The following is a 72,089-nucleotide window of genomic DNA, read 5'->3' as shown; positions in this document are numbered from 1 at the left end:
AATAAATTATTATTATATATTATTATCACATGGAAGTGAGAGCTGGACCATAAAGAAGGCTGATCGCCGAAGAATTGATGCTTTTGATTTTTTTTAAATTATTTTTTAATGCATAATTTTTATTGATTTTCTCGACAAAGCAACAAACAGAAATACAAAAATATAATATCTTATTCTTACAGATTTTTTTGATTTGACTTCCTTCAGCCATTCCTCAAATCTTCCATAGTCATCTTTTATAAAATTTCGCATCTCCTATATTGTATTGCCATTAGTCATTGCAGTTCTTCTAGTTTTCCTGGACAATACCCTTTTCTTTTACAGAGCCCCTTTAAATCCCACTAGTGTTGTCTGACCTTCACTTTGTTTTTCCAGATATTTCATAAAACTTTCCCAATCCTTAATGAACCTCTGGTCTTTTGCATATCTTATTCTCCCTGTCATCTTATCTAAATCCGCGTAGTCTAACAGCTTGAGCCTCCATTCCTCTATTGTCGGCAGATCCTCCTGTTTCCAGTTTTTAGCTAATAAAACCCTTGCTGCCGTTGTTGCATATTGGAACAGTTTGTGATCTTTCTTCTTTACTTCCCTTCCTACTAATCCTATTAGGAAGGCCTCAGGTTTTTTTTCAAATGTATACCCCAAATTTTTTTTAATTTCACTATACACCTTCTCCCAGAAGCCTTTTACTTTCTGGCATCCCCACCACATATGATAGAAAGATCCCTCCCTTTCCTTACACTTCCAGCATTTATTACAGGTTCCATACATCTTGGCCAACTTTGCGGGGGTCATATACCATCTGTAAAACATCTTCATCAGGTTCTCCTTTAGCGTTATACAAGCTGTAAACTTAATATGTTCTTTCCAGAGTTTTTCCCATTCTTCCGAATATATATTGTGGCCAATGTCCCTAGCCCACTGAATCGACACTGACTTTACCTCTTCATCTGCTAAGTTCCATTCTAATAGCTGACAATACATTGCAGACAGGTTTTTTTCGTCATTGTTCAATATTTCAATTTGGAATCTTGTGGCTTTGTCAGCGTATCCTTTATCTTTTATATCTTTTCTAAACACTGCATTTATTTGGAGATAATGGAGCCAATCATAGACTACCTCTTTGACCTGTTCGTACGGACGCATCTTCCATTTCCCCTCTTCCTTAATTAACAGTTGTTCATAAGTTACCCAGTTGTTTCTCATATCCGTTTTCTTAACACTCATCGCTTCCAGTGGGGATAGCCAGTGGGGGGTTTTAGGTTCTAACCAATGTCTATTTCTTTCCCATACATCAATCAAGGGGCCTCTGAAGATGTGGCTTTCGAAGCCCTTGTGCACTTTCCTCTTATCACGCCACAGATAGGCGTGCCACCCGAATCTGTTGTCATATCCCTCCAAGTCCAGCACTTCCCCATTTTTCAATTTTATCCATGTTTTGACCCAGCAGAGGCACGATGCCTCATAGTATAATTTCAGGACTGGCAGGGCGAAGCCCCCCCTTTCTTTCGCGTCTGTCAAAAGTTTGAACTTTATTCTTGGCTTTCTGCCCTGCCATATATATTTTGAAATCGTTCTCTGCCATTCTTTAAAGATCTTTGTGCCTTTAATTACTGGTATATTTTGGAATAAGAACAACAGTTTTGGGAGCACGCTCATCTTGATTGTGGCTATCCTACCCCAGAATGACACCTTCAACTTCCCCCACGTCTCTAAATCTTTCTTAATGCCTTTCCATACTGTTTCATAGTTATTTTTAAACAGGTCTATATTTTTCGGTGTTACCCATATTCCTAAATATTTCACCTTTTTGGTCACTTCTATGCCCGTTTGTTGTTGTAGCTCTTCAGTCACCGCTGTGTCTATATTTTTTACCATAATTTTTGTTTTCTTTTTGTTTAATTTGAAGCCCGCCAATTTTCCAAATTGATCAAATTCATCCAGTACTTCTTTAACCGAACCCACCGGGTCCTCCAGCGTAACAACCAAGTCATCTGCGAATGCCTTGACTTTGTGTTCATTCTTTCCTACTGTTATTCCTTTTATCTCCTTATTTTGTCTTATTGAATTTAAAAGGACTTCTAATACCATTATAAACAACAGCGGAGACAGCGGACAGCCCTGTCTCGTACCTTTTGCAATTCTTATTTCCTCTGTCTCTACGTTGTTTATTATCAGTTTCGCCTTTTGTTCAGTATAGATTGCCTTTACTCCGTTAAAGAACTTTGTGCCAACCTCCATGTATTCTAGTTGTTTTAACAGGAAATCCCAGACAATATTATCAAACGCTTTCTCTGCGTCTACGAACATCATCACAGCTTGCTTATCACACCTAGCAGATAAATATTCTATAATATTTACTATCTTTCTTATATTGTCCCTTATTTGCCTGCCCGGCAGAAAGCCCGCTTGGTCTTTGTGTATGATTTCTTTTAGTATATGCTTTAGTCTTCTTGCCAGGATTCCCGCGAAGATTTTATAGTCTATATTTAGTAGGGAAATTGGCCTATAATTCTTAACCTGCAACATATCTGAGCCTTGTTTTGGTATTAATGTAATTAGGGCTTCACTCCACGACTCTGGTATTTCTCTTTCTTTAAGAATACCATTCATTACCTCTTGCAGTGGGGTCAGCAAAACCGGTTCCATTTCTTTATAATAACAAGCGGTGAATCCATCTGGACCTGGGGCTTTCCCCTTTTTTAACTCTTTTATTGCTTCTTTTATTTCTTCTATCTCAATTGCGGTGTTCAATTTGTCCTTTTCCACTGTCAAAATCTTATATATGTTTTTTCCTTTTAGAAACCGCTCTATCTTCCTCATATTATTCCTTTCACTGTTTTTATAAAGTCCCCTATAGAAGTCCAAGAATGCTTTCCTTATTTCCTTTGGGTTGTTTGTCTCTCTTCCTCCCTCCACCACAATTTTATTTATAGTATTTTGTTCCTTCCTCTTTTTTGTTTGCCATGCCAGTAATTTTCCAGGCTTGTTAGCGAATTCAAAACTATTTTGCCTTAATTTCTTAACCTTCCACTCTACTTCCCTGTTTACTAGCATTGCATATTGACATTGTAAAATCTTGATATTTTCTTTTACTCTTTTATTAGTGGGGTTTTTAATCAATTCCTGCTCATTATCCATTATCTGCTGTAAAATCTCATTTTTCCCTCTTTCTCTTCTTTTACTCTTAATTGCATTCTGTTGGATAAAAAAGCCCCTCATCACCGCCTTCCCTGCATCCCACACCACCTTTGTTTTTGTACCTTTACCTAGATTATCCTCAAAGTATTCCTTCAGCCTTTTCTGGGCTTTCTCTACAATCTCTAAATCTTGTAATTGATGCTTTTGAATTATGGTGCTGGAGGAGACTCTTGAGAGTCCCATGGACTGCAAGAAGATCAAACGCATCCATTCTTAAGGAAATGAGCCCTGAGTGCTCACTGGAAGGACAGATCCTGAAGCTGAGGCTCCAATACTTTGGCCACCTCATGAGAAGAGAAGACTCCCTGGAAAAGACCTTGATGTTGGGAAAGATTGAGGGCACAAGGAGAAGGGACGACAGAGGACGAGATGGTTGGACAGTGTTCTCGAAGCTACCAGCATGAGTTTGACCAAACTGCAGGAGGCAGTGGAAGACAGGAGTGCCTGGCGTGCTCTGGTCCATGGAGTCACGAAGAGTCGGACACGACTAAACGACTAAACAACAACAACATTATTATCACAGTACAGGGGCATTCAGACAAGCACCACTGTCCCACATTGGAAGTGGGGAGGGAACTACATGTATTAGCTCCACTCCAGTGGTCACATGCCCTACCATCCAAGCGTTCAGAGCATGTCAGAAGGGGCTTTAAGTACCTGCCAGGGTAAGCTCCATGTGTTTACATCAGAGCCCATTTTGGCATGCAGGAGGCAGGGCAAGGCAACACAGCCCTGTGATTCTCTACACACACACACACACACACACACACACACACTGAAAAGTTAGCTAAACCTCCCAAATCAATGAATAACACCAACAGTGGATCATTGACATTTATCCCAGTTTATGATATCTGCTTTGTATATTCCCCAAGAAGTTGCTTACAATTACCGGTATTTGGATAAGCAGTTGCCAATTGGACAACTTTGTTCTCTGTAAACATTTGATTTTTTATAAAATTGCATTTTGTCTGGTATATTGTTCCTCAAAGCATAATGAGTTTGAATAGCTGCCCTTCCACATCATAGAATCTTGACATGCCTAGTTTAAAAATTAGTGCTGCACTGAAGCTTTGAGGTTCCATATTCAGCAAAAAAGGTAGACTCTAAAGCATGTAAAAAGGCCACATGAAGACTATTCACCTTAGCAGTCTGTAGTGCTTTATCCAGTCCTGTTCACAGCCTTGATACACTGTTGTTTTTATTCCATTTTTGAGCTTCTTTAAGCTCCAGATTTAAAGGAAGCTTCACGAAGAGTGTGTTAGAGTAATAGAGTCTGGGGGTTACTAATGTATGGACCACCATGGTCAGGCTATCCTAATCCAGGAATGGTTGTAGCTGGTATACCAGTGAAAGCTGGTGGAAGGCATTCCTATCCACAAAGGTCACTTGGCCCTCTGGTCACAAAAACCGATCAAAGCTGCAAACTTTCAATGAGATGTACATTTCTAAATGTGCTAACCTGTTAACTACATATGTGTGAAGCGGGCCCAGTTTGCTCAGTAATTGTGATACATTTCTCCCCAACACTCATCTTCTTGTGAGCACCTTTGCATCTTTTGACAAATGCCATTCCCCATCAGTGTGTGGGTGTGTCAAGTCTGCCACACCTCTCCCCCCCCCCCAGAAGAAAAAGAGAGTGGTACAGCTGGGGGAGGAAAGAGAGAGGCATGTGGGCAAACCACCCCAATGAAAGAAGAGGTACAGGCCAGGCTAGTTAAGTCAGCTGCACCCAGTGGCGTAGCGTGGGGGGTGCAGGGGGGGCCGGCCGCACCGGGCGCAACATCTGGGGTTAGGGCAAATCCACGGGTTAGGGGGCACAAATTACTTGCCTTGCCCCGGGTGCTGACAACCCACGCTACGCCACTAGCTGCACCCGCCCTCCCGCCCTTTACATCTTGGCTGTGAGTCCTGGAAGACCTGTCCCCCACCCTGCAGCTCTTTTTCCAATTGTTCAATTTCCATTTTGATCTTTTATTTATTGTTTATGACTACTTTGGCTATGCTTGTAATTATGTATTTGTTTCTGTTGTAAGCTGCCTTGAGCATGATTTGAACTATGGAAAGGTAGCATATGAATAAAATGATGTATATATGCATGCATGTACATTATGGGCTCTGGTGGTCACTTTTTAAGGGTGGGAGCCCCTGTTTGGCCCTTGGGACTCCTGTCTTTTATCTACTTCACACTGTTGGGCATTTTCTGTGTGACAGGAGCTACATTTTGTTTCTTAATTTGGCCCAATTTAGTCTGGGCAGGTGAGATTATTTAAGAAATGGTTGCTTCAACACCTAAGACATCATTGGTTTAAGGGCATCCTTAAGTCCCCTTCCATGGGCTCTGCCTGGTGAGGTGGAGTCCTGGAAGGTGCCCTTTAGGTCTGGCACACACACGTGAGTAAACACTGGCTGACAGGGCCATTGTGTGCATGCCAGCGAAAGAGAATTCTTTCCAAACCTTGCTGCACAAGGTTTGGCCACAGCGTGCAGCTGTCAAAATACCCAGGGGGAAAGAGGGATAGAAGCACACACACACCCCCCCCCCCGCCGCCTTTATTGCATAATTCACCTGCCTGGATAAATTTGATTTGGTTAATCTGGTTAATTAGGTTTGCTCGCAGATCCTCTAATCTTGTTACATTTAATAAATAAAAACCTATTTCCCCATAATCATTGTCTCTTGAGTCCCCTTTTGGGTGTGATGGCAAAGGGCACATTTGGGTTGAAAATGTCTTCTTTTGACTTAGCATAATCAATGCATTCCGGTACTTTGATTTATGCAGGTCCTGCCTACCTATCATCAAACAAAGCATAAGCAATTACCTTTGTGAACTTTGCAGAATGGCTTTCATGCAAGGAATATTTTTGTACCGGACAATTATTTCCTCTTGTCCTATTTGCTATATATCACTCTTTCCTGGGACGTGGATAAACTATCACTAGTTGAAAATTACTTTGCTATTTGGGGGCAATAAGTGGTAAGCTTTCTTAAAAAAAGAATAATAATGAAAAAACTGCAGTCTTCCAACCCAAGGCTTCATAGCATTTGTCTGTAGCTGCATCCATTTATTTTTTATTTATTTTAAAATCTTTTTCTATAAATATTAAAAGTAGCAATATCAGGAGGGCCAGTTTCTTCGGGCAAATGGGCCATTGCTCAACAACACTCAGTCTGACTTCATGAACCCCTTAACCTGCCTCCTTACAGTGGTACCTTGGTTCTCAAACTTAATCCGTTCTGGAATTCCATTCCAAAATCAAAGCGTTCCAAAACCAAGGTGAGCTTTCCCATAGAAAGTAATGCAAAATGGATTAATCCGTTCAACACTTTTAAAAACAACCCCCAAAATAGCAATTTAACATGGATTTTACTATCTAACAAGACCACTGAACCATAAAATTAAAGCAATAAACAATGTACTACAGTCACACAATGAATCAATCAGTAGCTGAACTGGGTTCCACACAGTCACAAAAACAAAAGCAAAAAGCAAAACGCAAAATAAATAGCAAAAACAGACAGACCTCAGTGTAACACTCAAAGCAGAAGTGTGGCACTCAAAACGGAGCATGTTCAGCTTCCAAAAAAAGCTTGCAAACCGGAACACTTACTTCCAGGTTGCCATGTTTGGGTTCCAAGTTGTTTAAGTACCAAGGCATGTGAGAACAAAGGTACCACTGTACTTACTTCACCCATTCCAGGAGGTGATACTACCTGTCAGCTTCATCCTACTTAATATCAGTGTTGCCTTTGCAAAACCTATCAGGAAGGAGGGGGGGGGGGGACTAAATTAGAATTAGTTGGCCTTGCCTGTCATTGGCTCTGGCTCTACCAACTGTTGGCCTCCTTGACTTCCACCCTACTGTTTCCCATGGAAACAGCCACCACTGAGCCATCTACAAAGCAATGAATTTAAACATATTTCCATCCTTCCTTGGGGAAGAGCTTCCGTTATAACATCAGTACCACATCCATCTCACTCTCACCTTAAAAGGGGGTTTTATTATAGGGGTTATTTGTATACTGCTTAATGCCATAGGTGGCTACAGAAGGCCAGTGCTTATGTTGATGTGGACGTGTTGGTACTGTCATGACAATTTTTTACTCCGTATTATGACATGACACTTCCATGGTTTAACATCACTAAAGGTTATTCGACAGGTGCAATTTCTTTAGCAAATATGATTAATCCAGTTCATAATAGCTGAATGTAGTATGATTTACCAGTTAACTTGTTTTTCTCTCCAGCTCCTATCAGATTTGTGTCTGAGTAATTTGTGAATCAGTTATCAAGTCTTCCAGGAAATCAAGCTAGAGAACATTTTCCTACATTGATACGGATGTTTTGAGTTACTGTTGCTTTTAATGCATGCTGTTTTGATATAAACCACCCTGGAATTTGCTAATGAGGGGCAGTATCTAAATATTCTAAATAAATAAGTAAAATCTCCTTCAAATGTTCTTTCAAATTAGGCCCATTGGCTCCAAACTAAGAGAAAGATCTAAGGACGAGGAGGCAGTTGCTAAGGGCAATCTGAGCTCCTTTCAGACACCTTGGCTGCTTCCGGTGACTTGCTTATTGAGTATTCATCTTGATTTGTTTTCACAAAGCTTACATGAAGGTTATACAATGCCCTCTTTATTGAGCATTTATTATGATTTGTTTGCATGGGGTTCATATGACTTGCTGTCAATCAACTGTAATCCCAAACTTACTAATGCATTTTTCCAGGAATTTATAGAGTGGTTCTGTTGTGCTGGTATGTGGCTGAATCCTTCCCACAATGTAATTCTGTGGGCAACTCTTGCTTTCATAGTCCCATCCACTCCAATCTTTGCTTTGCCATTTCATACCATTATTTTAGACTCTCATACCTTTTTTAAAAAATCTGGTATCTTCCATGATGGTTTCAAATATGCTCTGTTTTTCTTCTAATGCTGTCCTTTGCTAATGCTACCACATCTGCAGCTAGCCTACAAGGTACATATTGTACATTCTACCATCTTGTCATTCTATTCCATTCTAGTATAGAAAACCTAAGGACTTCTTGCCATACATCAAGACCATTAGGGGCTGCCTTTTATTTCCTTTATTTTGAGTATGCAAACAATAATGATAAAACTATAATACAATAATTACAATACATTAATAAGTAATACATAAAGATAATAGATTAAAAGATTAAAATAGATAAAAATATAACTAAACCTAACCAAAGTCATGTTATGACAATGCAAAGAAATTATATGAATATACATTGTCCTGAACCTTATTATTCAAAACATGTATATCCAATGTATATGCAGTATGTTCAAATTCATACTACAAAGTGGGTGGCACTGTGGTCTAAACCACTGAGCCTCTTGGGCTTGCCGGTCAGAAGGCCAGTGGTTCGAATCCAGTCCAGTGGGACTGAAACTGCCCTAGTCGCGCTGGTTGATGATCTCCGGCGAGCTAGGGACAAAGGTGAGAGTTGTTTCCTAGTTCTGCTGGATCTCTCAGCGGCCTTTGATACAATCGACCGTAACATCCTTCTGGACCGTCTAGAGGGGCTAGGAGCTGGGGGCACTGTTATACAGGGGTTTCACTCCTTCCTCCTGGGCCGTGTTCAGAAAGTGGTGGTGGGGGGGGATGAGTGTTCAGACCCCTGGGCCCTCACTTGTGGGGTGCTTCAGGGTTCTGTCCTCTCCCCCATGCTTTTTAACATCTATATGAAGCCGCTGAGAGAGATCATCAGGGGGTTTGGACTGGGTGTCCATCAATATGCAGATGATACCCAGCTCTACCTCTCTTTCAAATCAGAACCAGTGAAGCCGGTGAAGGTCCTGTGTGAGTGCCTGGAGGCGGTTGGAGGATGGATGGCGGCTAATGGATTGAAGTTGAATCCTGATAAGACAGAAGTACTGTTTTTGGGGGACAGGGGGCGGGCTGGTGTGGAGGACTCCCTGGTCCTGAATAGGGTAACTGTGCCCCTGAAGGACCAGGTGCGCAGCCTGGGAGTCATTTTGGAATCACAGCTGTCCATGGAGGCGCAGGTCAATTCTGTATCCAGGGCAGCTGTCTACCAACTCCATCTGGTACGCAGGCTGAGACCCTACCTGCCCGCAGACTTTCTCGCCAGAGTGGTACATGCTCTAGTTATCTCCCGCTTGGATTACTGCAAGGCGCTCTACGTGGGTCTACCTTTGAAGGTGACTCGGAAACTACAACTAATCCAGAATGCGGCAGCTAGACTGGTGACTGGGGGCTGCCGCCAAGACCACATAACACCGGTCTTGAAAGACCTACATTGGCTCCCAGTACGTTTCCGAGCACAATTCAAAGTGCTGGTGTTGACCTTTAAAGCCCTAAATGGCCTTGGCCCAGTATACCTGAAGGAGCGTCTCCACCCCCATCGTTCTGCCCGGACGCTGAGGTCCAGCGCTGAGGGCTTTCTGGTGGTTCCCTCATTGCAAGAAGCAAAGCTACAGGGAACCAGGCAGAGGGCCTCCTCGGTAGTGGCGCCCGCCCTGTGGAACACCCTCCCATCAGATGTCAAAGCGATAAACAACTACCTGACATTCAGAAGACATCTGAAGGCAGCCCTGTTCAGGGAAGTTTTTAATGTGTGATATTTTAGTGTATTTTTGGTTTTTATGGAAGCCGCCCAGAGTGGCTGGGGAGGCCCAGCCAGATGGGCGGGGTACAAATAAATAATACAGTGGTGCCTCGCAAGACGAAATTAATTCGTTCCGCAAGCTTTTTCTTCTTGCGAGTTTTTCGTCTTGCAAAGCACGGTTTCCCATAGGAATGCATTGAAAATCAATTAATGCATTCCTATGGAAATCGACTTCAGACCAGGTCCGGGGACAGTCTGTCCCCCGACCTCTTCTGAAGGCTGGGGGGGGGGGACAAGGGCTTTTCTTCCCACCCCCAGCATTTTAAAAAACCCCGGGACAGCGGAGGACTTCTCCGCTGTCCGGGGCGATCTTAAAATGCTGGTGGGCGGCATTTTAAGATCGCCCCGGGACAGCGGAGGACTTCTCCGCTGTCCGGGGCAATTTAAAAGCCCCTGGGAAGGCAGGCAGGGGGGACAAAGACTTTTGCCCCCCGCCCGCCTTCAGAAGAGGTCCTGGACCTCTTCTGAAGGCGGGCGGGGGGCGAAAGTCTTTGCTCCCCCCCCCCCGCCTGCCTTCAAAAGCCCTCCAGGACAGGCAGGCAAGCCCTCCAGGACCTCTTCTGAAGGCGGGCGGGGGGCAAAAGTCTTTGCTCCCCCCGCCTGCCTTCAAAAGCCCTCCGGGACAGCGGAGAAACGCGCCGCCCGGGGCGATTTTAAACCCGCTGTCCCGGGTTTTTTTAAATGCTGCCGGGCGGAAGCGCTGCTGCCCGGCAGCATTTTAAAATCGCCCCGGACAGCGGAGAAGTCCCCCGCTGTCCCGGGGTTTTAAAAAACCTCTCCGCCCCCCCGCCAGGCTTCGGAGCAGCCTTCCGAAGCCTGGCGGCGGGAGGAGGTCCGAGGACAGTGGGGAAGACGCACTGCGCTTCCCCGCTGTCCCGGAGATTTCCCTATGGGCTTTCGTCTTGCGAAGGAAGCCCATAGGGAAATTCATTTTGCGAAGCGCCTCCAAAACGGAAAACCCTTTCGTCTAGCGGGTTTTCCGTCTTGCGAGGCGTTCGTCTTGTGGGGCACCACTGTAATAATAATAATAATAATAATAATAATAATAATAATAATAATTGTTATTATCATCATCATCCCCGCGACGGGGTGAGCTCCCGTTGTTCTGTCCCAGCTCCTGCCAACCTAGCAGTTCGAAAGCACACCAGTGCATGTAGATAAATAGGTATCGCTGTGGCAGGAAGGTGAACTGCATTTCCGTGCGCTCTGGTTTCCGTCACGGTGTTCTGTCGCACCAGAAGCGGTTTAGTCATGTTGGCCACATAACCCAAAAAGTTGTCTGTGGACAAACGCCGGCTCCCTCGGCCTGAAAGCGAGATGAGTGCCGCAACCCATAGTCGCCTTTGAATGGACTTAACTGTCCAGGGGTCCTTTACCATTTACCTTTTTCAGTATGTTCAAATTCATTGAATAATGAACCACATTCCAGATCCTTTCAAACCAATCTAGAGTTAGTGGAGCCAAGCTCCACTCAGTGGAGGAGAGGGGAAAAGAAAAGGTAACAATAATTTCTAATCAATCCTTAGTTTAATTAACCACAGGGAGCAATTTATACTTTATATTGTGATTGATTTAAGAGAACCATCCACAATATAATTTTCTAGTTCGATTCATTAAAAGTTCAGTTAGACCATTGTCCATTTAGTAATAGTTCCTGCCCCATGTAATAGGCAACTGAATGGGCACATAAAGCTTTATAATACATCAGTTTCACACATTTATCTCTTCCCCATAATCATTTTGCAGCCTGAACAGTCCCTAAGAAAAACCCCTTTCCAAACTGTCAGTTTCACTGCTCCTAATCTTTCTCTTACCTGCGACCTTTATGTGAACTGTGCAAGACTATGCCTCTCAAATGAAATAGTGCCTCCAATGCAAAGCAATTGAAAATGAATGGGAAAATGAAACAAATATGATTTCATTCATCATTTCAAACATTTCTCTTTCCATTCACTTTCATTGCAAAAATGAATGAAGCAAATGGGTCTCATTTTTTTTTAGAACAAACAAACTTATCCCTAGTGTAATTTGCAAAACATCTTCATCCATTCACACTCTCAATTTCCTTGCAGCTGCACATATTTTTCTTTTCTTTCCAGCTTCAAGGTGGAATCGGATGTCGTACATACTTTTGCTTAAAAGTTTTTGCTGTGGCAGCAATCCACACTAAGCCTTCAGACGGCCTTTATACTGCATGGTTTAAAGATAAGTTAAGGGTGTGATGTAAGAGTTATTGGAAGCGACATTAACTAGGTGGGGGGCGGGGGGGAATGCAAATGCCATTAAGGCAGCTTTTCTTTAAGCAGCTCTTGTGTCAAGCCTTAAATATGGTGTGCCCAGGAAAGAAAAACATAAATAATATAATGAAATAGATTCAAACAATGAAAACGCATTAGTACTGCCAGAAAATGTGTTGTGTGTTGAGACCCCGAAGCCACCCCCTCATTGATGAAGAAGACACAATATTAGGATATTAGGTTAATGGTTACTGGGCAAATTTAGGCCACAAGTTTATTGGTTATGGAGTATGAGCTGTATTGGCTTAGACATTGGAATTGACCCGATTATATCTGACTCCTGTCCGTCATGCAGGGAATCCTGTAAGGGTCAACCACTGGTAGGCGGAGCCCTCTTGATGCAAACCAACTTGCTCTCCCCCTGGGTTCCCAGCAGGGTCATGGCGTGACCCTAGCCCCTCCACAGGCTTCGGACAAGATCCACACACCCGGATTCCATTAACAGAATACCCTTAAGCTTGGAGGGGCAGTTGATGGCTGCACCACACCTCCCCCACCATAAAATCAACCAATGCCTAACCGCCAAACCTTACAAAGTTGTGGCGATTGCTATGAGGTAGGCAAAAACCAAATGGTCCATGCCAATTTGCCAAGTGGAAAAAATCCTACCAGGCCCCTCAAAGGTGACCAACAGAGGTCCATAGCAAGGCCGAAGCTCTCCAGCTCGCACCTCAGTTTAAATGGGTCCCGGCCACGCCCCCTGCCAGCGGATTGGCTGGCTGGACAATGACATGGCCGGGAACCTCTGGGTGACACAGGATTTCGTCCCCTGCCCCCAGAGGGGAGTGGGTGGCCACGCGGTCCACTGCAACTCCTCCCCATAGTGGATTTGTGACACTATAAAACAATAAAAGACCATCTTGTCACAAAAAATGCCATCCACCCCTCTGCCTCCCCTGGTCCTAGTAAAATTAATCAAGGGGACTGATGTAATACTCCAATATTTGTTTGTGTTCATTCAATAAAACACAAAAAGTTAACTGTTCTAGCTATTAATACATAAATTATTAATTCCAAGGTATCCCTTCCAAGTAAACCTTCTACACATCTGAGCTGAGCACACTTAGGATTTTAAAAAAGGACCAAATGGTTGATGATTGTGTGTATATATTTTCTACAGGCACCAAGCAGAAACATTCCTCTTCTTCCAGGCCTTCAGCTAATTAAACAATTTAGCACATTTTTAATGGGGGGGGGGTAATTGTTTTTCTTTGTTATTATGACATGTTTTTGTGTTTTTATATTGTAAACTGCCCTGTGATCATAGAATTGTGGAGTTGAAAGGGACCCAGAGGATCATCTAATCCAACTCCTGCAATGCAGGAATCTCAACTAAAGTATCCATGACAGATAGTCACCCAACCTCTGCTTCAAAACCTCCAATGAAGGAGAGTCCACCACCTTCTGAAGGTGTTCCACTGTTCCACTGTTGAACAGTTCTTACCATCAGAAAATTCTTCCTGAAACAAACAAGTTTGCTCCATATTCCATGTGACAACCCTTAAGATATTTGAAGATGGCTATCATATCTCCTCTCAGTCTCCTCTTTTTAATGCAAAACGTACCCAGTTCCTCATAAGGCTTGGTTTCCAGACCCTTAATCATCGGCCTTCCTCCTCTGCACTCGTTCCAGCTTGTTAACACCCTTCTAAAACTGTGGTGTCCAGAACTGGACACAGTACTCCAAGTGTGGTCTGACCAAGGCAGAATGGAGCAGTACTTTGACTTCCCTTGATCTGGACACTATATTCCTGTTGGTGTAGCCCAGAATAGCATTAGCTTTTTTTTGCTGCTGCATCACACTGTTGACTCATATTAAACTTGTTAAACTTGAAGGGTGGTATAGAAATTTAATAAGTACTGATGATAATAGTTTTCAGAAAGGCTTATTTGTTGAGCATAAGATACGGGTTTCTTTTTAAACAGCTACATAACTTCCCATCTTTTAAAAGTCAGGGTTTAAAATTGTCTCTGGATGCAGTGTCAATTATGGCTGATACATAAAAAATAAGTTTTTCTGTAATACAAAATACTATTTTTGAAAGCTGCACTAGCTATATTAAAACATCCCGTAACTATAGCATAGCATAGTGAATTTGAATCTTCCACCTTCCACCTTCCACCTTCCACCTTGCAAGATGTTTCAATTTGCCAAAAAAAGAAGAGGTTTATTTTTACAAAAGTACATTTGCTTCAGTAGCCTCATAACTGTTGTCGTTTTATGACCATGGGATCTTTTCAAACGTTTCCATTAAAAAAACTGAATTTCCAAAATTAGAATTTTCCTTCACAAATTACTGTCCATGTAGTAAATGGGTTAACAAAGAGAACTTGATTCAGCTACATTTTAAGTTCTAATCTATGTATTCCCCATGGCTCATGCAATTCTGCCAGACTGACATCTTTGCTATTCAGACAGCAATCATCAACAGTATTGCATATTGTCTGAATGGAATGCAAATGGAATGCATTGCAGAGAATAAATGTAATGCTAAGCATTCAGTTTCAACCTGTTTAGAGAGAGGGGGGAAAGCTGAGGGGAAATATGCCTAATGGTGGATCACCTGGGACAGATCTTTTACCTAACAACATATGCACATCACCTACTGTGCTGTAAAGGACTGAGGAAACATAGAACAAGCAAAGGTAGTGCCATTAAGTAAACTGCTAAAACTTCTGGGACTGACATCCATCCCTGAATATATATTTTATTTTTATGAATATAGTCTTCTCCCACAGTTGTTTCATTTATCAGTTGTAATTTGACTGTGAATGCTTTCCCTCCCCTCTAGATATTTTATGGAACTTGCCTGGGTTTAGGGTAGAATGCTAATCAAATTTTATTTAAAAATGCTTGTGTAATTCAGAAGAGAACCAAAACAAGCAGGACTATTTTCCTCTTGATATTTATATAATGTCTCATAGGAGCTCAGAAATGCTCCTACAGCTAAGGTGAAATAAAAAATGAAATAAAAAAAAAATTGTCCAGTAGCACCTTAGAGACCACATAAGTTTGTTCTGGGTATAAGCTTTTGTGTGCATGCATACACACAAAACAAACCTAGTTGGTCTCTAAGGTGCTACTGGGCAATTATTTATTTTGTCTGCGTCAGACCAACACAGCTACCTACCTGAATCTAGAGTTAAGTTGAGTAGCAAAAGCAATATTCCATAATTCTAACCCTCCCAATTCTATAGCTTATAACAATGACATCTGATGGGCTAATGGCTTGAGACATGGTATGCACGATATCTCTCATGAGTCTGCAAAAGGGCCAGATTTGTGGAGCAGACCATTTCAGTGGTTTAGTGATATTCTGATCAGCAGCTCAAATTTTTAGCGTTCTCCTGCCCCTTGTAAAGCCTATGGCAAACAAATGCTGGTAAAATATTGCTGTGCATGCCTGAAAGCAAAAGTGAAGCTATGGTAATTTTTTCCCCAGGAGTACAATGTTTGCAGAGAGAGCTACCTGGTCAATGCTATGTGCAATGCCTATTCATATGGGATGCCACAGTGTGGTGCAGTGGTTAGATTTTGGGACTCATGAGAACATTTGCTGAGAAACTGTCATGAGACAACTTACAGGAAGGCCCTTGTAGCAATACAGTCAGATGCTTTGTAATGCAATACAGGACCAGGACAATGTGGGACCTCTTTGCTTGTCCCAGGCACTCTTACCCTCTCCATCTGTGTTTTGCCTGAAAGTCCAACAAAATGTGCGTGGAGGGGAAATTGTAGGTACGTATAATTTGTGGTGTTGCTCTACATCAGCCTTAGCTTCCAGCTTCTTGGCTTTGTGGAAGCTGAGCCAACATAACATCACATTAAACTGGCAGATTTCTTTCACCATTCATTTATTTTCATTCTGTTCATTCAGATAAAGCTCTGTAACTGATCTGAAACAGGGTAGTTTTAAACGGAGGTTTGAATAGCTGATCTTCATCCCATTCAGTATTGCTTGATCCAGCCATTTTATTTTGTGTAGTTCATCCGTTTAGAAACTAAACAGGAAGAATGACATGCGTGTGTATGTGTGTGTGTGCGCGCGTGCACAGAAACTCAATGAATATCACTGGGCAACAATTTTTTACTTTTTGAATGTTGTCTAGATTTCTACAACTGATTTAGGGTATTTTTGCACTGCTGAATCAGGAAATGGTATCTGTTTCTCTCCATCAGGTCAGGTTTACTGTAAACTGAATGGTGGGCATTGATAAAGGTAAGTACACGTAGATTGCATGTTGCTTCACCATTTTTCAAACTTCAGGGCTTGAACTTCCATTTCTTGGAACTCCAGGAATGCTCAGCGGCAGAGAGGTCTCTCTTCAGAGTCCAACAGTAGTCAACCATCATGACTGCGTCCCAGCGACCCTGATACCACTGTATACAATTAAAAAGACAATAATGGGTAAAAAGGACAATCAGATGTCCAAGATTATCGTTCAGATAGTGGCCGTTAATCTCACTGCACCCTCGGTAAACCTAGCAACCTTTGCTGTTGTCTGATCATTTTGATCTGACCAGATTCCTTTAATGGAATACCCTTAAGCTTGGAGGGGCAGGTGATGGCCACACCTCCCCTCCCCCATCACAAGGTCAAACAATGCCTAACTGGAACCCTAACAAAGTTGTGGCGATTGCTACGAGGTAGGCAAAAACCAAATGGCCTGTGCCAATTTTCCAAGTGGAAAAATTCCTACCAGGCCCCTCAACAGCGACCAACCGAGGTCCATAGTAAGGCCAGTGACTAAAACCTGCAAAAAAGGGAGGGAGGGAGGTTGACTGAGGAAGCGAGCCAAAGAGGAAGCCCTCTGGCTCGCGCCTCCGTTTAAATGGTCCCGGCCACGCCCCCCGGCCAGCAGATTGGCTGGCCGGTCACTGACGTGGCCAGGATCCCCTGGGCAACGGGGGACTAAGTCCCCTGCCTCCAGAGGAGAGTGAGTGGCCTTGCGGTCCACAGCAAATCCTCCCCACTGGGAAGTGGAGCGGAATTTTTGTTTTTGTTTTGGTAAACTGCTTTTTTGGCAAACTTTTGTTTTTGTTTTTGTTTTGGTAAACTGCTTTTAGATTTATTTATTTATTTATTTATTTGCTAAATAAAAAATTAAATATGGAAACCAGATTCAGATCTCCACTGGGTAATGAAGCGTACTGTTTGGCTTCGGTCAAACCCACTCATTGTTATTTTCCAGTCCAGAGTTAATGTTAGGCCAGGGCACTAGGTATGGTGGGAAAAGAGCCAAAAATACATAAGAATAAATAATTGTGGGAAGCTTAATCAGTTGCAGGGGGTGTTCAAACTTCCTAGGAATCATTTACAGGAGTATCATGATTGGAAGAGGATTCCTACTGCTACAACATCTACTAGCCAGGATGCACATGCCAAGTTGGGTATCTATGAGTTTTAAGCAAGTTTCATTTTCTTTTTCAAACTACTTTTCAACTTCCATTCACCAAGTTTCATTCAAACAGTAAGGATTTCATAATCTCTAATGAGTTCGACAGAATTATGATGAGCGCTATCCTTTAGGAACGCTTTCCATCTCTAAAGACTATAGCTTCTGCTCCATTTAATCTGGCACCCTTAATAGTTGGGAATTATTTGAGAGAAAAGAAAGGCAAACTGTCATTTAATAATTGTCCGGGGGGGGGGGGGGACAAGTCCTTGAAATGCTGCCAGGAAGGTGTCAAGGGGAAAATACAGTGGTTTTGTTTTTTGGAGGGGGTGTTGTGGGGGAGCAGAAAATCTTCTCTTTTAATTCCTCTTCATACAATCAGGTTTTTCATTTTCCAGCTGCTGGTACTGGTAAAGTGTTGCTTGGCAACATGGTAATGAAGAGGGGAGGAAAGATGCTCAAAAAGTATAACATTAGGGGCTTTTGTCTTTAGAAATGTACTAGTTCAGCACATTCAGCTCAATTTAAGAGGGAAAGAGACACAATGAATAATTTTCCACAGAGCTGCTAGTAGTGGCCTTTAATGAGAGGGTTTTAAATGGGGGAGGGGCAGGAGGAGGCCACAAGAAGATATTCTGGGGAGTTGCAGCGGTCGAAGCACTTTTGCACCAGTAATTGGCCAAAACAGAAAGCCAAAGGTAGGAATCATTAGTTTCTTTTCTTTTCGCAAGAGATGCACAGGCGTCATCAAGGATCTGAAACAGAAAGGAGAAGAGGAGGTTAAGGGGTGATATGATAGCCATGTTCAAATATATAAAAGGATGTCATATAGAGGAGGGAGAAAGGTTGTTTTCTGCTGCTCCAGAGAAGCCGACACGGAGCAATGGATCTGAACTACAAGAAAGAAGATTCCACCTAAACATTAGGAAGAACTTCCTGACAGTAAGAGCTGTTTGACAGTGGAATTTGCTGCCAAGGAGTGTGGTGGAGTCTCCTTCTTTGGAGGTCTTTAAGCAGAGGCTTGACAACCATATGTCAGGAGTGCTCTGATGGTGTTTCCTGCTTGGCAGGGGGTTGGACTTGATGGCCCTTGTGGTCTATTCCAACTCTATGATTCTATGAATTCTAGTCATGTAGTTAGGGGCCAGCAGTGAGATGCAGTGAAGGACCTCAAATGAAGCTCAAGTGGTCATGGGGGCCCCTTTGCAATCAGCAATGAGATCTGGGTGACTGCTTTTACCCTCTTCAGTTGGGTTGTTCTGAGATAGATCACCACACCTTTTCAACACCTGTGCTACTGACTCTAAATACTTTAGTATGACTTTAAATGCATACAACAAAAATTAATCAATTTGAGTTGAGTGACTCAAATTGGGTCTATTGGGCTTATTTTTCAAAGCAATGTGGAACCAAGTTGGTTCTGGGGCCCTCCGGGATTAGTTTCATAGTAGATCCAGTCCAGGTGAGATGGGCAAGTTTTCAGATGACAGCAAGTGATTCGCTCCCACAAGAGGCAGGGATGGCCACCCACTTGGATAACTTTAAGAGGATTAGACCCCGAGGGCTAGGAGGGTTGTGTTTAGCCCCTATTATGTGCCCTGTGGTTCTAACCTGCCCCCCATCCCAAGCAGGCCAACATGCCCTGGGCCAACTCGGGGACCACCCAAACCACTTTGTATCCAGTCCCCTAATTAGTTTGGGGGTGGGGCTAATATTTTATTAGGGTAAGAAAGCAGAGCCGGCACCCCACAGGATTGATGCCTCCACTGTTGAATGGAGCCATCATTCCTGTTGGTTTTTGCATCAAACAGGAAGGACAGTCTTCCTTGGCTCCTATATTCTCCTGGGAAGACACAGCTGACAGGTTTTGGGAGGGTATTAATTCCCATGTTGGAGGACATGTTGTTTAATTCCAGCTCCCATTATAATAACAGAGATCTAAAAGTGCTTAACAACAACAACAACAAAACCTTTAATAATAACTAATTAATAAAAAAAGTGTATGCCATTTTTCATGATGCAGTGTCCAGTCCTCCTCTATAGAAGTGTGTTGTTCTTTTTAAAGGAAAAATAAAGACCAACCCTGCTCCAAGTACACCGTGTGTGTGTGTGTGTGTGTGTGTGTGTGTGTGAGAGAGAGAGAGAGAGAGAGAGAGAGAGAGAGAGAGACTCTGAGCAAGGGCTCAGAGAGGGATGAGGAGGCGGGATCTATTCAACCTGTGACACTCTCACAACGATAATGTGGCATCAGGATTGTCCTGTGGAATCTTGTAAGAGGGAGGAAGTGGCAAGGCCTTTATAAAGCATTGCCAACAAGGGTTCAAATAGGTCTAAAGTACAGTCATACCTTGGAAGTCGAACAAAATCCATCCCAGAAGTTCGTTCGACTTCCAAATCGTTTGGAAACCAAAGTGCAGCTTCTGATTGGCTGCAGGAGCCAATCAGAAGCTGCGGAAGCTCCATCAGATGTTCGGCTTCCAATAATAGTTCGCAAACCGGAACAGCCACTTCTGGCTTTGTGGCTTTCGGGAGCCAAAACGTTCAAGAACTAAGCTGTTCGAAAACCAAGGTATGACTGTAATGTGAACTGGAGACTTGTGCTCTTCCCGCACCAACCTACAACCGAGAGGCAATTGTAGATTGCCTGCACTGCCACAGGTATGTACAGTTCTGACAAAGCTTGAGTTTTCTGTAGAAAAGTATACGGGAGAAGATTGCAGGCCTTTTTGTTTGAGGAAAAAACAAACCAAGAACAAATGACTGCCCATAAGTTACTGTATGTAAGTAGCTTTTGTTAAGATTTCCAGAAACCAGCCATTTCTTTGTCCCAATCTATGCACCTGAAACATGTTTTGCCATACAGTCTGAAGGAGCCGCTCCCCGCTGACAGGTCTTTATGCCTCCACATTAAGTGGAGTTAAATCAGTGTGAAAAGCATTGTGAATGAAAGGAGACACATATTATTTTTCCGATCCCGGGAATAATTATAGGCCTTTTTGTAATAAAAAAAATGAGTGGGTGGACGTAGGGGGAATATGGGAGAATTCTTTTGAAGAGAAGTTCCTGGAGGTGTGATTGCTCCATGCTAACTCTCCTTGCCGCAGTACATTGGTGCACAGATTTAATTAATGTGTATAATTGTTAAGAGATATGTAAGGCGATTACTCAATGGATTGGCTGTGGTTTCCTTTCTTATTGCTAATTGCATTACTTTGTAGTGATGCTCCAGGAGCAGGATGAATGAGGGAAATGGCTCCATTTCTTCAAAGGTAGAGGAAGGAAATCACACTAAGTAACTTATCTTTGATATAGTGCCTTGTTGTTACAGGTTGAGTATATAAAACTAGCCCGGCGTGTGCTCAGAAACGCTAATGAATCGAATTGCACTTGGAAATTGCCTCGCATCTCTTAGACTCGCGAGGATGCTCTCAGCCCTTGGGAATCTGACGGCTATGCCCGGGAGGGAGCCCTCAAGCTCCTTCATCCTCAGGGCTGAACTGGCTCCCTTTCCTGCTGGCCACAAGTACCATCTTTTGTATAAAGGCTTTGATTTGACAATGAGCTTCCCCCCAAAAGTTTAAACAGTTTACATCAAAGCAGCTCAATTGCGTGCTGCTTCTCTAAATAACACAGGAAGCATTCAACCAAATGCTTGCAATTATACAGCTAATTATGAAGCCAGAGCCTCTGAGGAAAAAAACTGTTCACTAACCACTGGTTTGCGCTTGCATATACTAAGCATGGCATTGACAAAGGGTCTTTGCACTCACGGTGGCATTTATATGCATATGTGCTTTGTGAAAATATTCACTTTTTGGGGTAGGAGGACTAAATGGGAAAGAAGGTGCAATGGCAAATTTAGGAGTATCGTCGTCCTTTTTTCAACGTGGAGGTTTATTTTGATCTAAAGTTAAAAATACAGGCAACAGAAAAGAAGAACGCCACATAACAATGCAACAAGATCACTAATTAAGAGAAAAAGGAAATCACTGATTACTATTCTTAATATATCATGGGTAAGCTTATGAGACAATTAGAAGAAAAGAGCCTAAGGAGAAGCTACTGAGATAACTTGGGTATGTAAAAACTCAAGCCTACATTATAAGTTAATTATATTGTGTTCAATGTGCTTACTTACAAGTAAGTGTGCATAGAATTGCTGGCCAACTTATGTAGCTAAATTATAATTACACACAGACCTCTGAATTTGATTAGAATGTGATCAGAAGTCAGAAGGGCTTCCACTTAGAAGGAACCATTGTTTCATAACAAGATATTTTTGAATTCAATTCCTTGCTCGTTGCACCATAATCATGGGCTTCCAAACCTTATTAGTCTTATCAATCTTAAGTGATGTTTAGAAAATTCCAGTTATGTGCTATATATGACTCAGTTGCTGGATAACAGCAGCTTAAGAAGGCTAAGATCATCTCCTGCAGCAAATCCAGACATCTAATGCTGCTAATTCTGTTTTCTTTTAACCTTCAACTAGTATTTCCAATATATCCGTACAGGAAACTGCTTAGTGGATGAGCACTCTGGTGTACATTCAAATAATAAAGTCTGGCATGCATGTTCTCATGCAATAAGTCACATGTCAACATCTTATTGGCACATGATTAGAGCTGCTGGATTGGGACCATTGAATTTAGGATTACAGAGATGGCTTCAGGTGTGCTGCTCAGACTTCACCAGATGAACACAGAAATGACTGTATGTGCTTTTTTCCAGTGGGACTCGTATGGCCAACTCCCCTCTGATTAGTGCTGTTTTGGAAAATGGACTGGTTTTTAAATTGAAAAAGAAGCCAGTTGTTATGACCACAACTAGAAATCTGAGAGCAGTACAATTCCTCTCCCCATGAATACAAAATTTAAATACCTTGAAAATTAGGATGGACATTTAGTTCTGAAATTCCCATCTTTGACTTTTAGAAATTGGAAAAATGTATATCAAAATGTCTGCTGTAGTTTTATTTTAAAATGTTGATTCCAGTAATGACATTGAAACAGATAATATTCCTGTGGTTAAATATTCAACGTTTTGCCTATAATCTTCAAGATATCCATTGCATTCCATGCTTCAATATTAATTTCATTTTAATTCAAACTATTATTGAAAAAACAGGGTAGGATTTAAAATATTTTGCTGGTAGCAAATCTAAAAAAAATCCATTAGGATTGACATTTTCTGACTGGAAATGCCAATTTCAATGAAGGCTCATTTTCAACTGAGAACTTTCCTGCAGTCCTTAGCTGTTTCTGTGCTGTCTAGTCATACATATTTTTTACCATTGTCAAATCAATCTCTGCTCACACTATGAATCATTTTTTCTGTGGGTGTTCTTTTCTCCACAGGAGATGGGTAGGACTACTTTGAAAATGCAACTGTTGAATTTTAAGTGTGGCAAGCGAGTAAGTAGAAGTGTGTGTCTGTGTGTGAATTTTTTTTAGTGATTTTAAAGAACTGTAAACTTCAGTTTCTGACATCCTTTCATACTCTCTTTTCTCTTCTCTTCTTTTCCTTAAAGAAACAACACCCTAATTCATAATTCAACTCAAAGGATCATGGGGGTATTTTATTTTTTACTTATTTGGGTGCGTATTTTTTAATTGCTAATATTTATTGACCACTCTTTGGTGTCTTAAAATTACTTGGCATGTTTAAAGCTGCTTCTCACAAACACACAACATTGGAAATGTGGTCCTCAGAATAGCAATTCTCATTAAAATATCTGTAGAAAAATGTCTGAAAAAGCCCTGTTCGTGAGAAGAATGCCTTATGCACTTGGGGGGGGGGGGTTTCAACGTCGTGCTAAGTGTGGTATGTGTCAGGGGAATGGGGCCCACTCATGCAGCAGGATCTCCCCCCCCCCTTTCATCCCTCAGGCCTCCTAAACCTGGTCTGGGGTTTTCCCCAATCCTTCAGAGCAGATTTAGGGGGAAGCAGGGTGGAGCATGTGTGGGGAGAGAAGAGAAGGGACAAATCCCGTTGTGTGAGTGGAGCATGTTCCATGCATGCAACAACTTGGATGAATCCCACCCTTGGTTTCATAGAAACATTTTGTTCGGAGAGGTCTCAAAGTTCATCTAGTTCAATGCCTTCCTGATGCAGCACTCCATATATCTTCTGGTTAAAAAATGTTGAATGAGGGAAAGACCAACATCTTTGCAGGCCAATCTGTACCACTGGGACAATCTTCTGAATGTTTGGCCAACATTGTCCTTTTAATGTGAACCTTTCTTCTAGCTTGAGCCAGAACTTAGAAGGGTTAATCCCCAGAACCTAAAGGCTTAACCTTTCATTATGTGAGCCAACAGCAAAGGTGAAAGTGCACCTAAGCATCTGCAGGGCTTTCTCTGCTATCAGTAGGAGGAGATGGCAGGGTAAAATTTCCATTAACTCATTTCCCACCTAAGCATTATGGTTCATCCCCCTCACCCCACTGCCCCTGTCCTTTGCAATGAAAGAATGACAAATAATTTCAAGATGACCTACTTCTCAAAATTTGCCTCACCAGTTAGAAGACATCTGTATTTGCTATTTCCAAATCAAAATGCAAAGATAAGAGCAGTTTTGTATAATCTATGGATGCAGGATTTAAATACCATCTGTTATGTTGTGCTGCTGTGATGCTCTGGATTAAGTGTCAACTTTTTGAAATAAAATTCATCCCTTAAAATAAAGGACACCAGACGCTACCTTCCACAATTAATAGTTACAAAATGGTGACTAACAAATACTTGAAATAACACATCCCAGATCATCATCAGACGGTTTGCTCAGGATGCTTCTGAATAGATGAAGGTTATTTTTTGCAAAGCCATCTGCTCTTTGGGTTATTTCTAACCCATTCCTGAGCATTAATATAGAAGATGTACTTTAAATAAAATGCTGTTTTGGTCTTAATTATAAACTAATACGTAAGTTCTAGGTTGTCTCTTCCTCCCAATTGTTATGAAGAAAATGGGTGGAATAAGGTCTGCTTGTGCAACTGGACTTTCCCCCTCTACTCCCCTGTGCTCCCACTTTGTGCCCCCCAAACCTGCTCTGAGGGTTCCCCAAGCCCTCCAGAACAGACTTAGAGGGTGCAAGGGAATGAGAGGTGGGGGAATCGCATTATGTGAGTGGACCCATTTATGCAACAACTCAGTTGAATCCCACCCCATATCTAATGACAGTGTACTGAAAGAAGCAAAGATCACCAGTGTTGAAGCAATGATTCTTCAACATTAACTTTATTGGACTGGTCATGTTGTTCAGATGCCTGATTATCATCTTCAAAACCAACTACAGTGGTACCTTGGCTTAAGAACAGCTTAGTTTATGAACAACTTGGATTAAGAACGCTGCAAATCTGGAAGTAGGTGTTTTGGTTTGTGAACTTTGCCTTGGAATAAGAACATGTTTCGCTTCTTGTTGAGTGTGTTCCATTTGTAAATTGAGTCCCCCGCAGCTATGGGAAAGCACGCCTTGGTTTATGAACAGGCTTCCGGAACAGATTAAGTTCATAAACCAAGTTACCACTGTACTCTATTCCAAACTTAAAAATGGAAAGCGTAATGCTGGTGGTCAACAAAAGAGGTTTAAAGACTGTCTCAAGGCAAATTTTTAAAAAATGTAGTATAAACACTTGCCTGAAAAACACTTGCCTGAGAGCGCTCCAACTGGAGAACAGCCTTTACCAAAGGTGTCATGGGCTTTGAAGATACTCAAACTCAGGATGCAAGGGAGAAACATGCTAAGAGGAAGGCACGCTTGGCAAATCCACACCGTGATCAACTCCCGCCCGGAGACCAATGTCCCCACTGTGGAAGGACGTGTGGATCCAGAATTGTCCTCCACAGTCACTTATGGACACACCGTTATGACCGTGTTTATGGAAGACAATCTTACTCGGCTACGAGGGATCGCCAAAGAAGAAGAAGACGAAGAAAAAGTGCAGTGGCTGCAGATGAAATGATTGGCTGAGTTGAATCTCTCAGAGGATGGAGCAGCTGAATCACATAATAGAATGGTGCAGGGCAGAATGAAGGGCATAGGGAGAAGGTGAACCTTGATTTGAAAACTGAATAGCCAGAGATCTGAGAAATAGGCAGAGATTGACTGAAAAAGGAATTCGTTTAGCGGAAGGAGCCTTTGGAGAAAGTTGAAAAATGTAACTTTGACTATTCCTTGTTTGTTTATTTTGTATTTGTTTTATTAAAATGTGTCTATCACCCTTCATTCAGTTAGACTTTGGGGGCAATTGACATCAATACACTATAATAAAACAATTGCATGACAATACAGTCACTCCCTCTGCCACATGTGGCCTTAGGGGAACACTTCACAGGGACCGTTAAATGTTACTGAGATAATGTATGTGAAGAGTTTTAATGCTTGAACTGTATTAAAGGAATGTGAGATGTTATGAACAGTTGTGGATAATGGCTTCAAGTCTACTATACTAAGAAAGCTTTTTTGGATACAAGTCCCACTAAAAATCAATGAGACTTTCAGTAAATTCACTTAAGATTGGGGAGTAAAAATGTAAGATGAGATATGGAACTGATTCACATTACTTTTTGCAGAGTTACTCACCTGATGGTTTCAGAGCAAACCTTGCTGCAATCACCACAAGGGGAAAGGGGAACTTCTTGTTAAGTCATATGCCAATGTTCTTATTATAGAGATATAATAATGATCTAAAACAACACACTTCAAAATATCACTCTCTCAAGTCCTCTTCTTTCCATACTGCAATCTTCATACAGTTATTATAATAGCTATTAACTGACTAGTAGCATTATAGTGATAAAGACTCATTAAAGTACTCTACAGTTATTGCCCTGTCTTACTAATTTACAACCTTCTAAGAAATGATAGGAAGGATAAAATGTCCCGGAGTCAAAGTGCTGTAAAAACTACTACTGAATATTTCCTTTAGAAAATACAAAGGTTAAGTGGTCACATACTTTAGCTATCATCTGGGGACTCATCATCTGGAAATTGTAGAGAAGAAAAGAGACCTGGAGGCTCTGTGCTTGATCACAACCTGACTATGATCCTTTGCAGCTGCAAAGGAAGCAAGTTCCCTAATATATTAGGCAAGATACTGTACCTCCAGATAAGAAGGACAGGGGAAAGAATTAATTCAGCTTCAACAGGAACCCATAAGGCCACATTTGTAAAGCAATGATCATGCATGTTCAAGGCAGATTACTGTAGCAAGGATATTTCCAAAGAATAGAGAATGTGCATTTCAACAGCTGTGCCTTCTTACTCTAGCAAAAGATCATGACTTTAAGCTGACTGCATTTATATCACAGCTTGCACCATCAAACCAATATGGTGTACACACCCCAGGATTTGAAGGTTATGTATTTCTCTTCCTATGGGAATTCAGTGTCTAATACAGTGGCGTAGCATGGGGGGGTGCAGGGGGGGCCGGCCGCACCGGGCGCAACATCTGGGGTTAGGGCAAATCCACAGGTTAGGGGGTGCAAATCCACGGGTTAGGGGGCGCAAATCCACGGGTTAGGGGGCGCAAATTACTTGCCTTGCCCCGGGTGCTGACAACCCACGCTACGCCACTGGTCTAATATATTGCATCTCCTCCATGTATTTTTTAAAAATGCATTCTTTATTAAATTTATATCCTTCTCTTTCTCCTGAAGAAACCTTGCTTGTATTATCTGGGCCTAATAGATCATTCTATTTTGTAACAGAGTATATAATCTGTCAACAGTGGACAACATGTTTAAAGCTCAGGCCAAGTCAAAAATGTATTATGTGAGCCAGATACCATAGTTCAGTTTCATGGTATACTGCATACAGTTGGTTAGAACAGTTGTCTTTGTATCATTATCACGAAGATTCCAAGAATAACAGTATTCATTACATATGGTTGCCAAGTATCTACTGTGCTATGTTTCAGATGCTGGGTTTTTTGTATACAAAGTCCTTTGCAGTTTGGGATCAGGATACCTGAAAAATAGTCTCACCCCTTATACACAAAGTTGATTACTGCACTCTGTAGGTGCAGACCTCCTGCAGAGACCATCTTACCAGGAGATCAGTTCTGCAAAATGTAGGAATCGGGCCTTTACTGTTGTGGCACCTTCGCTTTGGGATTCCCTCTCCTAGACTATTAGTCAGGCACCATCTCTGTTGTCTTTTTATCATCTGCTTCCTCTTCCAACAAGCCTTTTAAATTAATATTTTTCCCAGTCTGCCTCTGTATTGGAATTGTTTGGAAGATGTTTTGATATTTTAAATTGTCTTATTACTTGTTGTTTGTTGCCCTGGTGCCTTTGGGAGGAAGAGCAGGAAAAAAATTTAATAATAATAAACAAATCAAAGTAAAATATGGTCTCTGGATTCTCAGCCTTCCAATTATGAGATTAAGCAGGCATTGTGATGGATATAATTCTGATATTGTAATGTGATTTCATGCAGATTACATTTACTGCTTTAATTGAACCTGGGGGTTAGTGTTATCAACTCCAAACCTGTGGAATAGGGCAAGCTAGATTTCTCAAGGCATGATCCACTTCTACCATATGTCATGGATTTGCGAAGATTTCAACAGATTCCTACTTGCCCCTTCCATCTTGGCATGTGAATGCATTTGGTATCCTCATCCAGCGGCCCTTTCCCGTGCAATGCAAGTTAATCATCCTCTGAGAATTATGTAGTGAAGAAAAGACAGGTAAAGGGAATTCATGTGTGTGGGTGGATTGCGCCCTTACTAACTAATAAATGCTTGAAGCTAGATATCAGATAAAAATATCAGAGATAAAATTTCAAATATTCTGCTGCAATCTGTGGAGTCAGTGTGGGAAGAGGGATTAGTTTTCTCCCTCTAAAAATAATGACTTTAGTATTTCTCTGCAAACTTTGGAAGATTGCCTCTGCACAAGAGGGAGAGGAGCTAAAATCCAATCAACTCTTTCCCCCCTCAAAGAAGAGTACTTAAATGTATTTACTTTGCCTGCAGTTTTGCTTTCACTTCTTTGCTGCCTTTCTCCCTATTCTCCACACACTTTGAGGGCATCATCAGCTGCTGAAAGCAATGTCTAGAGACTCAAATAGAAATGGAGAGGCATTCGGAAAATTCCCTTCAATAGTCATGGAATATTAACTGTTGAATAAAAAATGGTGATTATGATTTTTTTTTTTTCTTGGAAGCAATACACTGCAGACAGTTAGACCTGTGCCATGCAGCAAAACAATACAAACTCTGCAATCTGCACTCAGACAAAGAGATAATATGGCTGTGTTCATATTACTGGCTGAAAACGAAGCTAGGTCATTCTTTTTCTCAGTTTGGATTGAAAATACATGAAAATGCAGTACAGTGGTACCTTGGGTTACAGACGCTTCGGGTTACAGATGCTTCAAGTTACAAACTCCGCTAACCAGGTTAAGAACTTTGACCCAGGATAAGAACGGAAATCGTGTGCCAGCGGAGCAGTGGCAGTGGAAGGCCCCATTAGCGAAAGCACGCCTCAGGTTAAGAACTGTTTCAGGTTAAGAACGGACCTCTGGAATGAATTAAGTTGTTAACACAAGGTACCACTGTATCTCTCAAGAAACACAAGGCTATATGTGGATTGTGGCTAATGTGTTTACACTACTTCCTAAGCCAGTGCTTGGGAGCACACTGGATTCAAAATAAACAGGAGTGTGTATCCAGCCTACATGGTGGAAGTTCAAGTTGGATAAATTGAATCCTGCAGTTCTCATGCCTCACAACTGGAAATCAATGAAAATACAGTTAAGGGTTTTTAGTTCTGATGGCTCCTCTTTCTTTCAGCTTCTACATATGGTATACTTCAGACCATCAAGACCTTCAACCATATTGAATCCCGGACTGGGAACAAGGCAGGATATAAATATAATAATAGCAATAATATAGTTCTCCAAAGCAATTTTGTAGTGTCAAATCTACATTCCATTTATTGCAGCTTACATTCTTGCTAGTATTCTCTGCACTCCAATATCGGGAGATTTCCTATGCTGTAGGGCTACTTGAGTCTTTTTAAATGTTTTTTTTTTACCTGTTTCTAAGAAATGCACTGTGGTTTTGACCCCCAAAACCACAGAAAGAAGCCAGGAAGTCTTGACACAAACTCCTTACCCACATAAACTTGCTCTTCCAGTTACATTGCTTAACCAGTTTGGATGAAATTCTGAAGAAAGGTGAGTATTAGGTACTGTGTTTATCCTAAAGGTTTTTAGAAATTAAAATTGCAAAATGATGGCTCATCAAAAATTGCTGTGGGAAATACACAAAACCAGTACACAATATGTGAGGAAACCAACTGTGTTTATCATAGAGCATGAAATTATGCACGAACCAGATTTCTATGGCATCTAAGAAGATAAAAATGTAAAAATCCAAAATGGCTGCCACACTACTAAGTGTCAATTAAAACTGAAATATGTGCATCATTTTGAACTCCAAACAATTTAGATTTAGAACTATTGAAACAGCATGTGATATTATCTTAGAACATCTGTTTACAACTTCTACTTGTTTTTCTGTCTGCTTTATATCAGCATCATAAATGTTTCTCCTGATGTTACAGGGGAGATGAAAGAATGTCACAGCTATTTATTTTTCTTAAGTTTTGAAAGCTTCTAAAGAAAAAGAAAAAAAACTAGATTTATGTTATGAGTGTGCAGGGTCCAAGTGTTGCAGGGGTGGATGTAGGATACACTTGCCTGGGGATCCAAACAGGACTTGCTCAAACTGCAACCATAGAGAGTGTAGGAATGATGCTAAATTCTAGATTACACTTGATAATTCACTTATGGAAACTCAATTCCCTGTTAATTATGCACCTATCCAGTTGCTGGAAAAGTTGTTGGGGCCAATCAGAAGTAGTGTTAGAGCAGAACAACTTTAAAGGTAAAGGTAAAGGTACCCCTGCCCATACGGGCCAGTCTTGACAGACTCTAGGGTTGTGCGCCCATCTCACTCAAGAGGCCGGGGGCCAGCGCTGTCCGGAGACACTTCCGGGTCACGTGGCCAGCGTGACAAGCTGCATCTGGCGAGCCAGCGCAGCACACGGAACGCCGTTTACCTTCCCGCTAGTAAGCGGTCCCTATTTATCTACTTGCACCCAGGGGTGCTTTCGAACTGCTAGGTTGGCAGGCGCTGGGACCGAGCAACGGGAGCGCACCCTGCTGCGGGGATTCGAAGCGCCAACCTTTCGATCGGCAAGTCCTAGGCGCTGAGGCTTTTACCCACAGCGCCACCCGCGTCCCAGAACAACTTTATGAATAGTAAATAGCTAGCCCTGACCTCTTTATTGAAAGGTACGACAGAAGGATTTGTGTTTTCCTATGTGACATGCTTTTGAATTGATGCTTTTGAATTATGGTGCTGGAGGAGACTCTTGGGAGTCCCATGGACTGCAAGAAGATAAAGCCTATCCATTCTTAAGGAAATCAGCCCTGAGTGCTCACTGGAAGGACAGATCCTGAAGCTGAGGCTCCAATACTATGGCCACCTCATGAGAAGAGAAGACTCCATGGAAAAGACCCTGATGCTGGGAAGGATTGAGGGCACAAGGAGAAGGGGACGACAGAGGACGAGATGGTTGGACAGTGTTCTCGAAGCTACCAGCATGAGTTTGACCAAACTGCAGGAGGCAGTGGAAGACAGGAGTGCCTGGTGTGCTCTGGTCCATGGGGTCACGAAGAGTCAGACATGACTAAACGACTAAACAACATGTGACATGCTCTTCTTCAAGATCCACTACTCTCAAGTCCCACTGCAGCGGTGCTGCTATTTTAGGGTGCCATACCATCTTCTCCTGTATCCAGGACTGGCCCATCTCATTTTGCCACCTTAGGAATGTGCCACCTCCTGCCTCCTGCTCCCCAGCCCCGCCTGTCCCACCACTTCCGTCACTACCAGAACGACACACTGAAAGTCAGTGAGAGCGGAGCATTCCATAAGACTTGGTGCTTGTCTTTGCTGCCCCAAGGGTGAGGAAGACAAGTGGCAACACCACACACTGGAACACCTGACTCTCATCAAAATTTGTTGAGGGGGGAGGGTGTTTTGGTGGAGGCAGAAGTGGTCAGGTTGGCACTTCTTCCGCCTGAGGTGGCTGCTTCACCCTGCCTAATGGATGGGCCGACTCTGCCTGTATCAATGGATACAAAGAGGCAAAAACTGCACATGGGGGGGGGGGCCTTAAAACTGTTCAGCTTGTTTCCTATTTGCTCTCAAACAACTTATAGCTTTTAGTGCATAACGTAATGAAATTGGGATAAACGGCAGTATAATCTTGGTTCTTTATAAAGTGAATTTGCTGCTGAGCAATTAAATCCTCCTTATATATTGCCACGGAGCCCTGAAATATGAGGGTTTAAAACAATTTTTCATTTTTATGGATGCCTACATATTTGCAGACAAGAGTGATGAGTTTTCTTTCTAGCTCCTATTTTTGATTGTCTGTAACTTTGGTTGTCTATAATTTGAAGTAGTGCTTCCCTATGTGTAGAAATCAAATCCCTTAACCTCACCAGGTCGAGTCTTTTTGTCCAATAAGGTTCTGTTAAATCACTTAAAGTATAGCCTGTCCTTCATATTTCCTCTCTAACCTCTTAAATGATTGGCTTTCCTACCGGTATAGAAATTGTTCCATCTGAATCTTATCAGGCATTAGCAGCTGGCATTGTTTAAGTATGAATTTCTAATCATATTGTGGAGAGATAGGAATATGCACTAGGTATTTGTATTGTGCTCGTCTAAGTGGTGCTGTAGTCATTATTGCATTTATCTGATTTGTTGTAATTAGAAGGGAGTATAGTTGACATTATCAATATTGTGTTTAAAACTGTCTAACATCTGATAAATAACTTTTTCAGCTCAGTCTACACTCCATTGTATGGTAATGAAGATCAGATCTATTGTGCTGAGTACTAGAACTTGATAAAGGCAACTGTGGCATGTTACCTTGGGGGCAAAGGGCCTTAGCTCAATGGTAGAACATCTGTTTTGCATGCAGAAGGTGTCAGGTTCAAGCCCGGCATCTCTAAGTAGAGCTAGGATAGATCCCTGATCAATGAACCATTGGTCTAAGTGTAATTTTCCTATCTGAAAATTTTGCAGACAGACACTCATCTGAAGTGCTCATTTCTGGTAACATATCTAAAGGTGACACCACCATTATTTTTAAACCCAGATTTTTTCAACACAGCAATGTTGAACTGTTGAGGGAGTGGCAGCCACAAAACTAAATCCAAATTCAAAGCAGAGTGGAGTTGCTCTTTCACAGTGGAAACTTCTGAACAATTTCACAGAAAGCCCAAAGTCCTTTGATAAGACCTTTGAAATTTCCCAGGTGGGTTTTTTTGCAGCCCAAAACTAACAAGAATTCTACAGCTTGAGCAGGAGTTGCCTTCACAAATTGGCAAGCTGTTTCAGTCCCCTCACAATATCATCTACTTGTGTTCTCACAACACTGACCACTAATGAAAGGCTATACTAGAAAAGCCTACTTTCATCTGCCTTGATGCTCTTTAAAATAAGCGTATGGTAGGATTAGGGATATAGTGGGATGGTGCAAACTTCTATCCTGCTTGTATAGCTATGTAGGTACTGATGCTGGTTATCTTAGCAAGCAAAGAGCCTGGCATAACCAAAATGTTTGTTTATTTGCTATATCACTCATCAGTTAAAAGTGTTTGACTATTGCATGATCAAAGGTTAGCATCATCATATATTCTTCTTTCTGTCTGTCACATTCTGTGTAGATGCAATGCCACAACTCAAGAAGTTCCAGTTCTTTCTTTTAATAGTAAAAAGGTAGACTGCCTTGAGGGGGAAGAGAATACAGAGAGAGCTATACACCATTCTTTCAGTGTTGTCTCTGAGATCTGCACTTGCTCTTAGATTGGTCATATTCCCTCCTCCCTGCTTATATTGTACATGTGATTGTTTTCATTTCTTCCCTCACTCTTCCCTTTGCTTAATTGTGTTTGTTCTGGCCACCTTTTACTCCTATATTATTACTGACTTGGGCCACTTATACATGGGTCGTCTGTCTGCTTGCTAATCCCAAGACTGCAGTGAGGTGCTGCTACTCAACAGCATCTCAGAGCAGAGCTGGTCCACCAATGAGGCAGTGTGAAGCACTTGCCTCAGACAGCAGAAATGGAAGAGGCGGCACCCTGCCTGCCACACCGCTTCTGTTGCTGTCACCATGCATCCCTCTCAGGAGGTGTTCTGACAAGCGGCAATGCCTTGCAGAGCGGCTCAGCTCCCTCTGAGTTTGGCAAGGGGGGCATTCTGGTGATGACATTCCAGTGATGGTGGAAGTGAGAGGGTCCACAATGGGGGGCAGGGCAGCGACACATTCCTGTTTCATCTGTTGAAATGGGATGGGCTGCCCCTGCCCCCAGAATGCCAGCTCCACCCATACATGTGCCTCTGATGATTTCTTCCCACAAGGGAAGAATGTGGTGGCAGGACTGGCAGGGAGTGCTCTGTCCTTTAAGGAACCAGACCATTGGTTTCTCTCCATCAGTCAAAAGACTCCCTCCCTCACCCATACAAACAATGCAGATAATAACAGGGCACATTATATTTTGGTAAGCCAGGAAGGTAGTAGATTATTTCCTCTTATCAGAGTTTAGCAGGCCATCCCTGTCAAAAGCTTGACCCCCCCCCCACCAGCCTTGAAATTTCTTGATGGATACGAATGTGAAGAAGAGAAAAAAGTGTGGAAATGAGTTCAGATTTATTCTGTGTGGCTTTGTTGTGCCCTCTGTTGCTCCTTTGTTCTTTTGTCTTCCATTCTCTATTATTAATCTATTGTCTTTCTGCGGGTTAAGTCTTGCAATGCAATTAAGGCAGAGAACTCATCACCCCAACCTGCCAAAGCTTGCCTCTTCTTGTTAAAGCTTGTTGCACTTCTATCTTTTTGTTGTTGTTTTAAGTTTTGCAGTTAATTAATATGGAACGTTAAGAACAGGCGTCGCTGCAGAGAGCTAACATAATGTTCTCTTGGAGTGGCTTCAGATGTTATGCCAAAGCAGGGCACAACAGTATTTGTGCATTTGATTTTTATGTTTGTGGTGCAACATCCAAAGGGGGATGTATATCCCACCTTGCAGTGAAATGCAAAAGTTCCCCCCAGATCTGGAAATCATGCATTTCATTGTACGAGGAATGCACAAGTTTCATTTTTGAACACTGCAATAAAAGCAGAAAAACCAGAGTCATTAATCACTTATGCACTTGCTTTACCTGTTCACTGTAGCTTCCCAAACCACTCTCAGTTCTCCTGAAGTGTTTATTGATCTTACAGTGATTCCTGCCTCTTGAGTTATTTCTGATGTAATTCCTATTGTAGATAGAATGAAAGTGTAACATGATATTGCCCCCCTTTTTAATTGGGTTTATATGTTAGGAGTGAAGGGTGTCATCCAACAGTTCCATAGTCATTTCTGCTCCTTAGGCTGCAATAATTACACTTAGGTTGCAGTTCTGACTCACACTGCTGGAGGGAGTTAGGATTCAGCCCTGGTCCCTGGTCTCTCCCAGCATGGAGATTTTCTTGCTTCAGATGACCTCCCAGCAGCTGCAGAGGAAAAGGCCCCCTGGAATAGGGTGTGGGAAACAGTAGGCTGGCCACAGATCAGCTGGATCCTAAATCCAAGCCAGGGGCACAATCCAGATCTCTTTGGTGCTCCAGCCTGGAGCTGGTATTGCAAATAAAAACGGGGGAGTTGCAGGCCCAGGCCCAGTGAGCCTCCTGCTGGGGTGCTATGCAAGCAGAAGGAAAGGAATCTCAGGACAACTTTTTGGATTGAAATCGCTCACAACTTTATTGATTACAGGTATAAGTGAGTCATTGGTTGTTTCCCAAATCAGTCAACCTCCCTGTTAACTGTTAACCTTTTTTGGGGGGGAGGGTCAATCCTAGGATGGGACTGCCCCATGACATACATCAAACAGGAGCAGCCCATTAGAATCACCACCTCTGGTGGAAGAAACATCTTCCCTAGAATCCCTTTAATGGGATACCCCCTTTTTGTGGGGAGGGGAGAGAAGCAAAGACTCCCCAAGACTTTGGACCACCCCTAGACTAAGGACCCTACCCAGTACTTTATATGCCTCATGAGCTGGACTCCTTCAGGCCGATTTGCTGCTCACATCTGCAACCGACTCCTTAAGCCCTTGTAAACGTATGTTAACCACACTTGGATTCCTGTAGGGCACCGATTAACTCCATCGTTGATGTCAAAGGAGATGTTCGGGTGCTGTATCTCCCATCCACCTAACTGTACCACCTCATGCCACAGTGCCCTGTTCACCTTCATCCTGGCTAATGCATACTGGCTTGTGCTGCTCCAACAGCTCAGACCAAGGGGGAAATCAGGTAAAGTTGCAGATGCAGCAGAAGACCCACTACACTTATAGGATTGCTGTGTTACTTGGGCATCAATCCCATTCATCTCAGTAGCTCAAACGTCTGCCTAGTCTCACTCTGCATGTTACCCAACATTTCCTTGGGTCCATGGGGTGCTTTTGAATAAACAGGAAGGGAAAGGAGATGCAGTATAAAAATTCTGAAGCTGGTACTCATGCAACTATTCCTTATTGAACTTATTTCTTCACTGAGCTTATTGCAGCTGCTGTGGACCAGAGCTGTCTGTGCTCTCCTCTGTAAGCCAACAGCAAAAGAGAATGAAGAGACTCCACTGTGGGCAGTTTTCAGAACCATCAATGACATTCTCTGTCTTGGAGAATGTTTGGGAGTTTTCAGGATGTGATTCTCCTAGCATACATTTGGCTCTATGATAGGGTTGCCATATTTCAAAAAGTAAAATTCGTGACACCCACAAAGTTGGGTTTTTTTGTTTTGTTTTTTTGGAAGACCCACAGAATTTTTTGGAGCTTTTTCCATTGTGTTGACATACCTTAAATTTTTTCTGATATTTTGCCGATTCGGCAAAATTCCCCTGACACCATTTTTGCAACCGAAAACCAGGACATGTCAGGAATTTTCCTGACGTATGGCAAACCTACTCTGTGACAACAGCACACATGACATTTTAAGCTAGCCACATTCAGTGCGTAAGTATTAGATTTGTCTGAGAATGGGAGGCAGTTCTGTCTGCTTGTTAAATTTTCAATTAATGGTACTCAAAAGTGCAGTGATCTATACAAAGAAGTAGAAATGGGACAATTGTAAAACTGCCAAGCAGTATAAAAACAGCAGAGTCTTGTGGCACCTTAAAGACTAACAAACGTATGCATACGTTTTGTGGACTAGAGACCATGGGTTTGTCAAGCAGTGGTTGCTTTTGGGTTCTGCAAATGAATCTGGATCCATACTAATGTTCTCTAGCTGGAGCAATCTTGTCAGCCCCTCAGCTGGTTTCTCATTTCGTTCTTCTCAATATTACTTTAGCCTTCTACACCTTCATAAGAAACGCACTACCAAGCAAACATCATTACTCAGGTATAAGAACATTTATTATTCATTGCATTGTAATTGGCGAATAGAATTCTGATGCCAAAAGGATTTCATTACTTAGAATAATAGTTTTAGGAATCACATTAGGAAGCTGAAATCACAAACCTGCATGTTATAATGATAATAATCTTGTGATATAAAACAAAATAACTCGCCAAGGAATTAAGAGAGTTGTTAATGTTCATTTGCTCCTTACAGATCAATTCTTGCTGGACTGCACAAAAACAGCAATACCAGAAAGTCTGCAAGGGATTCCATACTGTATAAATTATGCCATAATTATCTTTAAGGGAAAACCTAGCTATGCAGGGATTCTATTATTATTTGTTTGTGTGTGTTGTTTCGGAAAACATACCAGCCCAGTAAAAAGGCTATTAAGCCAGGAATACTATTCCAGGATTGGTGCTGCATACAGCATTTGGGTATTTTATTTTCATTTATTTTATTTTTGTGCAAATTAGAGGATCTGCATGAAGAGCAGATACTCTTAATTTTTATGTAAGCAAATAGTGGACATGGAATTTTGTATGACCAAAGCATATGAACCAGACTGAGAGAAAAAAAATCATTTGTAATGAATGCCAAATATCTGTTTCCAAGTGAGGTCCCTGAACCGTCTCTGCTAAATTTCAGACACCAGATAAAAATGGTTTTTCTGCAGGAGGCCTTTGCATCATGAATGTTTTCCCAATGTTTTTCTAATGCTCTATTTTCTGAAATTATTATGTTTTCAACTTTGTATAATGTATATTTCATTTCATTTCTGTCAGCTACTTTGAGACATAATGAAAAGTGGGGTATAAATTTCTTAAATAAATAAATGCAGAATAGGTACTCTTCACCAGGCAACCTCCAAACAATGGAACTAAAGATTGGTTGATCTCAAATAAAAATACAGCAGTCTGGAACCTGCTGGAGTTTGACATAGAATAAAATAGCAAAAAAAGTTCTAACATTTTCTTCAGAACCAGAGTTATGGAGTTGCTTTAAAATTGATATCTGTGTAGTTCTAGAACTGCTCAGCTATTTCACATGCTACAAAATCTGTTTAATGGTTGTTGTTGTTGTTTTTACTACAAACTGAAGGATATTTGATTTTTTTCCCAGCACCAGGTACATTTATCTTTCTTTGATAGGTGAGTAAACAAATCTTTGCCTATTCCCTCATAACTTCCCCTCCTCCAAACAAAGTCACCCAAGTGTTTCACAACTCGCCCTTGGCTCATGTTTGATTCCTTCTGCAGAGCATCTTAGATACTCCTTTGCATGGAGGAGGCTGTATTAAAAATGTATTACCTTGTATCTTGACAACGCAGAAAGCCAACTAATTTCCTATTCTTCCCCAATGCATATAAACATACCAGTAAGGTAAGTTTTTGTCTGGATGATTCAGAAGACCTTAAAAATTCATGAGCCTTCCTCTGTGGCAGGGCTCAGGTGCATGTCTGTTTTCTGAGCTTCAATTTGATAACTTCCCTTCAATATTTTATGGGGTTTTTTTCTTTCTTTTTTGCCTTGTGCTTTGCCTCCGAGATGCTGCCTGCTCTCGAAATTGCTGAATCGTTGGCCTTATCCTGCTAAATGAGCTGTTCACCTGAATTTAATTTTTGGCCATCTGGAATCTACGTACAACAAGGTACCTAGAGTTGGATCTCTAAAGAACTCCTCTCCACACCCTGATCCCCAACCAAGCAGAAAAAGAAACATCGTCAGGACTATGACTTCAAACGGTTGTTATCCGCATTAGTGATGGACTGCAGTTCCCATTTCTGCAGCTAACCCCTGAATGAGGCAACATCTGGCTGAAAGATACAGACTTCTTTTTACCATTGGCACACATGTCAATGCCTGAAGAAAATCGTTGGCCATTCCAATTCAGCTTCTTGATCGCAGCTGCGCCTTTCTAACTACTGAAGAGGTTGAAAGCACTGAATCTGTTCATAGTCAGCTAAGTTACTTATCATGATTTCAATAGTAATTACAAAGAGTAATAAAGGACTAGAGTTTTGCCTGAGGCTTTAGTGTTTTCCCCTTCGCTTTGCTTGTAGCTGGAGCGGGAAATGATTTTTTCTCCTCCCCACCCAAATAAATAAATAAATAAATAAATAATCACTCACAGTTTCAGCATCAGTCGTTCAGCATCTCCCTAACACAGCCAGAGATTCTTCCAAGGGCACATTTAATTTGTTTTAAGTGGAACCATTTCATTAAAGAACTTACGCTTCAGCTAAGAGTTAACACATTTAGATAAAGATAATTAGTGTGGATTTGGACAAATTGTTGAAGCTAGATGAGTGTTAAGACTCTCAAACATTTTCTTCTGACATTTTAATGGATTTACATCACTGGAAAAATGCACCAATGCTGGAAATTTGGTCCATCCATTCAAGAAGAGCGTTTGAACTGCAATCGTTGTTAATGAGATTTCCCCGCAATTTTCGCTGGTTCTCAGACAAGATAAACAGAAAAGGCATAATAGAGGTCCCCAAAAGGTTATTAAAACAATCCCTTTCTTTTTGAAGCTACTGCCAAATACCACTCCCGCATATGTAGTTTACAGCTAAATGAATGTGATTTTCTGTTACCACCTTGTAAAACACAGTAATTAGACACAGAATATCAATGTTAACGTGGCAGAATCCCACAGGGAGAATAGCTTATATCGTAGTCTGAACTATACATTATAACACTCCTTCATTCCGTGTGGATAGTAGTTGCGCAATAGCTTCAGATGCACTGACTCCATGTATCTATTCTACTGAACAGGTAAAACTGGGACTTGTATCCATCCCCTGCCATTGACAGCCATCCAGCTCCACAGTAGTGGTGAAGCTGAAGCTAAGAACAGGAAATGATAATATTCCATGGGAAGAAGAAGAGTTTGGATTTGATATCCTGCCTTTCACTCCCCTTAAGGAGTCTCAAAGCGGCTAACAATCTCCTTTTCCCTTCCTCGCCCACAACAAACACTCCGTGAGGTGAGTGAGACTGAGAGACTTCAGAGAAGTGTGACTAGCCCAAGGTCACCCAGCAGCTGCATGGGGAGTAGCGGGGAAGCTAACATGGTGGCCTCCATATGTTGTTGGGCTATAATTCCCATCAGTTTAAGGCTGATGGGAGTTTAAGGAAACTGACTTATACCCTTTAACCCTTCAGCTGGGGTACAATTCTGTGATTTTGCAGTTTTGGAAGGCAGAAAGCTAGAGAAATGGCTATGAGATGTCTGAAGACGCCTTGGGGGTCCAAGATCTCTCTCCCTGGGAACCTAAAGTGGTGTAGCAGACTTGCTGCCTTGTGAAGAGCCTTTTGTCCCCGCATTCTCCACCGTTGTATTCTCTGGTGATGATACCTGAAGCCTCCAGTCTGCTCTTATCAAAAGTGACCCATGGTTATGTGGGGAGTGCAAAACGGTAGCAGGGAATTTATTTTCAAAGTTTTAATTTTGCTATTCCACAGCTCTTGACCAAACTACCTGTTACACTTCTTCTGTTGCATGCAGCCATGTCTCCATTCCCACTCCCACTTAGTTACAGGCAAGGGTAATTTTTTTTACTGATTTCCTGTAAAATCACCCTTCTCATGGGGCCACAGGGGTTAATTAAAAGGTTCCCATTAACACCAACTTTTTAACTAGAGGATTTTCAGGGGTTTACAAGGAACAAATCCCCCTCCACAATAACAATTAACTCTGTACCTCCAGTTAACAAAGATGTAGCTACGTAGGACACATTTAGGCACAATGTTTATCTTGACCCTTAGCTGTGTGACTAATCAACTGAGCCAAAGGTTGTGGTTTTTAGAGGAAATTTGTCCCGCTTAATCACTTAGCAGTCCCATGTATGGAAGAAGGTGATTCACCCATGCACTATTGCCTCAAATCTGTTTGCGTTCATTTCACCCCATCCTTTCTGCGGAAAGAATCCCCATCCTCAGACTCAAGGCGTGTTGCTTTCTCTTCTCCCTTTCAATGAAGTAGCTGACAGAAATAGAAGCATTTTATGGCACATACATCCAGTTTTAATTCAGAACTGTTCTTTCTTTGTGCTTCTAGGCTGGTGCACCTTTGATGCTGCTTCGCCACCAGAAATGTCTGTGGAGGTAGCACCAGAACTGAGCTACTGTTGCTACCATCTTGACTTTCATCTCCGAATGGCTCAGAGCAGCTGTTGGAAAAGATAACACAAGCTCCAGGCACTTGCGCAGGGCAGCAGGGGTGGGTCCCACAACATTCTTTCTTGGTCCGCAGCCTAAAGTATGTGGCATAGCATCGATGTTGCTGTTTAAGAGGATCATGCCAGAGGAGGCACAGGCTACTAATAAATCAGAAAAACAAAGCTGGATGCCGTTTTAAAGCTGTATAAACAAATTCTGCAACTTCATAGACCTGCCTTTTTGTTGCTCTAAGCTGTGCAGCAGGGCGCTGAGAAATGCTAGCCCGACACCGCGGTGCACATGCAATCTCTTCACAGTACCATCTGCTCCTTTCATTTGTTAAGGACAAACAGTCCCTCTAACCCGCTACTAGCGAATATCTCTCAGTACATTTGTTGCCGTATCTTACCAACAAACCAATCCATCAAAAGCAATCCAGTAAGCAATCAAAAGTAAAAGGTGTCCCTGTTCTCCTTAAGCCAAAGAGGCATTAGAACAGGAATACATGCCATTTGGGAGGAGCCTACTGGCCAAAGTGGCTTGCTTGAGGCAGGATCCAGCCTAGCAGTCAGCAGGCAGTATTCAAGTACTGGTTGTCATTTATTTATTTATTTACATTTCTATACCAGCCTTCATCCTGTTTAGGGAAGTTTTTAATGTTTGATGTTTTATTGTGTTTTTAATATTCTGTTGGGAGCCACCCTGAGTGAACTGCTAGGGACGTGGGTGGCGCTGTGGGTAAAACCTCAGCCCTAGGACTTGCCGATCGTATGGTCGGTGGTTCGAATCCCCACGGCGGGGTGAGCTCCCATCGTTCGGTCCCAGCTCCTGCCCACCTAGCAGTTTGAAAGCACCCTTAAGTGCAAGTAGATAAATAGGTACTGCTTTATAGCGGGAAGGTAAACGGCGTTTCCGTGTGCTGCGCTGGTGCTGGCTCACCAGAGCAGCTTCGTCACGCTGACCACGTGACCCAGAAGTGTCTCCGGACAGCGCTGGCCCCCAGCCTCTTAAGCGAGATGGGCGCACAACCCTAGACGACTGGCCCGTATGGGCAGGGGTACCTTTACCCCTGTGTGTGTGTGTGTGTGTGTGTGTGTGTGTATATATTCTGAGGATTACAGAGTGGTTTACAACATAAAGGCATAAAAATACACAACATACTAACAAACAAAAGAAGTACCCCCCTGACCACTAGACACATACCGTCTTGGCCTGAATATAAGCCACACTTTCCCCCCAAATTCCAACCGTGAAAAGATAAAGTGCGGCTTATATTTGTGACCTTACAAAAATTATCCAGCATGAAGCCAGGTCTGTGGGGCAAACAGTGCCACGAGCACAGCAAAGGAAGGGAGCATTTTATATTCTGGTATTGTCTTTTTCTCTCCCCCCCCCCCCGGCTTTTAATTGTGTGGCTTATATTTGGGTGCGGCTTATATTCAGGCCAATACAGTACTTTAAAAGGCCATAGACTGTTCGATTAGCCAAAGACCTGGGAGAAGAAGAATGGTTTTGCATGGCTCTTAAATATATGTAATGAAGGCACCAGGCGGACCTCCCTAGAGAGACCATTCTACAAGATGAGTTGCATGGAAAGCGGTCCATAGAGAAAAGAAGAATAACTGGAAACAGTAGAAATAGCAGACTGAGCCTGGTCTGGAAAGAAGTTTGGAGCATAAGACAGAATGAGGTCTCTTGTATGAAGGATGGCTGGGATGTGTTGGGCCTGCAACAGCTAACCCCTTTAGAGTAGGTTTTGGTAGAGCTGGCATAGAGAGGTTTCAGTCTGTGTGTGAAGGGAGAAGATTCACGACAAGATCTGAGACAGGGGTGGACAATGTGGTGTCCTCCAGATGTTGCTGGACCACTACTCCCATCGGTCCCAGTCTGCATGGGAGATGGTCAGGGATGAAGGGATTTGTAGTTCAGCAACATCTGGAGGGCATTATGTTGGAGGCCCCTGGTCTACAATGTAAGTCTTACATTTTAGATTCCATAGCATTTTAGGATCATGATTGATTTATATGACTGACAATAAAAAAACCACATTTTCTTGAGGAATGTACACATGTGCTTTAAACATGGATGGAGGGGGTCGTAATGAGTGCCTCTTTGATCTTTCCTAGCTGGCACCTGTTTGTGCTTGTACTGTAGGTTGCACAAAATAAATAATGGTGACAAAACAGGCACATTGATATAGAGAAGAGCAGCAATAAAGGGTGCCATGGTAATCCACCAAGTTTTATTTTTGTAGTTCTGCTGGTGGCACACATCCGTATTCTGAGATTTCTATGTGTCTGATTTTATTTCATTTAATCTCCATAGGGAATGGATGCAGGAATTTTTTGCTTGGTTCTGTTGAGGGGGTTGTGGAAATTAGGTGGATTTGATAGAAAGGATGTAAAGAGCACTGGTGAAACTGACAGGCTCCCAAGTTCCCACATCCCACCATCGGGGCTGCAAGTTTAAGGAAATACTGTCACCATAGAAGTGAAATAAACTTGGTACTTCAACACTTTTGCCAGTTTAAGCTCTACTTAAAGGGGCTTTTTGTACAGTGGGAGAGCTTGTCAGTGCCCTTTGTAGCCGGTCTCAAGCTCAAGCAAGATGTCATAATCTGGTCCCCAGAGCAAAGGCTGAAAAGAGCATCTGTGAAAGTTGGGAGAAACTCCTTAAGAATTCTTCATTCAAAGTGAAAAGTCTTCTCATTGCAGAGGTAGGGAGAAAGCTCATCAGCACTACTGTTTTGGTTATGTGCAGTTCCATTTTCAAGACTGGTATTGCAACTTTGCTGTGGTGCAGAGCAGTATTCTGGGTCCTCTTTAAAACTAATCTGATTTAGTCTCCACTGGATTTGGTTTTATCAGCAATATTTTGTAGCACCCTGCATTAACTTTCCCTTTGCAAACATAGGCTTGAGAAGTTGTGTTTGCCAAGGCAACATAGTTCTGCCTGCAGTTATTATTTATTGTATTTTTATCTTACCTTTCCTACAAGGAGCTCAAGGTAGCATACATAATCCCCTTCCTCCACATTTTGTCATCACAACATCCCTGCAAAGTAAGATAGGATGAGAGATTGTAATTGACCCAGTGAGCTTCACAGCCTAGTGGGTGATTTGAACCAGGGTCTCCCAAGTCCTTGTCTGACAGACACTCTAACCATTATACTACATCTATGGATGTCTATCCATATCCATCTACAGCTAGTTTTCTAGGATAGATCTGAGATATTTGAAAGGATTGTATTCCTCCCCCCTCCCCCCCAGGTTTTGGAGTACTGAAATTTGAATTTTGGTTTTTGTGTTCCTGGGAATGCCTCCCTCAGTCACATCCTGCAAGCGTGTTTAAATTTATGCTAATTAATCATTACACACATCAACCAGTGTCATTACTGCTATTACCTTTTTGCGCAGCAGTTGGCTCAGAGTTATGGAGCTTTCCTTCTAAAAGCAGGAATTTAAATGAAACCCCCTTCATCTGAACAGTTGCTTAATGACAACAACAACTTGCATTTACATAGTCCCTTTCATCCAAGTGTCTCAAGGTGTTTGGAAATGTCTGGGACTATTGTCAGTGGAAGCACACTGCATCCCCTTGAATTTGTTTTCTTAATTTCCCTAGTGCTTGCTAAAGCAACAACCCTGTTGAACAATCCAATGTAGTGTGCACATTTTGGATGCTATAAGTTAGAGGACCCTGAAATAATTTAGGGAATCTCTAGGCATTTAGCAAGGGGCGTGGGTGGCGCTGTGGGTTAAACCACAGAGCCTAGGACTTGCCGATCAGAAAGTCGGCGGTTCGAATCCCCGCGACGGGGTGAGCTCCCGTTGCTTGGTCCCTGCTCCTGCCAACCTAGCAGTTCAAAAGCACATCAAAGTGCAAGTAGATAAATAGGTACCACTCTGGCAGGAAGGTAAACGGCGTCCCTGTGCGCTGCTCTGGTTTGCCAGAAGCGGCTTAGTCATGCTGGCCACATGACCCGGAAGCTGTACGCCGGCTCCCTCAGCCAGTAAAGTGAGATGAGCGCCACAACCCCAGAGTCGGTCACGACTGGACATAATGGTCAGGGGTCCCTTTACCTTAGGCATTTAGCAAAATGATTCAAGCTTCCAACTAAGGGCCCATCCACACTTTTGTTTGTCCTGTGATTTCTGGTCCCAGGTCCAAAGGCCTCTTTTTGTGTCTCGCCACTTTCCCTGGGAAAACCTCCTATTTACTGTTGAATTGCAACAGCCATCAGTCAGGTTTTCTGTGGATAGACGTTCTGATTCAGCAGTAAAGAATGGGGCATCCCAAGGCAAGCAATAGGATAAAAAAGAGAACCTCTTGGGCCCATGTCTCGAAATCATTGGATAAACAGAAGTATAGATGAGTCCTAAGTCTGGTGCGAATCAAACCCCTAACACAATGACACATTCCCTTTACATACATGCGGAAAGAACTCCTGGCAGCTATCCTTCATTACACTGCAAATATTATAAATAAGCATGCATGTGATACTAGTAACCATGTGAATAATATTCTGTACAGTTCCTGACAGCATTTAAGGCCTAAATTTACCTGAAAGAGGGTATCTCTGCATGGGCTTACAGATCTTTTCTACACAACGCTGAGTGTGGTTCCTAGTTCTACAGCTCGAGAGAGGGCCTTCTTGGTGGTTGCCCCTCACCATTTGTGAAATGCTTTCCCCCTTGAGATGCCACTGGATGCAACATTCTTTGGGTCTGAGCACCAGCTAAAAATGTCTCTCTTTCTTCAGACTTTTAATGGTTGGAGGAAATTGATGTGCTTACATCACTTGCATTAAGGTTGGGTACCTGCTCCCATCGACTCTGCATCCAGAACTCTCCCACCACTGGTTTGTGAAGTCATGTACACATGATGTTAGCTGCAATCCACATCTACGCTATATTTCCTTGATAAATACTGTGTTTGACACATTTCCCCGCAAACCAGCTTTGATTCAATTTCTAAGTTATATGAAGGCATTCATGCCCTCCTCTCTGCCCACTGGTGTGGACAGACAGCAAGCAACTTGGAAACATCCTTTTGTACTGATGTGTATAATGAGAAGCAGATGGAATTTGAAACACAGCAGGGAGGAAACAATCTCACTACTTTTTAAGCTGGCAAGGTGTACACAGCCACAGATGTGATACTCATGTTTTAATGATTTGTTGTCGATTTGTTGCAGGGTTCCTTTAATTTAGGTAACACATCCTAGGATCACTTGCTTGATAAAGGGCATGATAAAAAATAAATACATGTAGAGAACCTCCTGTTGGGATGCTGGTGCAATCCTCACTATTGTACCTTCCCAAACTGTCAAATATACTGGGGGCGGGGGGAAGGTTCATTTTTGTTCTAGAAGCCTTTTCACTCTTGCTTAAACATTTTTATGGTGGCAACTTGTATTTTCCTGATCCTTGTGAGACTCTTGCCGGGTAACATAGCCTTCAGTACTATCATTGCTTGGTTTTTTTTTAAAGTAAACATATTAATGTATACAAAGATGGGATAAATGTATTCCTTCTCAAGCTTGGTGCAATCTCATGATTTTTGTGTGGGTGCCCTTTTCACTTTGCTTTTAGCTGAGTGATCTTTCTGCCAAGTCCATGTCGTAACCTTTGCCTGCATCCACCTGTAGCATATTCCTAAATTCAGGAAAAGATAACATATGGTTCAGATAAGGAATTCAGTGGGTGCCTCGGTGATAAAGTAGTAATGATTGCATTGGTGACATTTTCTGCTTATGAAATAAATGAGGACGGGGTGGGATATAAATAGGAACTAATAGAATTTAAAGCAGTTCATGGTTAGGCTAGACCAAATACAGTGGTACCTCGGGTTACATACACTTCAGGTTACATACGCTTCAGGTTACACACTTCGCTAACCCAGATATAGTACCTCGGGTTAAGAACTTTGCTTCAGGATGAGAACAGAAATCGTGCTCCGGCGGCACGGCAGCAGCAGGAGGCCCCATTAGCTAAAGTGGTGCTTCAGGTTAAGAACAGTTCCAGGTTAAGAACAGACCTCTGGAACGAATTAAGTACTTAACCCGAGGTACCACTGTATTGGGATGGGAGGAAGGTCATCAAAGGTGGCAAACACCACCATAACTTAAATGTATCTTTTTTTGGAACTAAATGGAAATGCGCTTTTTGGGAGATACTGGGAAATAAACATGATTTCCAGATCACAGCTGGAAACCTTGGCAGAATTAAGAGTTCATTGCTGAAGAACGTTGAATGTAGCTCCTTTCTTGGTTAACTGTTACATAGGAGTGCATATAAAATATGTGTGAAGGACCACCAGGTGCTACACTTGGTACTTCCTACTTTCTTAGATGCAGGGCCCCAGTCAACAGGGTTTGCTAGTAGAGGCTGGCTGGGAGAAGGGTTTGCAGGATGGAAAGATGTGCAGCTTCAGCTCCCTCTCCTGGTGGCCTGATAAGTCATAATTAAAAGTTCTGGAGCCAGATACAGTTGCAGGTGATGATACTGATGAGGTCTCAGAACTTCCCAGAGAAGAACTTCTTGAGGAAGGAAATGAAGTAGCAAAGGAGAGGCACTTCGGAGTTGGTATGAGTAAAGATAAACAAAGGAAAAGTCCTGAAACATCTAGCTGCTGTTGGGACAAAGTCTACATTTGCTGGTCATGCCTAATAGATGAGCACTCTGGGAAGCTGTCTCTAGAGAGGCTGAAGGAGGAACCAGAGTATCCATTGACTTGCTCTCCTGGCATGAAGAAGGTATCTATTCTAAATTCCTGGAGGAGTTAGGTGCAGTCAGAGAAGAAGATCATGTTCAGTAGATCCCCTTGCCTCAACCCCAGGAATTTACCTACCTAGCCATGTGGGAAGGTCCTGGAAGCAGGTGTTTTCCCCTTCTTCGTGGCTACACCAGAAAAGGAAGAATTGCAGCTTTCTGTGAAGGAGCTGCATGGCTTCAAAGTATATGCCAGTTGCAGAAGCACCTGGGAGCTGGATCACTGGAGTGGTGGTGATGGATTGGACAAAGCCCTAATCAAAGAAGGCTAACACCCTGGGAGAGGCATCACTGAGGTGATTGGTATGCACTGTAAACAACTAAGACCCAATAAAAGCCATGAATTCTGCATTCCCTGTGACACTGTCCACTTGTAAAAAGGAAGAGGACTATGGGAATGGAATTGGGTCCTTTTGATGTATTCTTTGCATGGATGCTCAACAACATCAAGGAAATTCATACAGTAAAGTAGAATGTTCAACTGGAACCTCCCAGACACTTGGGTCCAGGAAAGTTCCTAACTACTGCATTCTGGGTTCTTCTCTTCACCATTAAAAAGGTAAAGGACCCCTGACAGTTAAGTCCAGTCGTGAACAACTCTGGAGTTGCGGTGCTCATCTCGCTTTACTGGCGGAGGGAGCCGACGTTTGTTCACAGACAGTTTTTCCAGGTCATGTGGCCACCATGACTAAGCCGCTTCTGGTGCAACAAGAGAAGCGCACGGAAATGCCGTTTACCTTCCCACCGGAGCGGTACCTATTTATCTACTTGCACTTTGACGTGCTTTCGAACTGCTAGGTTGGCAGGAGCAGGGACCGAGCAACGGGAGCTCACCCCGTCGCGGGGATTTGAACCGTGACCTTCCGATTGGCAAGTGGTTTAGACCACAGCGCCACCCGCGTCCCTTCTCTTCACCATTGGGACCACTCAGAAACATTGTTTTGAGTAAACAAATGAGAGAAAAGCAAACTCTTTAAGATTTTTAAGAAACGTTTTGAAATGTGTTCTTGTCAATTACATCTGCCACTATATTGTGGTTTTGGTCTGTTCAATACTCTCTTACTGTATCTTTTTGATATGCTAATACCGTTTGATATTTTGAAGTAAAAACATTTCTCAAGTCTTTCTTTATCTTATTTTAAAATTGTGCTTCTATTTGCTGCCCTGGGCTCCTTAGGGAGGAAGGGTGGGGTATAAATTCAGTTAATAATCAAATAAACAATATTCTTCTTCAATCCAGTCAGCATCCACAGTGAAGGGTAGACAAGTACATTTCCTTCATGGGAGATATAACGTTGCTTAGTTAACTGATAGAGGTGACTAAATATCAGGGATATGGAACTCTCTAAAACATGCTAACATGTGACAAATGTAAATTTGGGAAGTGTATGAAGGCAACAAGGAGGGCTCTTGAGGACATGGCATGGGCTAAACCCGGACCAGATCAATTTAGATTCCAATGAAGTCTTGCTTCTACTCCTAAATGGGCCAGGAGACATAACACTTGATTTGTTCACATATTGCAATATCTGTTTCTCAATTATGCTTATTAGGTTTTAGGGTAGATCTTCTATCCCCCTTCCCCGCATTGCTTTGCAACTTCTTTTATGCCATTTCCTATAATCACATACACAATAAAACAGCTGAAGAAACAAAGGCAAAATCAGGCTTGTGCCCATTTTCACCCAGCATCATCTCTGCAAATGTTTGAAGTCAGCAATCAAACTACAGAGCTCTCTTGTTTTCTAAAACTGTGCGTAATTATTTTTTTCTGTGTTGCTGCTTGTAAAAATGACAGCCACTCCACCCCCTTTCCCTGCATTTCAGTCCATTACTGGCAAGATGCAGTTTGCACACTCCTGTGAAAAGCGGTCCTGAACCAGAATTTGCTGGGGCTAATGAAGTTTTGCTACATTTAACTTAATGTCATGGGAATTCCACAGGCGAGACATGTGCATAAGAAAATAGCTGAAAGTTAAGGAAACAAAGACATCAGGGAAAGGACTATCATGTAGCTTGAGTGTCTAGAGTCACTTGAGTTCTTCCCCACCTCGCCCCTGGTTCTTGAACATCTGGAATTGCTCACACAACAATTATGCTTAGTGTATATTTCCATTGGTCAAAACGCCATTGCCCCATTCTATTGTGCATTTTGTCACATGCCACCCCAATCTCTGCTTAGCTGTGTGTGAAATCCCAGGGGTTCCAGGTGCTTAATCAGGCTTTGTATTTCATTTGGAAATAAGGCACAGCAGAGACTGTGGCATCTTTATGATATACGGTTTATTTACGCATCTATACAACCTGAGTCTAGAATGGAGAGAATCTGGAACATTCACAATCCAAGAGGATCTCTTGCTTCTCCCATAGGCACAGCATGGGTCAGTACCAGTCTTTGTCCCCCTCAGGACCCACACTCAGCTAGCAATCACCAGGCTTGTTAACTTAAGCATAATGCAGGGGTTCAATGTTTGGCAAATTAACTTCCCAAACCTTGATACTGTGGTACCTTGGTTCTCAAACTTAATCCATTCCAGGAGTCCGCTCGACTCCTGAAACTGTTCGAAAACCAAGATGGAGCTTCCGATTGGCTGCAGGAACTTCTTGCACTCAATCGGAAGCCGCAGAAGCTGCGTAGGACGTTTGGCTTCTGAAAAACGTTTGCAAACCAGAACACTTGCTTCCGGGTTTGTGGAGTTCGGGAGCCAATTTGTTCGACAACTAAGCCGTTCGGGAACCAAGCTACCACTGTATAAATTCTAACTTTTATTGGAGCCAGAAATTTAGGGTGTCTTGCACCCCACAAACCCATAACAATATAGGGTTTTTTCCTTGGGTTTTTAACAAGAATAATCTGGTCAGATCGTGGACAGAGTGGAATGTTTTGGAAAATGGCAGAAGGATATATCTAAGTTTGTCTGGCAGGGCAAAAAGCCTCGAATAAAGTTTAAAATATTAACTGATTGTCAGAAAAGCAACTGGAAGTTGCAGAGTCAGGATAAGCTAAAAAATAAGGTGCGAGATTGGTTACATTATGCTCAAATTCAAGAGGTTTTTAAAATGGACAAAAAAGTGGGTTTCCAGGTGGAAAAATCGAAATTAGAGACGGAATTGTTAGAATCAAAAACTAAGACACTTTCGAAAATGTATAACTTGCTGCTTAAATGGAATACACAGGATGAGACAGTTAAATCTGCCATGATAAAATGGGCACAGGATGTTGGACATAACATTATGTTTGAAGACTGGGAAAGGTTATGGAACACCGGAATGAAATTCACGGCATGTAGTGCCCTGAAGGAAAACATTATGAAAATGATATACCGGTGGTACATGACCCCAGTCAAGTTGGCTAAGATTCACCACCTGTCTGACAACAAATGTTGGAAGTGTAAGGAGGCAGAGGGGACCTTTTTTCATCTTTGGTGGACCTGCCCAAAAGTGAGGGCCTTCTGGGAAATGATTTATAATGAATTGAAAAAGGTATTTAGGTATACCTTTCCCAAGAAACCAGAGGCCTTCCTGCTGGGTATGGTGGACCAGAAAATGTCAAAGAAGGACAGAACTTTGTTTATGTACGCTAGCACAGCAGCAAGAATACTCATCGCAAAGAGTTGGAAGACACAAGATTTGCCCACGCTGGAGGAATGGCAGACGCAGTTGATGAACTACATGGAGATAGCTGAACTGACCGGCAGAATCCGAGATTTGGATCAAGAAACAATTGAGGGGGACTGGAAAAAATTTAAAGACTATTTGCAAAAATATTACAAACTGTACGAATCTTAAGATAGTGCACGATCAGGAAATGTTATGCTTTAGCAACTATGATTAAGTAAATGGTAAAATAAGTGATAAAAGAGAAAAGGAGACAAATTGAATTGAATATGTTATGTTTATTTTAAAGGTATTAAAACTGAGATATAATACATTGATTTTGGATACATAACAATTGAAAGTTACAGTGAGGTATGAAATAAGGTAACAAATTGCTGACATGGTTAATTTAAAGAACGCAGATCCGGAAGGGGTGGGGAAGTCCAAATGTATCTAATTCTTTCTTTTTCTTTCTTTTTTTCTGTGCTTTTTGTATTGCTAAAAAAGAAAAAATGTTTCTTGTATCTATTGTATGTGTCTGCAATGTACATAACTATGGAAAGAAACGCAATAAAAAATTTTATAAAAAAAAAAATAACAAGAATAATCTGGTCATAGGTAGGTAACCTTTTACCATCTGGTTATATAATACATGAGGGGCTGCAGAAACTGTCAGCCATACCATGTGGATACCTATCAATACTATTCAAACATCATTCCATTTGTTCATAAAATTACATGCTTTTCTTGTAAAATATATTTGTTATAACCCTTGAGCCAGACAGTGTAGACCGTACTCTGCTAGATGGAACAATCCTCTCTGACTGTGGACTGGTACTTCAGAAATCCTTGTGAAATATCTGAGGGTACTGGACGTATACTACTCCTGGGAAGCACTAATGTATTTATTGATGGCAGGATAGACAGTGGGTATCTATCAGAAGTGTACATGGATCCTAGTATTCACTTTGTATCTGTGTTTAAAATGCTCTTTCCAATTATTCAATCTTTGTTATACCCACATAATTCATCTCACTTCTAAATGAACTAGACATGAGCAGTTAAACTATAAAAAAAATGTACAGGGACAAAGAAACTTTTATTTGAAACTCATATTGCTTATCTCTGACATTTGGCCTGAGGCGCAGGCACACGCACACACCATTTACATCAGACCGGACAACATTGCTGGGGCTACTCTAAACGGAAGCTGGGCTGTGGCAAAACTCTTAAGGTTTTGCATTCCAGTCTGCTAACAGCAGTTGGTCTGTGAAAAAAGTCACACCTCGCCTACATTCTGTCTCTGTGACATGTCATATTTGCTTCTGTCTGAGAATCCTGACAAGATGGCAGACACCCCTGAAAAGTGTAGATCTCTCAGTCTGTATGTTGAGCACATTTGCTGTAAATTGAGCTCCATTGCCTTTGTTTGGCACTGTGACTTCTTTGAAGAAGAGCTAGGGCTGTGCACCTCTGGGGTTCTTGCCAGGTCTGGAACCTTTCACATAATAAAGTGGGAGCAGGCTGGCTGACCACAATCTAGTTGAAGTTAAGCATTTTAAGTCTTGCTGATTTTGACTGGGGATCTGAGAATGTTCTTAAAAACCTTTCCCAGCAGAGTCCATGGAGCTTACAAGTGCTTAACTTTATTTGGAAAAACCAAATAATTTTTTTAAAAAAAGATTTTGCTGTGCACCAAGGAGAGCGTACAAGAAGAAGATGGGCTTTGTTTTTCTACTCTCTTATTTTTCCTCTAGGTCCTTTCTGTATCTCTTTGTTTTGCTTTTGCATCACAGGCATTCCGCAGACAACATCAACAACTGTGCAACCATCAGCACAGCCTTCCCAGGCCTGAGAATTGTGCACAGATTTGATTATCATTCATTTCTCACCCAGACCATCCTCCACACCAGGGATGAGCACACCATAAAGCTTAGTTGTTTTTGGATCTTCCATTATCTGTCTTTCAATAAAATAGAATGGATATTACAGCTAGATTCATGTGAATAGAGTGTGAATGATGAATGAATGTGTCTGTTGTCATTCTTCATGGATGTCAGTTGCCATATGCTTGTGTATGTGAAAGGGAGGTTTTCAATGTGCTTGACGCAAATAAGGTAAAAAAAGGTGTATGTATGTGCATGAATGTGATGTGTGACGGAAACCAGGGGATATTCATGAAGAAGAAGAAGAAGAAGAAGAAGAAGAAGAAGAAGAAGAAGAAGAAGAAGAGTAGTAGTTTGGATTTGATATCCCGCTTTATCACTACCCGAAGGAGTCTCAAAGCGGCTAACAATCTCCTTTCCCTTCCTCCCCCACAACAAACACTCTGTGAGGTGAGTGGGGCTGAGAGACTTCAGAGAAGTGTGACTGGCCCAAGGTCACCCAGCAGCTGCATGTGGAGGAGCGGGGAATCGAACCTGGTTCACCAGATTACGAGTCTATCGCTCTTAACCACTACACCACCCTGGCTCTCCAGGGTGAAGAGATGATACTCATGAAAGTTGATAGGATGACATTTCCAGGCAAAAGCTGATGGAGATGCCTGGGTGATGATGTCGGGTGGTCAACATCCCCCTCATTGTTTCCATGTTTCCCTCCCAGGGATGCCTGAAATCAGTGGGTTTTCTTGAGACTGGCTATGAAAGCAATGAAGAGAACTGCAGTGCTTAAGAACGCACAGCTCCTGTGGTTCTGTTCTTTGGCAGCTGCCTCAATTGCCAGCTTCCTTGGGGATAGCTGTCAACTCAGTTCTGCTGGTGCAAATAGGCAATCTATTCAAGCAGGGGTGGTTAACCTGTGATCCCCCAGATGCTGGTGGACTACAGTAATCCCAGACCATTAAGCAATGCTGCATGGCTCAGGTCAGTGCTGCAACCCAGTGGCATTTGGAAGGCTGAAGGCTCCAAATCCATTCCTTAAAGCAGTGGTTTTCGACCAGTGTGCCTTGGCATTCTGGGGTGCCCTGAATGATAGTCAGGGGAGCTGCAAACAACACTGGTCTCCATCCCTCTTTCCTTCCCTCCCTCCTCTGATGCCCTCTTGTGTCTCTGCCTCCCAAAGGCTTGCACGGCTGTTTGTTGCAGCAGCCCTGGCTACAAGCTCCCCAGGTGAATGGTGCCTCTGGGGCTGGCTGGGGTTGCTTCCCAGGCCCCTGTGGGGCAGTGTGAGGAGGGTGAGAGGCTGCCAGTTCTGCAGGCAAAGGGTAACATAACTGGGCTCCTGAGCCCCACAGGGGTGCTGCAGAAAGAATGTAGTTGGTCAAGAGAGCCGTGGACTCAAAAAGGTTGAAAACAGTGTTTCCTGGGACCAATATACTAACTGTATGCTGCTTAAACTGACAAGGCAACAGTGTTATTTATTTGCATTTATTTCTTGGCAAATGAGTCACTAACTGCAGTCTTTTTGTTTTCACCCCCTAGTGTGATTTTAGTCATTTTAGTTTTCTTTCCAAAATCTTAAGAGGTGTGTGTGTGTTTCTTCACTTAGATGCTGTGGATTTAACGTTTTCAATTTTCCAATTAAAGACACCTTCTCAGAAATATTTGGGGATGACGGTGAAGTCTTTCACTCATTCTGGGGGACTTGTCCATCAGTCCCAGCATGTGGAACTTTGCAGGAGAGTGTCATTTTGTAAACAGCACCTCATTTCTTTCAGGGCACTTTCTGTGAGAGCAGAGCAGACAGTCTCCTGACTGCACTGCAATTTAGAAAATGTTCTGATGGTTTGAAATTGCATTAAAATTTCTCAATAATATAGGGTTTCACAGCTCAAACAGTCATTTAGAAGCAGTTTACAATCCTGAAGATCTTTACTATTCATCATGAGCAAGTGCACACAGAATAGAAATAGGAGGCTAATGTTACTGTATCAGGCAGGAAAGGCCGGCCAGGGAAGAAACCCGTCTCAAATAAGTCTGTGACCTTCGGTGCACCACATAAACTATAACTCTCAAAATATTTATTATGGAGAATTAGCGCTGGCTTCAGGCTTCTGCACACAGTTAATCACATAAATCCTCAATATGGCACTGACGGCTGCGCCTAATAGGCAAATGCCCTTTTAGGAGAAGGGTGATTTGCACTGTAGTCCAGGGAGTGCTTAACTTTTCCATCTGCCTCTTTACCCCTGCAGTGCTTCTCCTATAAGCCATTCCCTTCCCTGGACTTCCAGCCAGGTGCCATGTTCATCTTGCAAGGGCATATCTGGAAGCAATGGGGCTAGTGGAGAGTTGCAGCAGAATAGTGCAGGAAGGCTTAAGACACTCCCCAAACTTCTAGTGGAAATAAGTATACTTGCATATTATGAGCAGCTGCTGGAGTTTCCTTGCATGCATTGGTGTTTAACCTGCAAGGCTGCTCCAGAAGCAGCTCATGGTATGGACCCGAGTCTCAATGCTATCTTCCTGGCAAGTGGGTTGCTGTCGCTTACTGGGAAGGTGAGAGGGAGGGTTGAGGTGGCAGAGAGGGTGGCGCAAGGCAAATATCACCAGCTGAGCTGATCCTGCACTCCTGATGGTGTACTGCCATGGTGTCAACCTCCTTGCCACCTTCCCATCCCTTTCTATCCAGAAGCTGGCATAGTTAGTCGGGCCATCCTGGAGAACCACCTCTGCCTATAAATATGTTAATTCACTGCACAGACTCATACTAACATTGATTTTACTGAAAGTAACATTAGTTTCATTGTGGATATATCAGTCTATATCCCTCTGCAAGTTGTTACTAAGAAAATCAACTTTCAGTCCTTTCCCCCACTTTTAAGTAGCAGTTGTAGATTATATTGAAAACCTCAGGAGATTCTCACTGTCATAAAAAATATATCAAGGTGGTTTACAACGTATCAGAATTAAATCAGCAAACTATATCAATAAGAGCACCAGTAAATACTGATATGATTTTCACATCAAATGTATACTTTCCTCCCATAGAGTTTAGGGAAAATTACCTGCACTCATTTAGAAATAAATTGGATACGTTAATAGTGATTAATTTCAATGGGACTCAGGCATGACTATCATTCCCAGAACTGGGTCATTTTCTATATATTTTCTCCTACACTGAGATTATAGCAACATGTCACTCTGCTGCTGTTTTTTGTACTATTTGCTTTTCTGTCCACTATTTCTGTGTCTCTATTTTAGCTCAATGAGTGTTACAAGAGGTCTGCTCACCCTCTCAGTGCTGCGGTGTTGCAAGATGGTGAAGGCTCCTCCAAAGGCCTTGACGAGGGTGGCTGAGGATTGATGTCCAGTCTGGATGGGTGGTGGGGGCATAAGGATGCACCACCAATCAGGAGACAGATCCAAACCCATTGGCAAATGGGGTTGCAGGCTTGGATATGGGCTGAGCCAGGGGTTGCTGTTGTTGTTAAAACAGAACAGCAGTGTGTGTGTGTGTATGTGTGTGTGTGTGAGTGAGTGAGAGAGAGAGTCAGTTAAAACTGCATTTAACTGCATTACAACAACAATATCTTCAGCACTGCACACACAACACTAAGGATAGGCTCAGCCTTATAATGCCTATTGAAGGTCATCCCGTCCCGACACAAAAGCATCCAAGGAAAACTAAGCCAGCCAGCATGAAGCTGCTAATGTTTTAAACAAATGTACAAGCAATAATGCACACTGCTCTGTCACTTCTTAATTTTGGTATGTTGAGAAAGAGAAAGAAACTCCAGCTCCCCTCTGGAAACATATAACTAATCTGGATTTTGCTGGTGTAAAAAAGGTATTGCCCTTACAGTGGTACTTTGGTAGTCAAACGCCTTAGTTGTCGAACAAATCATCGCAAACCGGAAGTGAGTGTTCCGGATTGTGAACTTTTTTGGAAGCCGAACATCCAGTGTGGCTTCTGATTGGCTGCAGGAAGCTCCTGAAGCCAATCAGAAGCTACGCCTTGGTTTTCAAACCATTTCAGGAGTTGAACAGATTCATGGAATGGATTAAATTCAAGAACCAAGGTAAGACTATATATGAATTATGGAGGAAAGGGGGGAAGTCCCTGGACCTGCAATTTGCCAGGTTTAATCCACTCTGGTGGGGCTTCTGTGCTTCTAAATTCGATTTGCTTCCACCAAAAAGGAAGTTACAACCATCTTTTGATTCCCCATAGGAGTGTATGATGAACACAGAGTTTTGTTTTATACAGAACAGCTCAGAACCCAAAACATAGGTTAAAGCAGAGAGAGAACAGCATGACTCAGAGTAGAATTTTTTAAAAAGCACAGCTACATGGTGAATCTTGAGGCTGATTACCCACCCCAGTAGACAGGAAGGTAGGTAGATAACAATAAGCATGACTCTTGTTTTGTTTGTTTTCCTGAGGAGAGTAATATAAGGAACATAAATGAGCCACGTAACAAATTGGGTCCTCCCTTAAAGAGGGCACGTATTGCGGTGAGACCTGAAAAACCGACACCCTGTGTTGTGGGTGGGTACAACTGGTCAGTCACAACACCCGATTGGTCAGTCCCTCGTAGCTGGGTGCAATCTGGCCAATGGGACGCAGTCCAAACAGTTCGAGGGATCTATTTATGCCCATGCACGTGCCCCAGAGCTTTCTCTTTCGGGGCAAGCGTCGGAACACCCGCCCACCTCTCCCTACTTTTAGGGCTTTGTGCTTGACCTTGCTATGCCATAGTGTGTCGTCTGTTGTTGGGACAGGTGCACAGCAGGAATTTCCCCCACTTGGCTGATTGGCTGTTGCCATTTGGGTTTCGCCTGCCGTGTAGCAAATCGTCACAACTTGTAAGGTTGCGGATAGGCTCTGGTTCAGGTGATAGGGATGGGAGAACGCTCCCGCCATCCCTATGTGAAGGGTATTCCGTTAAAGGAATCCAGGGACTCAATGGTTTGGTCAACCCCTGCGAGGGGGTTGTGCCCATGCCTGAGTCCAGGGAAACATTTGGGTGGCGGAGATAGCCTGTTCCCGGCTTTCCGCTTATCCAGGTGTTCACCCTCGGCTGACCTATGCTGGAACCCTGGGTCAGGGAGCTAGTCGAACCAGAGCCTATGCAAACATTCACTTTCTCTAATCAATAAAGTTGTGGTCTAAATTCTGCCAAAAAACAAACAAAAATTTGAGTCAAGTGTGCATTTATTTAGGGGGGAGGTTTCTGGGTCTGAACACGCAGATATCAGTTCCATCTTTTACAATATTCTTCACAAGGTACCACAGTGAATGAGAAAAGAACAGATATAAATACGAAATGTTTAGGAAACTCTTAATAGGTGTGATATGACAGGAACATGGGCTGAGAATGTGCCTAAATAGTTACCAAAGTGTCTGACTAACACCTTATTAAGGACTATAAATAAAATAAGGACTTATAATTGAGTATTAAGTTACTCCAGAGATATATTTGTGAAGACTCAAAAGATAAGAAACATTAGATTTCTTTATGTTAGGGCCAAATTGGTTGTGATGTTAAATGCATCTAGCATTTGATAAGCAGCAACTGGAGGTGGGTGCTGAATACTGCCTTGATCCTGAAGAAAAGCTCCCATCTGATGCTGCTATTTGCAGTGGATAGAAGTGGTTGGTACCAAGCAGGGATTTCCTCCCAATGCAAATATCAGCATCCCGTGGGAGTTTTTCCTCAGAATCAAGCCAGGGGTGGAAAGTTTTAACATCTGCTGAGGTCCTGATAAAATCTCTCTCTCTCTCTCTCTCTCTCTGACTGACACACACACACACACACAAATGCTGCATGCTCTTTTTTTGAATTAAATTAAATGTGGAAATTTAACGTCACAACTAGTCCGGCTCTTATTCAAGAAAACCCAGTTGACTCTAAGGCCACTCATGAAGCTATAATGTTAAATGCAAAGGAAAGGAAAGGTCCTTGAAATGTCAATAGAATTCATAAATGAAACTAGCCTTTTACACAAAATGCTGCAAAAATGCTTGTTTACAATAGGGTCCTGGCCTTCAAAAGTGCATAGGAAATTATGTCCTCCGTATGTAATGTTTCAAGATGATCAAAGGAAACATTCAAGTATGGCTTTTAAAGTGGAATTTCCAGTGTCTTCCTTTTAGTGGAGTCCTCTCAATTAGATGTTTCTTTCCTTACACTGTCTTTGGCAGTGATGGACTGAACTATCTAATGATTTATTATCATCCCCTAAAATAGCCCATAGCCTCTTGACAGTTCCCAGACTTTATCATTTTTGACAGGGCACCTAATTGCTCAGTCTTTACAGTTCAGAACCTGCATGACGGAAGCTCCCCATGTGAATCCATGCCTCCATCTTCCTTTTTCTTTGTCAATATAAATTAGGACATTAACACAATTAAAGGAGATGTGACAGGAGAGATCTGCAAAAAGGCAGCTCGTTAACCAAATATATCTCCAGAGGAGATAATCCTTATTCCCCGCCCTCATTATTTAGTCTCCTCTCCTTTAAATCCAGATTTCAAAACATGTACTCCATCTAGACCAGGAATAGTCAATTTAGTTCTCTCCAAAGGTTGTTGGACTACATCTCCCATTAGCCCTGACCATTAGTCTTGATGGCTAAGGCTGATGGGAGTCTAATGTCTGAGCACCATTGGTACTATATTTATTAAATGCAGATTAATCAAAAAATAATTACCGTCATTCAAACAATCTTTAAAAATTATACAGAAATATGAACGATACTTCTTTAAAAAACAACAACGGATTGTGGGCACTTTTGAATCCTTACACGCTGCCCATCGGCTAACATTGAGTGGCACAGTTTTGTTAGAAAATTTTGATGTGTTTCAGTGCCTGCCTCTTTCATCTGGAAATCTTCATTTGCTAAAGCAGATGATTTGATCTCTTGACCTTGCAAGGGAACACCTTCGCAAAGCGTTGAAAAGCAGTTTGTGGAGAGACAAGTGATAGCATGATCGAAAGCACAACAAAGACATCTAGAGCTCTTGAAGAAGCACTCAAGTAAGTAAGTGAAAATGTGATTGTGGGAAGTGAGATGGCAGTTCTGAGGCCATAATGAATTCAGAGCAAAGTGCCCTTGTCTTTTGTGAAATTTTATCCTTTATCAGACTGAAGAGTGTAGCTACTTTCTTGTGACTTGGTGCTAAAAGGTGACTGTTTACTTGAAAATCACATCTCCGTTTGAAATTATTGTACGTGCCATGGTCAATATATAGAATCCAAAATTACTGTGGTCTTAAGTTGCTAGGACAAATATACTGTCTCCTTTTCTTGTTTGTTTATAGCTTTCAAATACTGAGACTCATTTGCATATTGCTAATGTTCTGCTAGCAGGCAGAATTGTATGGGATTGATTTGAGTGTGGGATGGTGTTTTGCTCATTTTTAAACCTAAGCATGGGAGAAACAGCAGCCATTGCATGGCTGTGTACAAAAATGTCACATAAAGGTTAAAAAAAGCCCCTATTCTATGCATAATCCAACATTTTCTTTAACCTATACATGCATAGCATTACTTCTACCTCCAATGTAATTGCAGTGATTATGGAGAAACCACAGACAGTCACTGGGACTGGGGAAAAAAGAATGAGGATATCAGATTCATTAATTCCAGGAACTTAAAATTCTCATGTGGTTAGAGGAGAGATGGTGGAAGTTTGAGACAATTTGATCAATCTCTGGATACCTGTATTCAGTGACCTACAGGCAGGGCAGCTATTTTACACATTTTATATAGTGATGACAAGAGGTAAAGGTCAGAGATTGCTGTGTCATCCTGAAAAATTAATTTGGATTGATTTGGATGTGAGCTTGCTGCACTGACCAAAAGGGAAATGGGGAGCTAGACAGAGACTTGCAACCGGGAAGCATCAAATAGAAGCAATATAAAGTGAGGTTTCCTGGCCAGTCTTATATAGCAGCATTCTCAATTTATCATTAGACAAAATGATAATGGTGTGAGAGGACAACAATGACATGGAGATGTAGGAAGCAGCAACGATGTCAAAACAGTGTTGTGAAAGAGCTTAAAGAAAATGTCAAATGTGCTGCTTTGCTGTGCTGTTTTTTGTTATCTCATATACAGTGGTACCTCAGGTTACATACGCTTCAGGTTACATAGGCTTCAGGTTACAAACTCCGCTAACCCAGAAATAGTACCTCGGGTTAAGAATTTTGCCTCAGGATGAGAACAAAAATCATGCTCCGGCGGCGTGGCGGCAGCAGGAGGCCCCATTAGCTAAAGTGGTGCTTCAGGTTAAGAACACTTCCAGGTTAAGAACAGACCTCCGGAATGAATTAAGTACTTAACCCGAGGTACCACTCTCTCTCTCTCTCTCTCTCTCTCTCTCTCTCCATCTCCATCTCCATCTCCATCTCCATCTCCATCTCCATCTCCATCTCTATCTCTATCTCTATCTCTATCTCCATCTCTATCTCTATCTCTATCTCTATCTATCTCTATCTAACGGAATACAACATCAAACACTAAAAACTTCCCTGAATAAATAGATTTGTTTTTTGTTACAGTGTTCTGTTCTCATCCTGAAGCAAAGTTCTTAACCTGAGGTAATATTTCTGGGTTAGCGGAGTCTGTAACCTGAAGCGTCTGTAACCTGAAGCGTATGTAACCCAAGGTACCACTGTATATTGTTTTAATGCTCCTAGAGTTTAACTGATATTTATTATCATTCATAGTTTTACCTTGTTGTATGTTATCTGTCGTATGTGAGCTTCCTTGAGTCCTGGTCTGGGGAAAAGGCAGGATATAAATAAGAATAAGAATAAGAATAGGAATAAGAATAAGAATAAGAATAAGAATAAGAATAAGAATAAGAATAAGAATAAGAATAAGAATAAGAATAAGAATGAAGTTCTCTTTTCAGGCCTTTGAGGTAGGAAAAAGAGAGACAACAGTGGAAATCCACAGGATGGCCAGGGGATGATGCTTTGGGAGCTTCAACTATACTAGACCTATGCCGTTTCTTGGTAGGACTGTCATACGTCCGTGATTTCAAAAGTGACCCGGGGGGTATTTCCGAAAGGTGTGTATTTTTGGTGTTTTTGTAAAAGAAAGCTTAACAATTTGGGGGGGGGGGTTCATTAAAAAAAGCTAAACAATTTTGGGGTGTACTTTTTGAAATATGGCAACCCTATATTTTGGTAGAAATCAAGCTTAGCCAGGAGCAGCAGCAATTAATAATAATAATAATAATAATAATAATAATAATAATAATAATAATTTATTTTATTGTTTATTATTTATACCCTGCTCATCTAGCTGGGTTTCCCCAGCCACTCTGGGCAGCTCCCAATAGAATATTTTTTTTTTGTTTAGTCATTTTGTCGTGTCCGACTCTTTCGTGACTCCATAGACCAGAGCATGCCAGGCACTCCTGTCTTCCACTGCCTCCCGCAGTTTGGTCAAACTCATGCTGGTAACTTCAAAAACACTGTCCAACCATCTTGTCCTCTGTCGTCCCCTTCTCCTTGTGCCCTCAGTCTTTCCCAATATCAAGGTCTTTTCCAGGGAGTCTTCTCTTCTCATGAGGTGGCCAAAGTATTGGACCCTCAGCTTCAGGATCTGTCCTTCCAGTGAGCACTCAGGGCTCATTTCCTTCAGAATGGATGGGTTTGATCTTCTTCTTTTTTTTTTTATAAAGATTTTTATTCAAAATTTTCAACATACATTAAGAAGAAAAAACAGAAAAGAATAAGCATAATCACACCATAGAAAAAACAACAAACAAGAAAAATAAAAAATATAACATCATAATCAAAATCTTACTTTCATAATTATTCAGACTTCCTCACATCTTCTGTTCCAGCTTTCCACATTTGAGAAATTCTAGACAGCAATTTATCACCTTGTTTCAGATACTTATTTGTATTTTCCAATTATTATGTTTCCCATTTTAGATTAACCTCCCAAAAAACTTAAAACCTTAGTTTAAACATAATATTATTCAATAATTAATTTTAGGTCAAATTTCACCATACTCTCGCATTCTTTTTAACTAATTTACTGATGCCACCCTTAATTTAACTCTTTCATCCTCTTAACATTCATACAGTTTACAATTTTTTTGTAGGCAGTCCTTGAATTTTTTCCACTCCTCTTCCACTACTTCTTCTCCCAGGTTGCGGATTCTGCCTGTCATTTCTGCTAGTTCCATGTAGTCTATCAGTTGCATCTGCCATTCTTCCAGCGTGGGCAAATCTTGTGTTTTCCAATATTTAGCAATCAGTATCCTTGCTGCCGTTGTTGCGTACATAAAAAAAGTATAGTCCTTCTTTAGCACCCTCTGGCCGACGATGCCCAAAAGCAAGGCCTCTGGTTTCTTGGGAAAGGTATACTTAAATACCTTTTTCAGTTCATTGTATATCATTTCCCAGAAAGCCTTAACCTTAGGGCAAGTCCACCAGAGGTGAAAGAACGTTCCTTCGGTTTCTTTACATTTCCAACATTTGTTATCAGGCAAATGGTATATTTTTGCAAGCTTGACTGGGGTCATGTACCACCTGTATATCATTTTCATAATATTTTCTTTTAGGGCATTACATGCCGTGAACTTCACACCGGTGGTCCATAACTTTTCCCAGTCAGCAAACATAATGTTATACCCAATGTCCTGTGCCCATTTTATCATAGCTGATTTAACCGTTTCATCTTGTGTACTCCATTTTAGCAGCAAGTTATACAGTTTAGATAAGACCTTTGTTTTGGGTTCCAACAATTCTGTTTCTAGCTTCGATTTTTCCACCTGGAATCCTATCTTTTTGTCTGAATTAAAGACCTCTTTGATCTGAGCGTAATGTAGCCAGTCTCGCACTTTATCTTTTAGTTTTTCCAGACTCTGCAACCTCCAAGAATCTCCATCCTTTTCTAATATTTCCCAATATTTCGGCCATTTGGCCTCCATATTGAGTTTTTTCAGGGCCGGATGGGTTTGATCTTCTTGCACTCCATGGGACTCCCAAGAGTCTCCTCCAGCACCATAATTCAAAGCTATGAGCTATGCCGTGCAGGGCCACCCAAGACGGACAGGTCGTAGTGGAGAGTTTTGACTAAACGTGATCCACCTGGAGCAGGAACCAGCAAGCCACTCCAGTATCCCAGGCAAGAAAACTCCATGGACAAAAACAATAGAATATTAAAGACACGATAAAACATCAAACATTAAAAACTTCCCTAAACAGGGCTGCCTTCAGATGTCTTCTAAAAGTCAGATAGTTGTTTATTTTCTTGACATCTGATGGGAGGGTGTTCCACAGGGTGGGTGCCACTACTGAGAAGGCCCTCTACCTGGTTCCCTGTAACCTCACTTCTCGCAGTGAGGGAACCACAAGAAGGCCTTCGGAGCTGGACCTCAGTTTCCAGGCTGAATGATGGGGAGTGGAGACGCTCCTTGAGCTAATTATGGAAATGCCTAATCTTCTTATTCTAATTCAGCATCAGCATAAAACTGTTGGCTATAAAATGAATGATGCCAGAAACATTGCTGAGTCATCAAGAGAGAAGGGAACAATGCTCTAAGAGAAGATGAGATGCCTTCAAACCACATTGATTTAAACCTTAAAATTGTGGATCTGGAAATCAGACTGAAACATTATAATGTGAGATACAGAGACTATTAAAAATGTGAGGGCGTAATCCAGATCCATTCATTGCTGGTGGGCTGCTACACTTTGATGCTGGCATTGCTCTAGTGATTGGGCACACAGAGTTGGTCCACCTTCATGGAAACTTGATAGTGTTACCATAAAGCACCAATGCTGCAGCAAGCAAAGGCTCCAGCAGCTCAGTCTGCTGCTTGTGGCTGGAAAGCCAGACAGGATGTTTGTGACTGTTGCCATGGAAACAAAGGGGCAGTACATTCTGTACTGAGCACCGGATGTTAGCTCAGTGGGTGTATCATATGACCCGTACTGGATGTACATGGGTGGAGTTTCTTCTTGCTGTTGTTGAGTGCAGACATATTTCTCTGTACTGATATGAGAGGCAGAAATAAAAGATGTAAATAGTTTTCTGTCTGCTTCTTTCCCCTCCCTGGGGGACACCAAAGGGGAGAGAGGAAGAACGGTGTGTTCCTCTCACACATCTGAGAAGAATCGCCGGGACCTCGCCTGCTTATCAGCAGAGGGAAACGCGGGGAGGTCGACAGGAATATCTGCCGGTGCCTACGCTATGGCACATTCCTCTGACCGGGCAGAATTCCAACAGTGGCAGCCTTCGGATGGTTTGCGATTCATCGGACATCTGCATGAGAGGCTGGTGAATCCTCCTCTGCTCCATGGAAGCCTGTTGTGAGAGGCTGATCCTCTGCAGCCAGAAGCTGACCAGAAGAAGCTGACAGCCAAGCCACGATGCCCAAGGTATGAGATTTTTAAGGGCTTAAAAGAGTGAATGCAGATTGATTCATTCTCTGCTTCACGGAGAGCGTGTGTGGGAAAGCAGCTCCAACTTAGAAGAGGCCTGCATTCCAAGCATTTTTGTGGTTTCCTGTCCGAGGAGAAATATGCGCTGTTGCTAAGCGACGTCCTTCAGTGAAGGAGGACTGGAAAGTTATATCGAGAGGGCTGGACAGTCAGTCTATGCCTCAGAGAGGCGAAAACAAAGTTTTGTTATGACTAGGTCCTCACGAACTGGTGGAAGGGACTTTCCAACGCAGCCAGAGTCAGAACTGCCAGGTGTCAAGAGTGTAAACAAGCCAGCTATTGGATTTTAGAGGCTTGTGTTTTAGAGTCAATGCAAGGACTCAAAATGGATGCTAAGAAGGGGGGAGGCCTGCCTTCTCCACCCCTCCTGACCAATGACAATTATTCATCTTGGTCTGTAAAGATGAAGGCCCTGTTGCAGAATCAGAGACTGTTTGGGGTGATTGAGAACCCCATCCCTGCAGCACCAACGCGTGCTTGGGAGTCACAGAATGTGAAGGCTAGGACTGCTATAATTCTGTGCGTCTCAGATGATCAATTGGTGCATATTCAGCATTTAGAATATGCGCAAGAGGTTTGGGATACGCTGCGTACAACGCATCAGAGAGATGCCGGTTCTTCAGCGTTGCTGTATTTTGAGAAGTTGACCAATCTGAGATTAGCGCCTGATGGTGATGTTCAAGCGCACCTGACAGAAATGAAGTTTCTGCGTCAACAGATGGTGGAACGCAATTTTCGTCTACAGGAGGAAGTGTTTTGCTTCATGATGATAAACAGCCTGAATCGGACTTACAAATCCATTACCAGTCAGCTTGGTTCGCTACCGGCGGCTCAGTTAACCTCAGAGAGAGTCTGTGCGGTGGTCCTCAACGAACACGACAGACTTGCTGCACTGGAAGTGAAGGACAGGGGGAGGCAAGAAAAGAGTTCAAATCTTCCCACTGCTGATGCTACTGGAGAGCATGCTGTAGCATTGAGCGCCGTCCGATGCTACAATTGTGGACAGACTGGGCATCTACAGCGGAACTGTAGAAAGCCGCGACAGTCAAAAGGAGCCAAGAACAGCTCTACGAGTCCTGAGGCGTCAGGCAAAAGCCGTAACAAGTGCCAGGTGAAACCTGCAAAGGCAATGATGGCGAAAGGAACCACGCCAGATGTTGGGAACGCATTCATAATCGATACGGGTGCAACGAAGCATCTCTGCCCACACAGACAACTATTTTCGACGTTGAAGAAGCAAAGCTTCACTGTGAAACAAGCCAACGGTCAAGAACTGGAAGCGACCGGAATTGGGACTGTGTATCTTGAGAGTCTGAACTTGACTATAAGCGATGTTTACCTGGTTCCAGAACTGAAGTTTAGTCTGCTGAGTGCTTCGCAGATTGCAAAGAAAGGGTTAAAACTGTACTATGATGCTAAAAGATGCAAGATCTACAAAGATGGAGAACTGTTTCTTACTGCCAAAGAGAAAGATGGACTGTATTTGTTGTCTTTTGATCAAAGTGATTACATGAAATGTAATACTTCTGATTTTAATGAAATTTCTCTTGCAGATCTGACCAACAACAAGAGCACCAAGAAGGTGACTAAGAAGGTCGACAGAGCGTTTCAGCGGGTGTATGCTGATGTGATTGGTCCTTTAGAACCATCTAGGGGCGGTGCAAAATATTACCTTTTGTGTGTTGATTGTTACACTAATTATTCTTGGGTTTATGTGATGAAGAAACCGCAGGAAACTTTAGAAAAGTTTCAGGAGTTTTGTGACAAGGTTAAAAGTATGCATGATGCTAACATTGATTGTCTTTTCACAGATGACAAGCCAATTTTTCTGTTACAGAAGTTCCAGAAGTTCCTGGATGGAAAAGGGATAAGACACAAACTTGCTAGTTCCGAAGAAGCATGGAAGAGATGTGTCTGTGTAAAAGTGAACAAAGAATTGCAAAAGGGAATGCATGCGCAATTGCTTAGTTCACATTTACCACATGAATATTGGGCCGAATCGCTAGCGTCCTATCTTCATGTGTGGTTGAGAAAGGTCTCAACAGAGTTGGGATGTTCTCCTTTTGAGAAGCTGTTCAATAGAAAACCTTCTGTTGCCTATTTTAAGGTTTTCGGGTCTCATGTGAGAACAGAAGCTCCAAGTGGGGTAAAGAATGTTAGAGGCATTTTTGTGGGTTATGAAAAAGGTCTCTATAGAGTAATTTTGTCTGAATCTGGTCAGGTGATTCTCACAAAATTTCTAGAGAGTGCTCCTGAACAGGAGAGAGTGATTGTTCACACTTTTCCCACAGATGATTCTGATGATGATGATGATGAGTTTGATCTTATTGAGTTCAGTGGTACTGATGATGACAGCGATAGCTCAGACAGCTCAGTTGTAACAGTCATTGAGAGGAAATCTCAAATAATGACTAGACCCTCAGAAGAGGAGGATGAACCACTGATTAAGCTTAGTACTGGTTCTCCAGAGAGTTCAGAGGCTGAACCAGAAAGCAGAGAAGAGAAGCAACTCTTACGTAGGTCTGAGAGAGCAACGAAGGGTGTACCACCCAAGAGGTATTCAAAGGAGTTTGCTAACCTTGCATATGTTGCTGTTGTAAACGATCAAGGACAGATCGAAGCTGTGTCTGAGTCAGAGACAAAGGCACAACAGAGAGTTGTTAACCAAGGTAATGCGAAGTCACACAACCAGAGAGGTACATTGGTTAAACCAGTGGCGGGTAGTTCCAAGGGTGGAACTGAAACAACAGGGGAATGTTATAAGGATAACAACTGTTTGTTTTCTTCTCTGGATGACGCTTTGCTCGCAGCAAGCATTGATGCTTTAGGGGGAGAATGTTACCATAAAGCACCAATGCTGCAGCAAGCAAAGGCTCCAGCAGCTCAGTCTGCTGCTTGTGGCTGGAAAGCCAGACAGGATGTTTGTGACTGTTGCCATGGAAACAAAGGGGCAGTACATTCTGTACTGAGCACCGGATGTTAGCTCAGTGGGTGTATCATATGACCCGTACTGGATGTACATGGGTGGAGTTTCTTCTTGCTGTTGTTGAGTGCAGACATATTTCTCTGTACTGATATGAGAGGCAGAAATAAAAGATGTAAATAGTTTTCTGTCTGCTTCTTTCCCCTCCCTGGGGGACACCAAAGGGGAGAGAGGAAGAACGGTGTGTTCCTCTCACACATCTGAGAAGAATCGCCGGGACCTCGCCTGCTTAGGGAAACGCGGGGAGGTCGACAGGAATATCTGTCGGTGCCTACGCTATGGCACATTCCTCTGACCGGGCAGAATTCCAACAGATAGATCCTATTACAGAAATTCTAACTGCTGCTCAGAAATTGTAGCACTGGGGCTTTCATCTTAAATTTATTGTGCAACTGTATAGGGGACAATTCAAAAACAACAACAGTGGCATCTGTTATACAACAAAGGTCAATTAATAATGGAAGGTTAGGTGCACCTGATCTCTACTAACACAACTGCGCTTCATATTTGCGATGGCTGAGTCAACAAGCCAAAATAAATCTCTGGACTTTGAAAGATCATATAGTATGGGTTATACAGTGGTGCCTCGCAAGACGAAATTAATCCGTTCCACGAGTCTCTTCGTCTTGCAGTTTTTTCGTCTTGCGAAGCACGGCTATTAGCGGCTTAGCGGCTATTAACGGCTTAGCGGCTTAGCGGCTATTAACGGCTTAGCGGCTTTAAGAAAAAGGAAACAAACTCACAAGAACTCGCAAGCCCATGGGGAAATTCATCTTGCGGAACGACTCAAAAAACAGAAAACCCTTTCGTCTAGCGAGTTTTTTGTCTTGCGAGGCATTCGTCTTGCGGGGCACCACTGTACCTTGAGAGAAATAATATGGATGAAAGACAAATTTAAATCACAAAAGTGTTGGAAAACCTATATTTGAGTTCAGCATCGCTTGCACAGGACACATAGATAAAATTTCTGGTGGTGGATAATTCTCAGCTTTACAAGGTCAGGATTGCTTTGACCCAGGGAAACGGGCCCCTTCCTTTCCTGAATGGAGGAAATATAATAATATCCACAGATTCTGTTATGTGTTTAAGGGGAAAGTGTTATCCAAAGTTGAATTCTATTCCCTGGTACCAATACATGCAGTTATACGAGGGGAAATAAAACGATTGCCCAGCTCTGCAGGAGCCTTATGAGTTTTGGAAATTTAATAGCTAGCTGACAAACTTAGCTTCAAGGGTCCTGTCTTATTTCTCTACAAACACCTGAGTTCATGCTACTAGCAAGATTCGTTGTAATGAAATAGGTAAAGGAAGCAGAATATGTTTCTTTGGCGGCAGTTTCTGTCATCAAGGTGGCAAATGTGATCACCTGTGATTCCTTGCATGGCTCTGGTTCCTGTGCAGGGCAGGAGGAAGGAATGGCAACCGATAAGGCTGCAGCATATTTGTTTCCATTGAAATCTTCAAATTTGAATTTACAGCCTCAAAGCTTCTGAGCAACTACAACTTCAAATAATCTATGCTGCATTTTAATTGCCGTTTGCATTTTTGTCGAAATGAAGCTTCAGCTTTGATTAGTTTGATTGGTCTACTTAAAGCAATCTGATCAAAGTCCAAGTGTGATTTTGATCCCATTGACAAGGATGTGATGCGGAAACATAACTTGAAAGGTTCCAGTGTTTCAGCCTCATACTGTGGTTATCAGAGCAAAGCCACTGCAAAATATAGATTGATTTCAGTGAACTTTCTGTTGAGTAGAACTTCTTGGCCAGGGTTGGGAACCCTTTTATCTGACAAGGGTTGTATATGCTCAGGGGTAATCTGTCAAAGGCAGTTTATACTGCCCTGTGAATATAGCCCATGCATTGCCTGAAGGCCTCAGATACGAGCTCTGCAAAAACATCCTCTGCCACTGCTTCAGAAAACCATCAGAATGTTAATTAGGGGTCCACCTCAGGTCTGCGGCCTAACCTCATATTCACAGAATCATAAAATCATAATTTATTATAGGTCATGTAGATCAAGGGTCTCAAACTCTTTCTCTCTCCCCTCCCCCACAGACCACTTGAAATTGGTTGAGTGTCTTGGCGAGCCACTTAATGAATTTTCTGCTGTGCTAGATTGCGCTGTGATTTATAATTGTCTACTCAATGGCTTATTTTATTTATTATATATTGTATTTTCTTGTATTACAATCTGAATTATAGCACTGAAATTGGCAATGCAAGGAAATGCAATGAATAAAAGACGCCATAAAAATACAATTAAAAGTCAATATGCATATTTAACATGATAGGGATGCCATCTCCTATCGTCAACCATAAGTCCACTAACACACTGCTGGACTGCCTGAATGAATGGATGAAGCTTGAAGACTGCTGGTGGTCTGTGGACCACAGTCTGGGAACCTCTGATGTAGGTCGCTGAGTTTTATCTACCTCTGATGCTTATAGGATACAATGCCATGCCACTGAGATCTTGTGCCAATAGGTCAGCCAGCAGTGAACAGTTTTTGGACACTGAGATGGCAACTCTCCAAGTTTAGATTCCCCAGGTGCAAAGAGTTTCATTAAATGAATATATACTGTGGAAAAGAAGATGTGAACCAGAAGCTTTTTGTCTTTTTCCCTTCCCCTAAAAATTGAAAATAAAGCATTTTCTCCTTGCATTGCTCCCAAATAACTGTCATGTCTCTCCCCCCTTTCTCCCTCCAGTCAGACATTTTTTATCTGAGCATTGGAAAATTGAACGTGTATGGCTATTTTCCTTCTGAGGTTCATAGCACAGATAAACTGTGGACTTTCTGGATAACAAACTGCCAAACCTGCCATGGGGAGAGGGGAAAGGGGGTGGGGGATTCTCCAAAGCCATTTGAGCAGCTTTCAATTTGACTAAATGTAATGTAGCGTTTTACAGGCGTCCACTGCAGCTCACTGAATATTAAGCGTTGTCATCAAGCATGAAATATCCAGTTAAGCAAATTGCAAGGCTGAGCACCTGGACTGACACACTGCTGGATTTGACAATGGATATTGGATAGTTTAAAAAAGAAAGCTGAACTTCTTTCCTGATACAGACTTTTTAAGGAGGTTTGTGATATGTAGATAACAGGAACCTAGGGAGCTGCCTTATACTGAATCAGACCATTTGTACTGTCCAGATTGACTTTGGTTCTTAGTACAGGG

This window comes from Podarcis muralis, chromosome 2 (assembly GCF_964188315.1).
Source record: "Podarcis muralis chromosome 2, rPodMur119.hap1.1, whole genome shotgun sequence".
Lineage (NCBI taxonomy): Eukaryota > Metazoa > Chordata > Lepidosauria > Squamata > Lacertidae > Podarcis > Podarcis muralis.
Note: the sequence above shows the minus strand (reverse complement) of the source record.